The 72,089-nt window shown below is 33.8% G+C and overlaps 1 protein-coding gene across 1 annotated transcript; it reads left to right on the plus strand.

The window, feature by feature from the left end:
- Window positions 1-10,875: 10,875 nt before the first annotated feature.
- On the plus strand, window positions 10,876-43,358 carry LOC129222358 (blastula protease 10-like). The gene is made up of 10 exons (XM_054856857.1): window positions 10,876-11,000; window positions 15,252-15,414; window positions 20,896-21,022; window positions 22,193-22,268; window positions 26,964-27,158; window positions 28,174-28,306; window positions 32,548-32,697; window positions 33,857-33,960; window positions 37,440-37,582; window positions 43,121-43,358. The coding sequence occupies exons 1-10, from the start codon at window positions 10,893-10,895 to the stop codon at window positions 43,311-43,313; spliced, it is 1,392 nt and encodes a 463-aa protein (XP_054712832.1). The 5' UTR covers window positions 10,876-10,892; the 3' UTR covers window positions 43,314-43,358.
- The last annotated feature ends 28,731 nt before the right edge of the window (window positions 43,359-72,089 follow it).

A 72,089-nucleotide genomic window follows, 5' to 3' on the forward strand; every position in this document is an offset into this window, starting at 1 on the left:
TACCAAGGCCTGCTATTTTGCAAGCATCCCTTAGAGCTGACGCAGCGGACATTCTTCAGATCCTTCCGGATAGTCAGCGCCTGGATTTCGCCGCCCTCACATCTGCGTTGGAGCTTTGCTTCGGTGAGAAGTGCCAGAAAGATTTCAGCCGACTCCAGTTGAAGTCCCGTTTCCAGAAAACCGGGGAAACCCTGCAAGAGCTAGCGGCGGACGTCGAGAGACTGTCTCATCTGGCTTTTTGTGAGAGTCCTGCAGATGTTCGAGACAACCTGGCCCTTAATTACTTTATCGACGGAGTTCGGGATCCGGAAATCCAGAAGGTCTTCCAGATGGCGGATGTAAACGACCTGAAAGCTGCTTTGGTGTATGCGATGAAATATGAGGCCGCCCAAGAAGCAACCCGTATGGATCGCCACACAATCCGGACTCTAGAAGCTGATGAGTCTGATTCCAGGTCGTCACACCTCGCTGAACTTGAGAGACAACTCGGTGACTTGCCAAGACATCTGAACAGCACAACAGCCCAAAAGAAAAAAGAGCATAAGTGCTGGAAATGCGGTAGTGAAGGGCACCTGCGAAGGAGTTGTCCGACTCGCCAAGCTATGCGAGGGAAGGAAATCACCACCACGAGAGCTGTACAGATTTCCTCTAGTAGTAGCAGTAATGGATTTTTTATTTACGCATATATCAATGTTAATCCCTGCAAGATGGTTGTCGACACAGGAGCCAATGTTGACAATCATTAGGACAGATGTGGCTCGTGAATTTGGAGTGAAACTGTTGTGGACATCACCACGCGTAAGTCTCCTGACTGTGACAGGTGACCAAATCGAGATTGAGGGTAAAGTGGAATTGGAAATAGTGTTTGGGAATGCTACCTACCATCATACGGCGTTCGTTTATCACGGACACCTTCATTCTCGGATTGGACTTTCTAAAGAAATATGACTTCACCCTTGACTTCAAGACTAATGAGCTGCACTCGATGAGAGAAGACAAAGCCGTTTTCCATGTAAAATCAGAGATCTCAAGATCAGAATCATTAATACCTATCTCCATTGAAGAAAGCAATAGTTTTTGATTTGGCTTCATCGAATACCCTAACCTAAGAAATAATCCAAAAAGAGTGCTGGTAGCATCTACACTTGTGGACCTTTCTAAGGATGTGATTCCTATGAGGGTCGCCAACGTGAGTGAAAGGCCAAGGAATATCCGGAAAGGTGAAGTGTTGGCAACTTGTACTCCAGTAAACTGCATCATTAGAAGAATCAATTCCCCCGAGGGGGCCTCAGTGGCCGAGCGGTCTGAGTGACTGCTTGACATTGGCAAACTTGAGGCGGTGGGTTCGACTCCCAACCTCGCTCCGGTTGTACTTTCCCTTCTTTGTGATGTAAATTCTTTCATGTGTTGTTTATATGTGTAATAAACTATATCATGCGTAAGGGAGGCAAAGCACTCAGATTGTAGTCCTCATCAAAATAAACCTGGGCAGTTAAGCACCAAAAGAAAAAGAAATTCCCCCGAGACTGTCTTTTGAGTCCTTGACATCGAAGATAATTGGGAGTGCGCTATTACCGAAAGATCAAAGAACTGCTGCTGAACCATTGGTGGACGACTTCAAGCATCTGTTTTCCTCTACATCGGAGGATGTTGGCCGTACGAATTTAATTCCTGTTACATGGGCAAGATTCATTTTCTGAATCAATTATTTTTAAAATGTCATGCTAATGAAGCATTTTCTTTTGGTATAAAAGATGTAGCAATCAGCTGTATTCCAAAAAAAAAAAAAAAAAAATAATAATAATAAAATAAAGTTCGAAAATAAAGCATTTTAGTGCAGCTATGGCACAAAATGGGTTTAAAAATACGTTTGTTCGGTGCAATCATAGGAGCAGAAGATGCAGCTCCAAAGGTGCTTGAATATTCAGTAATCCAAAATAATAAAGTTATTCTAAATCCTCATGTTTCTTTTGAGTAAATTCATAAATTCTTCTGTTCAATGATGAAAAGACGGCAGTTGAAAATTATCGTAAGACCTTCCTTCAATTTATCCTGGCAGTCTTCTTAAAATAAATATATGAAACATGGAAAAATCCTAGGAAAGAAATTTCGTTATCTTTTTAAGGTAGGTCTGCTAACGAGGAACTGCGGGAACACCCCGCAAAGGGATTTTCCTCCGTAAAGGAACACCCCGCAAAGGAGTTGAGTTGGATTTTATAAAAAGTTGCGGGAATCACGCAATCCCGCATCCTAGCACGAAGCCAGGTGAGAAGCAAAGGGATGTAAATGAACATTTTCAAACTTTGAGTAAAACGAGTTTGAAGTTGTGGCCTAGGTAGGCTTTCGTTTAAAAGGTTTTTCGAAAGCATGTACTATAGCAGCCCCTACCAGAGTTGCAAATACTATCTCTTGCCCTAAGAAGAGAGGTTCACCTACTATTTTGTGCTGGTTATCTCCAAATTTTTAATTCTGGCAATTACATCCCTCTCACTGCTTCATTTGACCTTATTCAAGCTGCCTATAATTCACAATAGGTAATCATTAGCAATTCTTTTCTTTTCCATCCTTTCAGGCGAACATTTGATTTTCATTAGCCACCTCGCCGGCAAAAGAAAAAAAAATCCGAAACTTCTGTCATCCGGAATAACTTAATTACTACTTGAATATTAGGAATCTGATGTGGGTTTCTGCCTTTTATAAGGTTGCGGGTTCATTTCTGAAACACAAAAACAACTGATTGTTTTCATTATTATATGTTTTTGTCAGATTCGTTACATTATGTCTGTAATTGTTACCTTAACTTACCGGCAGGTATCATAATAGAAGTCATAACTATTAACATTTAATGATATTCTAGCACAATTGCAATAAATATATAGGGGCATGTTTTTCAACCTTCTCCACTTTTTCAAATTTGGGTAATTTGAAAAAAAAAAAAAGAAAGAAATTTTCTTTTTTTTTCCTCGCTTATTATGTTTTACTTATTAATATTCGGCTATTTTAATCGCATCATAATAGAAATTTTAATATTTAAAATATTTGTAATCGTGACTAGGAGCGTACTCGTTAAACTGATGTTGTCGAAATCATAATCAACCACTTTGTAGTTGTAATTTCATCTTGTAACCGAGTTTACAAATCAAAAACAACTTGTTTGAACCCAAAATCGAAATTGAAAGAACAGAAGATGCCTGAACGTTTTCTCAGAAATCAGAATTGTTTCTTCATCTCCTCTTTGATCTTGACTCATTCATTGTCACAACGACAACGTAACAGCGATGTAAGACGTTGAAATTCCTTTGAGCTGTTGGAGACCAAAGAAGCTCCCTTAAATTTGATGAAAACTGGAGCAATCATCTGTTTAAGGTAAATTATCGGAGTGAGTGCTGTTGTTGACTTCTAATAAAATAATAAGAAGTCATTTAAAACCATGCATTACAATCAGGTACTAGAACAAAAACGCAAGCAATTTTCAGCATTTAGAGGAACAAGATGTAAAACCTTGGTTTGAATATAAAACTGAGGTAATGTAAATTGATTTAATGTAGTTTGTGTTTCACGAAAATGTTCAGAAAATGGATGATCGAAGCTAGATATAATTTGTTTCAACTATCATGTGTTGCTTTCAGCAACAAGCGAGAGAACTTGAAGAGCAATTACTTCTTAGATTATCAACTTTTTTGTAGATAATTGATTTTTAGTTGAGTGAATTGCAATTATTTCAAGGATATAACGACTAACAAGTTTTTTTTTTAAACTTTTAAATACGGATTTCACAGTTACATAATTGTTGTTTCTGTCGTATGCCAATTAGGCTGGCAATTTGAGGTGCACTGAGTTTTACTTTTCCAACTGTACCGTAACTTGGTGTGAAGTCCAACTTCTACAGTACACACATGCCATTTGGAGTTTAGGGTAGGCAACCATTCACAGCACAACCAGGGCTGTGGAGTCGGAGTCGAAGAATCGGAGTCGGACTGATTTTGGGGTCGAGGCGTCGGAGTCGATCGAAAACATGCCGACTCCGACTCCGGATTTCTTTTTTTCTTTAACTTTCACCGACTCTCCTTGCAATTCTTAAAAAACTGACTACCAATTAATTCGATTACATGTATAAGGCTTACTAATAAGAAAATAACTATCATTGTGGTAACCAGCTTTCTTGATTGTTTATCGAACTTTCTGTAACAGTTACCTACTCCACAATCTCCTAGTTTGCTTATTTTCTAACTTGATTTAACTGATAGTATCTGCTAGCAAACAGTTTTGTTGCCTAACATTTTCTAAGTAATTACTTTCATATAAAAATAATAGTACATTTTTTACCTCGATCTCATTTATAAAATTGTAAAAGGAAATCGGGAAACTTCTGAGGGTGCTTGGTAAAATCAAATAAGTGCTGGAACAAAAGAAAAGGGCAAATCCAAAAGATCCGATAAAATATAAATGATTTTAAATCTAAAAACTTTATCTAAGAAAGCTTGGTAATCACCAAAAAGTACAAAATAAAATCAGTAGATGATTTATTGGTTACAACACTTATAAATTGCAATTAATCCTAAAATCTTCATATTCTCGAAATTTAAGTATGGTAACAGCTATTTGTACAAAGCTGCATACCGCCGCATTTTGTGTAAAATTTTCTCCAGACGTGCATGTACCCGACCTCTCCCTGCAATATAGTGCAATGTTTTCATTGAAATTTTAAAGATGAAATCGAGGATTTATTATTAAGGAAACTTTTCAGAATTAAAGTTTTTCAATTTTTATGGACTCTGAAATTAAGTTGAGGTGTCATCCACCAGATGGGCATCACACGGGGGGGGGGGGGGGTTGCCCCCTCTCAAGTTACAGCTTTGAAAAATTGAAAGCACAGGATTTGATCAACATCTATTTGTTAAACATTAAAGAGAAGCAAATTAATCCATTTCTTTTTTTAAAGGGATTTTTAAATAATCGCACTTTAGAAATAGTAATTATTGGACATTTTGATTTTCAAATTCAACTTTTAACGTTGCATGCATCTTATGTTTACAATAAAATACAACGCGAAAATTTCATAAAAAGGAATTAATACTTCAAACTCTGTTTAGGGGTTCTCCCCCTTTCTTATGAGGGAGGGCGTATTTAAAAAAAATAAATTAATGAATAAAAAAGCAGTAGTCGGATGGTTCAAAATCCAGGAATCGGAGCCGCAGTCGGCCATTTTTCTTCCGACTCCGCAGCCCTGAGCAAAACAACACATTCACACAAAGAATGGATAAGGACAGGACAGAGAAAGCATGTTCATGCCCCAGCCGGGATGCGAACCCGGACCCTCCTGTCGCAGTCAGACTTCTCTGACCACTATACAAGACAGGCGGTTGTCACATAATTCATTTCTCAAAATTTGCTACTATTTATTACATGAAGTTTAGTCTTCATGTTTTCTACCTACGTTCAGACATTTTTGCTAATTTTAAGCAACTAAACCACAAATGAAGGACACGATTTTCAAAAATCATATATCTGACACGCGTATTACATTGAGTAATACATCAATTTAAAGAAAAATATACCAAGCTTTTTCTTTAACAAAGTTGAACTACACAGATGTGCAATCTGTGAGCATATTCTGTCAAATGTTCAATTTGATCTCAATATCGGAGACTTTTGTTTGCGATCCAGTTCGTTCCTAACATTTTAGAGTATCACAAGGAGGCTCCGTTTCCTCCTCGGTTCGCTCGCCGATCCCCGCTTGTCACCTGCAGTGACTCAATAGGGCCGTTTCCATGGACACTTTCGACCCCGGAAAAAACCTGCTTTTCACCGCATTCCGGTTATTAGCGGGTTTTATGTGGAATCTTTCGACTCCTGCCAGCTTCTGGAGTGAAAGCGGTGTTTCTACCCGGAATGCATTACGCGAATCAAGTTCGTCTACTAGCCGCTAAGGATGCTGGGTAAAAACCGCTTTCTCTGGTATAATGGGAGAACCTCTTTTCACAATGAAACGGGGAATTTTTCAATCGGTTTTTTTGCGGAGGCAGAGCGGGGATTTACTGGGTCGAAAAGTAAGTTGTGAACGCGGCTAATGCCGCCCGTAGCGGGTGACAATAGATGATTTTAATGTGTTTCAACGGACCAGGACACCTCTAGATGTTCTCAGGAAACAGAACGGAATCGCTTCCCTAATCGCTTTGTCCTGTATCAAACGGTACCAGTATCGATTTGGTAGACATTGCCAGTTCGGAGGAGATAGGGTTGCGGACACAAACAGTTAATAGTATACATATTGCTGCTCCGATGGAGCACTGACGCAACAGCAAAAAGGGTAATTTCACCGGAGAATCAAATATACATAAAAGCAACCTCATACAACCTCACGCGATGAAACATAGTTGAGTTACTGCCCTGGTGGCTGAAAGTTGAAAAACAAATCTGTCAGTGCCCCTCCGTATGGGGTGATCACGTTTGGACTAAGTGACAGCAATAACTTATTTTCAATTAATTTCGCAGTTACGTAGACGTTCCACCGGAACAGTGATATATACACTGTTATAACCAGAGGTTCCAGATGAGTGAATATATTCCCCCTAAGGTGAAAGCATGGTGACCAAGGGTGCCATACTGGCCAGGAAGTAAAGCAGAGGTGCGAAAGTAGCAGACAGTGGTAGACAGGGGTGCCAAAACAGCAAGCAATCGCTAAATGACTTGCTGGCGCATGCGCTTCCGGCATACATTCACCATTCAACCACTTCAATATGGCGGACGAATGATAGGTTGCACTACGCGTGGCTTCTACGTCTTTCACATTGAATGAAGTACACTATTGGATTAAATCTCAACTTTTGTAGGATAATTCTTTAAAATAACAAGTAAGTACAGCTTTTGATCACTTTGTAGCTTTTAGGGCTTTCAAACACAGTTAAAAGTACGTTTAATGCTTTTCAGTTACCGTTAGTCCGTTACGATACCGTAGTACCGTTAGTTGTTTATTTTCAGGTTACCGTTACTGTCATGAAAATTCCATCATTCAAAACGCTACTAAATGTATCTATCATTATTTTCTTGAGTACTCGATAAGCAACATTTAATCACCAAAATGGTAACCGCAATGATATTTTCAATAATCAACAAGTGAGAACCTAAATAAAAATGATTCTTGTGCTTTGTGTAGCGAGCGCAAAAAATAAAAAAGAAATATCTCTCCGTCTATCTTTTTCTTTTGCTTTTTCGTGCAAGTGTTCGAATCATTTCCTGTTAGCGGTTATTCGATAGTGTTAAGAATTTCTTTAAATTTTTAACTGTCGAAAAATTTTATGCGCATTTTATTTTATTGTTATTTTGATTGAAATTTTGAACGTTTGAGAAACGATTTTTTTTTCCGTAACTTTAATATCCCAGAATATTTTTGGCTGTTCATGTAAATAATTCATAAGTACATCTACACTTTACTTTCGGTGCGGTTATTTCTCACAAATGATCATTAACTTAACTATGATTATTCAAATAATTACTCGTCTTTAACTTTAAATATATTTGTGACAACTCTTTGATACCAAATAAAGTCTGTAGATATTTATTGTTTTATTCATTTTTAATATTACTTTGTAAAAAAAAAAAAAAAAAACTCATCAGTACGCAGAATTTTTTCACAAGTTTTTTACCGCCCGGAGAGTTATTATAATTATTATTATTTATTTAATTTATTTTTAAGAAAAGGATAAAAATTTCACAGGTCTGCAATGTTTTTCATTTGTTTTTACCGACCCGTGGGTCAAAAGAGGTTGAGAATCACTGATGTAGAGAACGATCAGATGAATTAAAGCAATGAGCACTTCTTAACTATGTTGAAAACTCTGAAATATGGTCAAACGCTGTAATTACAAGTTTTAATCATTTCCAGTACTGAATTCATGCAATGTGAAAAGTGTGCAAAACGTAGACTATCATGAATCAAAACAAAACTATTTAAAAAAGAAAAATACACAACTGTATTCAAAAACGCACACAATACGGGGGAGGGAGGGGGGAGGATCTACAGTAAGGGTGCCATTTCTCTCTCCGAAGGTTCATTCTTTTCACCCCGGCTGCCTATTTTTTAAAAGGTGCCTGTTTTTCACCCTAGTTAGAGGTGCAATTTCGGCTCCGTATTAGGTGCCGCTGGTGAACAAGCGTCACAAGCGTCACCACCTTTCAACAACCTGAAAGGTGCCGAATGCAACCTGTAGTTTTAACAGTGTATATTACATTGGTTCGTAATGATGCACAAATGCATTCTTGAAGTTTTTGTAGTGTTTTCGGCTACAGCAATCTTTAATCAACTTCGTTTTCCACATTTTAGAATATCATAATAACAATGGGTTCATAATGCTGCACAAATGCACTCTTGAAGATTTTGGAGTGATTTCAGCCATACCTAATCAGCAATTCAGTTCGTTCCACATATTTCAGAGTATCACAACAAAAATAGGTACATTGGTTCCTAATGCTGCAAATGCATTCTCCACGTTTTTGTAGTGTTTTTGGTGACATCTAATCTGTAATTTAGTTTGTTCCACACAATTTGAAGTGTCACAACAACAATCGTACAACGGCTGGTAATACTGCAAATGAATCGTTCAAGTTTTTGTTGTGTTTTCGGCATCGGGGACCGATAAACAATGCCGTAATTCCATAAAAAGAAATCGCATGGCGTACGGACCGAACTTTTAAAGATTTGATATTCAACAAAAAGCATCGAACATCATAACATCGAACATTTGTTACGGAAAAAAATAGAACTTAGTTTATTTCTCTTTACATTCATTTATCACTAATTATACATAGAATGGGCAATACTTTAAGAAAAATAATTTTTTAAAATCGGGTCCATCATTTTGTGCTCACTCTGTGTTATGAACATATTGCAGAATTTTCAGTTAAGTCTTTGATCTTGAAGGTATGTATGGAAACATTCATAGATCACACTCATTCGTGTATTCAATACAAAAATCTAAGGAATGTGTATGATAAAAATAACATGCCTTTGTTAAAATATAAAACTTTATATCTTCTCCGCAAAGGCAAATAAAGCATATTAAGTCTATATTTTCAATGCTAAATTTTCATAATAATGCAACACAGTATTTATGCAACAAATCTAAAAACACAACTTGGTGTGTGCTTTATTGCATCAAAAGAAATCACATGTTTTTAGACATATTTAGTCCACATAATTTAAAATAAGTTTAAGAGATAGATATTACTTTTCTCACGAATATTATGCAATTGTCGAACGATGAATAATTTGTGTGAGGATTGATTCTGAATCTCTCTTATGGAAATAATTAATGCAGTGTTATTCAACAATTCAGAGTTGTCTTCCGACAAGCAGCAAAAAGTAAGAATATTATCTCAAATAGAGATTTAGATTAGGGTGCAATTATGCTCGAAGAAAAGAGATTGATATTGATGTAAGCATTCCAAATGTATCTCCAACTCTATCAAATCAATCTTCAGGTATTAGCACTACGTGTGTCAAGCGAGAAATTTCTTTTTAGAATCAAAGTGAAGTAAGTCAACCTTGCCGAGTCTCGAGTAACTGATGGTTTTGAAACAACATCTATCAGTAAATCAGGATTGCGTAGATTTTATCTCAAGAGAAGGATTTGTATTTAAACATAGGTTGTTCTATATTTTTTCTTTTTAAAGTATCAGATTTTATTTAAAGTTACTTGTAACTTATTTTGAAGCACTTTTTACTGACACACCTCTTTTATTCTACATTAACGATGGGTTTACGCGGAAGGAAATTCAAATACATGCAAAGACTTTTATAGGTGAGTGATACTCCAATAGCTGAAAGTTGCTGGTCCAACGAGCGGCATAGAAACTGACTAATGCATTGTCATTCTCACCTGAACCGAACTTTTGGTTCGAAGGACAATTTTCGGACGCTCTTAGTAGGCAATAATTCAAGGTTTATATTTAAAAAATAGCATTCCAGATTTTCCAATGAATTCAAATGTGCAGGAGATAATACCTCCTACACGTTTGATACACTTTTAAATCCATTGGAGACCCGGAACCCTATTTTTTCAAATATAAATCCTGAAGTGGCCACTAATGTGCACTGACCACTACAGGGAACTATTTAGCTTATATATTTTAGTATTTTGAGGGCTCACCGGTGACTAACAAGGAGAGTTCTAATTGATTACCGGTTAGCTAATCATATATCAAAACATTCTAAGGTCTCTCTCCGCTCTTATCACTGATGTCATCATATAACATGAAATTCACCTCCCAGGTTAACCGGTAGCTCTATTCGAACATGACTTAATGAAGACAAGGGCGCCCCGAACTTAAAAATTTTTTGAGAAGACGGAAATTCTCAATTTGAAATTGCCGAATAAGAGACTTTTTGGGAGGTCGCAGTGACCTCTCGTGACCTCTCATTAGGGTGCCGCTGAATAGAGGAACAAAAAAAGTGCCTAACTAATGCGTAAATTTTACACCATTTTTGACTCACACCACTATCGTTCAAACCTATCCAAATGGCAATTGTTCTTGATATTCAATTAGAAATATTACAATGAGCAGCAAATTCATAAATCTTAATTTATGTGTGTGAATGACTTTTATCTTTACGTCTCAATTACTCCTGCCCCACACAGATGGATTTGCCTTTAATTAACCAATGGTGAAAAAAAGGGACTCTGAGAAATCATCTATTTTTCCCAGCTGGAAGTAAGCCAGCAGGTTATGAATGTAATATTAACCCTTTATCTAACATCTGTCAGTCAAGGTCAGCGGTGGGTTGATTAGGGACGTAAAAAAACAGATGAGGGTGCACCATGACGTCAGGGGATGGCCAGTTGAAAACGTAGAAATTTGAGTGGTTTGCAAGAAAGTGCAGATTTTGTGAGAAAATGGTGATTCTGCGGTTTGCGACCCTTCTGCTGCTGGGAACCTACGGTTCGTTCGGTTTTAGCTATGAGGATATGGAAGAAGATGACACTTCTCGGCTGACGGACTCGGTAAGTTTCAGCCTAATATTTGAGAAATAGTCGGGTGTCATTATGTGTGGATTGTATTGTGTTTGGAAAACAGTATTTAAAGAAGCATCAAAGTTAAGTTCGACGAGGGTAGTGACACTTTTAATGGTTATGCTTATCGTTGGGTAATAGTCATGATTTTAAAACATCTCATAAATTGTGGAAATTTACAATAGCAGAACAAAACTAAAGGGTGAAGGAAGATTTAAAAATAAGTTTGAACTAAATTTCATGAAAACTTATAGTAGCGTGTTTTACAAACTCTCGAAAAAAAAAATATTTTTCTTTACTTGCCTACTAGTACTATCTCTTTCCCCAAGACAGAGAAGAGGTTCACCTACCATTTGTACTGGTTGTCTCCAAATTTTTAATTTTGCCACTTACATTCCTTTGCTTTTCACTGCCTCATATACGGTTTGATTATGTTTTATAATAACCTTAATCCCACACTATAATAATATTTATAATGCTAATAATAACGATAGTAATAATAATTATAATTATAACCAAAAATAGTAATAATGAAGCAATATTCGAGATTCTGTTTTCTCAAAATAATTTATGAGAATGGCGAGTTTTAGCTAGCAAGGGTAGAACCCAGTAATATATGTATTAATCATTCATGATTTGACACAGATTGATTTCTTCGCATCAGCGTTGCGTTTTAAGCTTGCAACTATCGAACTGTTTGTTAATTTGTTTTTTCAAGATCAGAGAAAGTGAATTCCATACTGCTCGCAGCTACTTGTTATATTAATAAGTTATTATCATCAATATTTCTTCTTTTCTGCTCCGTTGTTATGTTTCTTTTTATTCATTCGTAACCCTCTTAAAAAAAAGTTGATTAAAACTATAAAACAATGCGAACTTAGAGGCCTACCTGACAGTGTAGGGTACACATACTCGTAACTCTTTCTTACCCATATAGCTTATTTCATGCACAAATACATTTTCGACTGAGTTTAGTAATATTAAACAGATTGAAGGGTAAAGTCTCCTAATACGACGGTACCTCCTAATAAAGAATATTAGTTGTTTTCTACACATGCATTCTACTTGTATCGAAGAATATCGGAACTAGTCGCCTAGAAGTTGATAGTTTATAATCGATAACAGTAGTCTGGAAACTGAAGTTTTAGATGTTTGCTTGTTTAAAGTTTCGATTTTCTTTTACGGTGATACAATAATCAGGTTGCACTGTTGTCGTACGTTAAAAGTTTTGACTTTATAATTCATTAAATTATTTTAATTCTTTTCCATTAACGATAAGTTCTGCTTTTTCAATAGTTATTCTATTTCAAGCGCAATTAATAAGAATTGTTAAGAATGAAAATTATGTCGGTGTGTGACGGAAAGTATGATGTAAGGCGCAATATCGGGCGAGGCAACGCCATATGTTTCTTTTTCTTTGGAAAAGGAGGAATGGGGAAGTGAAAGTGAAGATAAAAATGGTGCTGTGTGTTTATTACGTTGATTTATTTTCAATTGATCAGGGAGCTAATAGTTGGTTCGGTATCGAAAAGGTCTTAAATAGACTCATATAGACTGTGTCGGTAATATACAAAAGGAATTACTTTAATTGAAAAGTAAATAATTAATTTCTGTTTTCCAGTGATATTTTTAGATAATATATTATAATATATTCAAAAACAAAACACACAGAACACAGAATGATTTCGATAAAAACATTATAGCTCGTTTGAGATGTGCCTGATTTAGTTGCACTAAAAGCGCATACAGCTTGTATGTCGAATTTTTATCACTATTTTCGCGTGTTTTTGCAATCTCTATGTTCCATGAAATTTCAATTTTTTAATTTAAGAATTTAACATCGAAACTTACAGTTTTTGAGTAATTAAAGTGTAAATTTGAATAAATAGCTTAAAACTTTACGTAATGATGATTTTTCTTTTTTTTTTTTTTCAAATTCGAACTTTTTTCGTTTTTTCTCATTTTTTGCGAATTTTTTTCATACTACTGTGCATATTTCTTCACACCATCAAAAAGTAGAGTTTCCAACGAAAATCACACGCACCGATTTTTAAAAATCGGAGCGTTTTTTAACGTGAGATTTTTCGATTGAAAATTATGACGCTTTTTCAATATTAAATAAAAAAAAGGAAAAATAAATATTTTAAATTTTAAAAAATGCAGTGTATTTGAGACATGAAAAGGTAACCTTTCACCAAGTTTCATGAAAAAATCTTTTTTTTTTTTTTTTTTTACATTTTTCGCATTGATTTTGAGGTTTTGTAAAAAATGTGCAAATACAAAAGTTGTAGATCCTTTTAATTAACAACAACTTTGTTGTTTAATTTTTTTCGATAGGACTCGTAGTTTTGCCGGAAATCGTGATACACCGTTTTCCCCCTTAAACCTCCCTACTCCCCCTTCCCGAAATCAGCTCGCCCGTAAATTATTTTTCCTATTAGTTTTATTATATTTTCTTACTTTTCCATCCTGTTCTAATTTTTTAAAACTTTTTATCATTTTCAAAGGTATTGGCAATGGCCTAAAAGCACTGATCCGCTTCACAAGAATATGACTTTATTGTGTTTAAACAAAAATTTTTGTCGACAAAACTAATGTTTTCCACAGGAATCTCTAACTTGTCGTTGAAACTTATGCACGATGTTTTCCATTTTAAACTACAAGACCTTTGTTTTCGCAACCGTTAGTCCTAGATACATACTTCCAATTACAAAAATGTTCAAAATCAGATGTAAGGTTAAGACATTGAAAATTTGAAGCAAGAATAAAAATAAGCCAAAAAATAGAGAATTTAACTTTATATACGGGTCCCAGGTCAGTTTGACATTGGTACGACCGATATTCCCCGAGATATGAAAAGCAGCGTTATGTGACTTACACCACTTTACACTCGCCGTGAACAACACCTTTTGGGGAGAAATATAACGGTTATAAGAAATAAGAGGGAAAATTAATGTGTATATAACGTGTGGTTTTTCAAATTGTTCGAGGTTTTGCAGTGCGTTTTTGCGTATCACCGTATAACATTTGCATTTATTTTTGAATAGCATTGAAAAACGTCAACAACTTGTTTTTTTTTTTTTTTTTTTACTTTGACGACCTGTCATTCTTCTGAAAGTGCGATAAGTTCCAATCTCATCTTCTGAATGGTCCCTTAAAACCTTAAACTGGAATATTTCCTTCAGTTTTGGTCGCACAAATGTCAAATTTTTTGTATCAGTAATAGTTCCCAATGGAGATTTTCCCCCCTGAATACAAGTTAGAGGACCTGGGGCCCGTATAAAAACTTAAATTTTGTTATTTTTTGATTTATTTTTATTTTTACTTTAAACTTTCAATATCTTAACTCTGCATCTGATTTTGAACATTTTTGCAATTGAAAGTTTACATCTAGGACTAACGATTGCGAAAATCAAGGTCTTGCAGGTTAAAACGGAACACCCTGTATAGTAGTTAGGTCTTCATGAGCATAAATCAACAAAGAGAGTCTGTATTCAGGGTCCGACTAAAACCAAATGGTGACATAGGTAAACATTAATTTTAAAGCCTGTCACCCCTACAGTCGCCACCTTTCTGAATTTGACCGTCAACTTAGTGTCCCAATGTAGTTTACTAACTGCATATGGGCATAAGTTTTATCTATCTTTTCTTTGGATAACCAGTAAATCCAAAACACCCACATAGTTTAAAATAAAACGCAATAAAATTGTTTATCAGAAGTTATTTATTTCTGTGTACAAAATAGCTGATATTATTGGTAATTTTATAGGTAAATATTGCTAAAGGTAAATATGAATCCAAGAGTTACTTATTACAAAACACATGTTCACCAATCTGGAAACATTTAAGCTAACAAGAGCATGTATTGTTTTATAAACGAATATTGTTTGTCGCATTATATGTCATTTCGCATATCATGGATTTTCTAGTTTTTAAGTGTGTAACTTCTTTGCAATATGATATTTGTTTCAGAAAAATTATGTCTCCAAGAAATGATGGTTGTAGATTAGTAAGTAACATTTTGTCTTTGGGTTTGATGTTAAAACTATTGAAAAGATTAACTTTTTTTTTTCACAAATTTTATACTTAAGTTATGACAGTGTTTTGGGTTCCTCCCTTCAGAGGCCACCCTGGACAACTGCACTATTTTGTGCTTATGGTAATCAGGATCTGGTTGTACTTAAGGCACTTGCGAATTACTGTTTTATAAAGCAAAATCATCTCTTCTTTGTTTAATTGCAGCAAATTCTGACTGAACTGAATCCCACCGAAACAGAGGAGGGTAATCCAATTGTACAAGGTGACATAGTCCTCCCTCCGGGAAGCAAGCGAGAAGATTTTAAAGGAATTGTTAACGTCGTTACTCTCTGGACCAATGGAAAAATTTCTTATAACTACCACAGTTGTGAGTAATGCATGCTGTTATTTCCTAAGCCAGTGTTATTTCCTAAAAATTCTCCAGCCGTTGGAGAATAATAGCAATAGCTGTTGGCATTGGGGGCCATTTCGGGGGGGGGGCACAAGGGGAGGTAATGGCAAATTTATTTATTTTATTTTCTAATTTAGGAAGCAAAACTAAACATTATAAAAAAGACAGGAATGTCAAAATTTTCAGAGCATAATTATTTGTTTTACTTTCAGTACTTCACAAACAGTGACTTTTAGTTAATGTATTCACTAGCAAAAATACCCGGCGTTGCCTGAGTCTGCAATAATTATGTTACTTTTATTCGTTTTATGCTTTAACTGAAATAACTAAAAACACACCGCTTTGACGTGATTAAAAATCGAGCCTCTTCCTTATCCTTAAGAGTAAAATGGCAATAAGTATTGAGAACAAAATAGTATCCTTTTATTAACGAAAAAGCGACATTTAAGCATAATTCAAAATTGAGGAATTTCTAAAATATGAAAAAGTTTACTTGTTTAAAAAGATTTATCAGTTTTTTTTTTTTTTTTGAACGTAATCTGAAATATTCTCTATACAGCTATTGAAGTACAAACTGTTTTTAAAAAATGTAGTCGCCCGTAATCCCTTTATACTTGCTTTAGTTATTTTGGGAAATTTCTATTATTGTGTGTTCTTACAGCGATTTAAAATGTTACCTTTGCGGTAATCGTTTTGGGATACCTTGGATAAAGCTCCCCTTCCCTACTTTTCAAAATTGTGTGTTACTAATTTTCCTTGAAGAGATATTGTCACCAAATACTGTAGAGTAAAGAAATTACATAGAAAGGCCCTGCTATACTAAGAAATTGAAGCCGGAAGTTGCACCGCTGTATCCCAAGATCCTTAGCTTCTTGCTAAATATCTTGAGATACATTTTGATTCAAAACATTCCATTACTGAATCTGAATTGGTTGTTCATGTAGACTTAGAAATTGTTGCAAGTTTATGAAGCACGTTTTTGAAATTGCAGTACAACATGAATTAAAATGTAAACTTATCAGCCAGCTACTTTATTTGGTTGTTATCATAACCCCACCAATAATTGAACCGCTGTATCCCATAAGTCTGACTTCATCTCGTTTTTACCATAGACGGGACCTCTCTATGTAAATTTTTTTACTCTATGCCAAATACTGAGATACTTCTGGTGACTATAAAATGATGCTACACATTTTCATCTGAAATGTTTCCAAAATCAGTAGTAAAATTTTGCAATTGTTTGAAATAGTGCAAAAAGAAAAATTAATGAAAGTTTTTGTGCTGTTAATGTATTCGCTCAATTCAGTTGGCGGATTGTTTTACATGTTAATAAAAGATTTAGATTCTTTTGGTGGTGATATTTCGGTTACATGGTGAAAACTAAGAAACAGTATTGCGTAGTCTTTAGCTTCAAAAACAGCAACAGCTGAAAAAAAATTGCGAAATGCCTTAGCTATTGAATTTTTTCCGCAAAAAAAGTTTGGCGAGATTCTTGCTAGTCGATTGGATAATGAGTGAATCTGCAGTCAGCACAATTAATTGCATCAAAGTTGCATTAAAATGGAAAATTATGAGCCAAATCCATGTATTGTTTGATCTTGTGCAAAAATTTTACTTTAAGGTTTAACTTGAGAAAAGCAAAAGCTCTTGTATTGTTGACTACAACAATACAACAGTTGTCGCTATCGACTGGGAGTTGAGATTACACACTAACTACCGTATTGCGTTGAGGAAAGCCTTCGAGGATAGAACTAAAAAGCTTATAATTTTTTTTTTCTACTTTGAAATTTCGAACCGATGCAATCTTCAGCTGAAAAATCAGAGCTTTTGATGGACATATAATGTCAATATGTGCAAGTATTTTTTCACCCCAAATTACAGAATTTATATGAAAATTGTGTTTTATTGCAACCATTACGGGACGAAAACTACCCTATGTGTTATTCTGATGCATAAGCTACATTATTGTTAAGTTTCATTAAAATCCATTCAGTAGTTTTTGCGTGAAAGAGTAACAAACATCCATACATCCGTACATACTAACAAACTTTCGCATATGTAATAGTAGTAAGATTGTTTAGACATTAGTAAATCAATTGTTTTACTCACGGAAGTCATACTTGTTTAATGAAATAATTACCAAGTCTTTGTGACATCTCAAAGTACTTCCGAGTAAATAATGTAAGTTTATTTCATGTCTAAATGTTTCTTCGGGGAAGTTATTGTGTACATACAGTCAGAGTAAAAACTTTAAGTCCAGTGCACTTTTTTGAGAAATTGGACACACCTTAATCTTAGGATCAAAAAGTCATAAGAGTGATAATTATTAGCCTTAAATACAAGTAAAAAAGACAAAAAAATTAGTTGTAAGTGTTTCATTATCAGAAAATATTACAGATCAATATTTGAACCTGAGTAAAATCTTTAAGGCCGACATAGAAAAAAGTATATGAGGACAAAAATTCAAACATTTATAAGCTTGTGTGGAAGCCATTCCTTCAAATTACTTCAAATATTCTTGTTTTCATGAATGAAACTAGTTTTTGACAAAGTTCGGGATGTATTTTTTACCATTCATCTTCAATGGTAGATTTCAGCTCTATTGGTGCAGTAAAATGTCTCTAATTTGCATAAACTCTTCTTGCTAAATCACCCAATATATTCTCTATTGGGTTAAGATCTGGAGACTTAGTTGCTCATTTCAAAGTTTCAACATTGTTTAATTGGAACCTATTTTTTTGCGCTGTTACTCGGATGGATAGATGCATTGTTTTGCTGATATTTTCAATTTTCTCCAGCAATAAATTCAGCATTTGGTAAAAGATTACTTAGGAGGACATTTTGATATGCTTATGAGTTCATTTTACCTGAAACAAACGCAACTGAGCACACACCATTGTAAGCAAAGCACTCTTTGACAGAGCCTCCATGTAATTGACGCTTGTAGAATACTTCTTTTTCTTTTCGTAAATCATGTCAATAGTACCTCCGTCCGTTTGGTCCATCCAAACTCCACTTCTTTTTGTTAGAAAAAACTATTTGTATTCATTGGTTACCCCAGGTCATGATTTCCTAGCTAAAGTTGAAACGCTCTATTTTGTGCATTTTCAATAAATGAGGTTTCAGCAATTTTGCAGCATTAATAAAATTTCCACACCTTCTAACTGTGTTAGATATCGTTTTTGACAAATATTTAAACCCATCGTCTGAATAAGAGTCCTGGTTGAGTACTTTTCAGGTAATGTAATAATTTCCAAACTCTTCTTCCACGACGCGAGGACAAAGCTTTAAGTTTTCCCGGGTTTTCTTTTTACCCTAAATGTGCTTAAATCAAACAAAAATGTTAACTTCAGTCTTCGATCTTCTTATTTTTTCGCAATAGTACGCCTATACTTATCCTTGTTGAAGAAAACACTTCAATCTGCTCTCTTTCAACTTTTTATCTTACGATATCGTCACAAGTAGGACAAAAACTTTGAAGAAATTAATCACAAAACTGCAAGTTGAAGGGTTTCCACAATCTTGTTAACTGAGGTGACATTTATTACAGTATAAGTACTTGCAGTTTTTTAAAAATACTAGTGGCCTTAAAGTTTTTACTCAAGCTGAAATGCTAACTTTGAATAAACCACTGCTTTTCTGGTTATTGCATGCTTTACAAATCCTGTCTGTTGCTTTATTTCTTACCAATGAACATTAATAATTAATAATACAATAATATTGAAATCCCTTTAATTTCATTTTCCTTTTTTCAAAGAAAATTATACTGGCCTTAAAGTTTTTACTCAGGCTGTAACTTATCAAAATCTTAAGAAAAATGTGAGTTGTTAGATTTACATCAATTTCTACTTATTTGCTCTCAAAACGAGAATTTGTAGAAAAATTCTCGTTTTGAGAATTTCTCTACAAATTCTACAGTTTTGTTCTTCTTTTTGTACTTCTCTCTCTCTTTCTTTTTTCATTTTTTTTTTTGTTGCCACTAATGGGCCCACGGCTCTTAGTTGTCTTTTTTTTTTTGCCCCCCTCCCTTTTTATAAGCCTCAATCACCGCCACTGGCTGTTGCCTTTCAAAACGAATTACTTGAATAAACAACATGGTGTATGTTCAGCTAGGCTGACAATATAAGCAGTAAGTTACCGCCCTCAAACCAGGACTAAGACAGAACTACATGCAAAGTAGCCCGCGGGCACTAAATTCCTATGGTGAGCTTATTTCTGGCTGATGAGTCCATAACGAGGACGAAACTTCAGTCTCTGATATCATAACCGGGCTGTCGGTAATTTGCATGTAATATCTCTACATAGTATAAAATGAAGTCTCCAAAAAGCGTCTGTGTGTTTGAACTCGCAAAACCTGAGAACTACCCGGCCGATTTCGTTGAAATTTTCACAATTTGTTCTTTTAAGCTCTAAGAAGGTTTGCAGGCCAGTTCGAAAAAAAAAATTCGATGAATAGCTTTTTTTTAAATTCCAATTTAGGCCCAATTTTCACGTAAATTCCCGAGTATAGGAGTGAAAAATTACTTGCACTTATTAATATTACATATCGTTGGAAAGAGTAGAATTTCCCGCGTTCTACGCAATTTGTTTCAATGTTCTTAATTATTTACGGCGGGAGTTATTTGCTTTTTTAGCTCGAATTTGTTTAGGCATAGGTGAAATTTAGGCACTACTTTCTTCATCAAATCTATCAATAAAAAGTGAAGGAATTGTCCCACAGTTTTGATACCATTCGAAAGAGCCGCTTTTTTTACTCCAGATTTTCAACCCTCTATCTCCATTAGAAAAAAAGTTACAAGCGAATTAAATTAGTTACAAGCGAAATAATTAAGTTCAAAAAATCTGTTCTCTATTCAAGTTTTTAACCATTTTATTTTGCGTTTCCACGGTAACGCTTTTTGAATCCATTGTTCATTTCCATCTTTCCCATTTTCAATTCTTAAACTTATTTTATTTTGTGTTTCCATGGTTACGCTTTTTAAATCCATCTTTCTCATTTTATTTTAATTTCTTAAAAGTATTTTAATATCTGTCGTCATTGTTTGGAGGGGAAATTTTGCATGATGTTTTTTTTCTTTTATTTATGCCTGATTGTTGAATATACGTAACTTGACACAATTTTTGTTTTCAAAGTAGACCGGGCAAAGCTGGGCAACGCAGCTAGTTAGGTATATAGCTTCTCACTTTGCCATACATAGAGAAAGTTTAATCTGCTGACATTTCACTTTCTGATGTAATAATTACTGAGTTTTCTTTCCTTCGTAGAAGATTGCGTACTAGAAAAATGCACGCAAGCTTTGCCCCCCCCCCATCCTTGCTATAAATGATTACTTATTACGAAAAACAAATTATTCTTCCTTGGTAATAGAAAGATAATTATTCAGTAGAGGAGAAAGTTTTATATTAGTATTAGCCACAAAGTTTTATTTACGCTTGTGTTTTCCTACATATTTATAGCTGTAGATGAAGATTTAAAAACTATGATTCGTGGAGCCATGGATGAATGGGAAAAACACTCCTGCTTAAAATTCACTGAGAAAGTCTTCGACTTTAACTACTTGCGATACAGAAGTGATAAAGAAGGGTGAGATTAAACTTTTTTTTATATGATATTTATGCTTTTGTAAATGTAAATAATTATTGCATTTTTATTCGACTATGTCTTATTCGGTTTTATGTAATATCGAATAAGGAAGGTCGTTTCAACAGAAATAATATATATATAAAATAATGTAATACAAAGCAATTTAAGGAAAAAGAAATTAAGTTTATCAAGATAAGTTTGACAAGGGGAATGTGTTGCATTTACGTTTCTGATTTAAACCTGATGAGATAAACTTATTTTTCTATTACTCGCAGTTTGCATGTGCACGTGCACCTTTATATTTCAAAACGCAATGTTTTCAAGCACTTTTCCCTTAAATAAGTGCCAACCTTTTTCTATCTGAAGTCGCACCTCATATTAAAATCATTCTCGCGCAAATTTCAAAACATGAAACAATTTTCTAAATATCACGGGAAAATAGGGAAAAAGAAAGAATATTACCATCCATTTTTCATTAATTGATGTTTTTATTATTTGATGCTTTTTTTATTTAAATGCATATATTTTTCACAAACCAAGTTCTGAATATTTGGTTCCAAATATGTGACATTGTGACTAATCATGCTTTTTCGATTTGTAACATTTAACACAACAACGGGCCACACGAATCAGTTTCGCGGACTGGATGTGGCCCACGGGTTGAGCACCACTGCTTTAAATAATACAAAAAAATGAAATGTTTCTTGGTAACCCCTTTCGTACAATAGGAGAATTAGTAAGTACTAAAAACCATTAGAGTGGTATTATTTATCCCGCTAACAAGTTGGTCTAGCTAGTCTAGCATATGAGTTGTAAGCTTTTAACCAGAGCTTTCTTTAGCTCCCAAACTCAGCTTGATATGGTAGTTTGGTCATTACTATTAATTTTATTATTTTTATTAAATTATGAATTTATGGCTACATTTCAATTAAATGTATTATTAATTACTCATTAAATAAATTAATTAATTACAATTTCAGTATTTGGTAATTTATATTTAGCTATGACATTTTCATTCATGTGCTTGAGAAACAATTTTAATAACGTCAAACCAAAAAAAAAAGTCAAAACGCTGTTCCATAAGGGAAAAAATACAAAACAAATGGCAAAAAATTCTATTATTATTGAGCTACATTTATTAGTTTAATCATTGTTTTTACTTTGTTGCAGTTGCTGGTCTATGATTGGACGCATTAATTCACCATTTGCACCGCAAGACGTTTCCATTGGTCAAGGATGCAACAGAGTATGTGACTTGAAGTTTTTTATGAGCCATCCCTATCTCTTACTTAATATTTAGGATATACCGTATCTATACTTTTTATCAAAATTGAGTTACTGTCACCAAGTGGTACTTTACCCTATATTTCACATGGAACAACACATGGTTCACATTTGACAATGAAAAATATATTTAGTAAATTTCTGAAAAAGTTGCATCTGAATCAAATACATGGAGGCGCAAAATTTTAAACAGCAATTTCTCATTTTGAACTCAGTTGCAGAGCTGCAGATACAACTTTTGCGTTTAGCACGGCAGTATAAGCATTGGAATTCATTTATGTTTCATGTACACTGTTTGGCAATTGCTAAGGAACAATTACGTTTTTTGGAATATTTTAGAATAGACAATGATTAAAGAAACGGAACTAAGTGCATAGTTAGTAGGGAGGATGTGCCTTTATTATTAGTACAAAATAGTAGTTATTACTGAATCGATAAAGGAAAAACTTAAAAATAAAAAAAATCCTACTAAGATGATTTTCAAACAACCACAAAAAATTGATCTAGGTCAGAATGATGAAGACATGAGTACCTTAGTATGATGTGTGATTACCAGGGACTTTAATGAACTTTTTTTTCATCTGTTTTCCATACTCCCCTCTTAACTATCGAGGAGTGTTTGGGGGATATTTTTCCACTCCTCTCTTAAGGCGGATTTGAGTTCTTGTACTGTTCTGGGAGGGACGGTTCGTGGCGCAACACTTTTGCCTAGAACATCCCAGGCATGTTCAATTGGATTTAAGTCGGGAGAGTAAGCAGTTCACTGCATACGGAGAATATTTTCACTTTGCAGGGTGTCCCCGTGTGGCCGTGCATTGTCGTCCATAAAAAGAAAGTCTGGACCTACAGCCCCCCATAAAAAGTCGAACATGATATAGTATAACTTCTCTGCAATACCTTTGCGACGTAACGCTTCTTTGTTCAAGAATGTGAAGCGGTGTTCTGCCATTGTGCATGATGCCTGCCCACACCATCACGCGTGTGTCGTGCCGATTGCAATTCTTTTTAACTAAATTATTATACTATTAATTTTAACTAAATTACTAATACTATTAAAATTAAAAATTTTAATAACGTGTTCCACGCTCTTTCCACGGTAGTTGATAACCAGAATCACTTGTCATACTGAAACGAGATTCGTAGGAGAATATCACTCTAGACCAATTTTGACGAACCCATCCAGCGTGGTCTTTACACCAGCGTAATCTCTTGCGACGATGGCGTCGTTGCAGTGGGATTCCAGGTATGGGCTTCCCGTGCATGGAAACCAACATTATTTAATCGCCGCGAGGTGGTTCTTGCAGTAGTGTAATTTCTGTTCATTTTTGCCATGATGGCTACATAGTGATTCCCTGAAGGTGTGGTGTTCCTACCACGACCTCTGGAATGCTTTTGCAAAGCATTTCCACCTTCAGTGGCCTTCTTTCATCGCGAAATGACACTTTTGGATACACTCATTGCAACAGCTACAGTGGTGTCCCTTTGACCTGCTTCCAGTCCTCCAACTGCTCGTCCACGATCGTAGGTACTCAAATGATGTCTTACTGACATTTTACTCTTAAATATTTCAAGAACCAAACAGAATATCAGATCAAAAACTTTTTGAACATCCAACACTATTTTTGTTAAACACCAAACAGAGTGAATTTTCGTACAAATCTTGAGCGTAATCCACACCATCTGAACTTGAATTTATTTCAATTAGCCAGCAGTCTGAGCTACAAATCAGCATAAATCACTTGTTTCTTAGGAATTGTCAAGCAGTGTATAAAACTTTAATAAATCGCTTTAAATGCATTTAATACAAATTTTAAAAGCTATGGCGATATTATTTAACTCTACAGAGAAAATTTTATTATTAAAAAAAACATTCCATTTATAAAAATTAAAATGGTAATTCAGATAGCCTAGATTTATTGTTCCATAGACGAATCTCCATTATCTGAAATAAGGGCAGAAAGTAGTTAAAGTGGTCCACAACCTTACAGAAATGGATTCAGTGGCGGATACAAGGGGATTACCTCTCCTCCCCTAAACCGTCTATACTATTGTCCATCATCATTGTGTTTAAATAGTTCATGAATAAAATGTAAACGATTGAAATAAGCTTCTAAATTCATTATTAATTATTTTTAGGAGAAAATGTTTCAAATACTACTTCCTTTCATTGCTTATGAAATTAATTAGTAATTCCTAAGCGCTGTTAGGTGCCTTCTACCTGACCGATTTGATGCGTTTTATTGACAACCGAGCAGTTTCAGAAATCTTTCGTGCCAAAAACCCAAGTTCTTCAGCATGACCCGTCCCAAAATGGTTATCTGTATCCGCCCCTGAATGGATTGTTGATAATTAATCTAAGTACGATAAATTACTCAAAGTGTTTGAATTGACTGCTCTACCCATTGTCTAATCTGATGACAATAAAGGGAAGATCCTTAGAGCAGGAATTAAAATAGAGGGAGCAAGTCCAATCATTGGCTTGGCAAAAGCTGACCCAAAGACCCCAAGTCACGTGACTCAACAACGACAAATGGCTGGCACGTTTTGCGTGAAACAAGCGAAAGGAACCCGATTTCTTCCAATGCTTTGCTTTAAAATCTATCAGGTGGCTTGGAGTCTTGGTTTCATGAATGAAAGTCTTCACTTCCTCCTCATTTTAACTCTTCTCAATGACTTTATTGCATTTTTGATGGACATATTTTGTACATCTCGTGAGCATAATTAAACTAATGTCAGCAATGATAGCCAATGAATTATCGCACAATTGTGAATGCGAAGGCTATCACGTACCAATGAAGAGAGAGATAGGTGGTTTTCGTAAAAACTTCCTCGTGGTTTCAAAAAGAATTATTCTCACTGCTAGTAATTCCTCTGAGGACGTTCTTTTGAACCCATCTGGCCTCAAAAACAGCTTTCAACCCAAGATTTTTTTTTAATCGTATGTAGCTCTATGACTTTTTTGAAGCTCGAAGTTACGAATGGTTGAATTGTAAGGAAAACATGATTACTTCTGAAATTGCTGTCATGTAATTCGTTATCCGTCTCATTTTTGATGCATTCGAAAAAGATGGTTTCATGAAGTGATACACATAATATGTATACGTCCTGTGTTAATAGAATACCAGTTTTATGATGGCGTGTACTCTTCAGAGTTTTAAATTATGACACGAAAGTCTAGACGTCATGGTTGCTGCTAGTGACTCTCCAATCATTGATACCACAGCAGTAAAGTAGGAAAAAAAAGTTTTTCTAGCATGGCGACATTGATCTAGTGCGTATTTTACACACAAAGGAACGCATGGTGCACATTTTATTTTCCCTTTTAGTCCAGTCATTTATGTGACAGCACTAAAGTAGGGGGGGGGGGAGTTCTATCAGCAAAACTTTGACCTGGTACGTATTTTACACACAAAAAATTGATCTTCTCGACTAATATCCATCGTTTCATGAACCAATTTCAAAACACTTTATTCTTTAAATTCTTTCTTCGATTTTTTGTTGAATTAACTCAGCACAAATTTCCATTGAAATAACTTTGAATGACAGAACTTGTGAACATTTTTTTTCCCTTGAAGTTTCAGTGGTCATCATTTTCCCCATAATACTTTCTCCCCATGGCAAGCTCTAAATCAAAGCAAAGCTGGAAAAATTTCAACGTTTTTTTCTTAGTCCTGAGAAACTAATTTCTCCGGAACCAATAAGGATATTCACTAAGTCTACTATAGTAGACTTAGTTTCTACAATAGACGCTAATTGTTTTCTGTTTTCCTATGTGTGTTTGTAATCTTAAATTTGTTCATTTCATTTTATTTCCCATTTATTTATTTATTTCTAGCTATCACTATCTTTATCTTTTATTTTTTAATGCATTGAAAAAATACATTTTTATGGTAATGCATAGCTCTGTAGGTTTTTTAAATCTAGCCTTGCTATTTTTAAGAAGACGTATTAATTTGATTGCCCATGCTTTGACAGGAACCTTTGCCTTCTTCAGATGTTTGTCAACAAATTATGCAATATTTAAACAAATCCCACTTTTCAGTTTTTGGAATAGGTTAACAGCAGAGATTTTTATAACAATTGACTGGAATGCGTGCATTTGAGATTTTCAAATAATCTAAGGGGAAAATAAAATGATTAAGAGACGTCCGTAGATTCCTTAAAGAGCTAATTTTCTCAAAGTTGCTAATCATACTTTTTTTTTCCGTTCACTACATATACAGAAGCAGCTTTCGAGCAGGTATTTATACTTGACTGACCAGTATTAATAATGAGATGGGAATCCATAACATTTTTGATTCTCAGATTTGACCCATATAAAAATTTTCTCACCGTGTTCGTGCCTCTGTCGAAGCTTCAACATTAATTTATTGAAACAGTTAAATTAGCTCTTCGAACCTTCGATATGGTAACCAAAATGGAGCTTGAAACTACAAGCAATTTAAAAAAAGAAAGTTGTATATTTGTGAATATATATAGTATGTGCGTATGAGAGGTACATCATTTATGGATTAATTTATTTAAGCTTAAAAAAAAGCGTTGAAATTACACATGCCGAAGAGAAATTTCATTAATAATATTTTATGCTTGCACCCCATTGTAGAGATCCCCCCAAAACGAAAGAAAATATTAATTTGCTTATTTGTTTCTTTTGCAGACAAATATCATTGTCCATGAGATCGGCCATGCCATCGGATTTTACCATGAACAGTCTCGAAATGACCGTGACGAGTACATTAAAATTTTGTGGCACAATATGCCAGTGGCACGGTATTCGCAGTTCGACAAGGGGCTGGAGAGTCCAAGAGGAGTCGAATACGACTATACATCTGTCATGCACTACGGACCCATGGTAAGCTCCTGAACTTGATTATCTTACTCATGCAGAAGATTTTCTCTTCTTCTTAAATCTAAAGGATTTAAAATCATTCCGGAATAAAATAGAGACTATTATAGCCCATCAGCTATCTATGATACTTGTAATACGAACTCACAAGCACCATTAGCTAAAAAGCTGACACATTGACCCCCCGTAAAGCATTTTATGGATTCTCTTTTCTCATCCTTGAACTGTTCCGAATCACTCGAGGAAAAAAAAAGCATTTGTCTTAAATAAAAAGTTGTCGAAATATTTTCTTCGTGGAAAGAAAGAGTTCTTTCTTTGAAATTTTTAAACAAAATAATTTAATAAGGGCGCTTTTTTTTTAGAGGAGGGGGGTTGCAATAATTTATTTTCTAATATTCAGTCCGTTTAAAAAAAATTTAGAAACATGTAAAAAAAATTATGACTCATTTTTTTTGTTTTAAAAAGAGGATTTTTTTTTTAAATCAAGATCTAAATTTTTAATATTGTGTATGCCAAAGGAATTTTTAGAAAATAAAAATTATTAATCAACACAATTATACAGAAATAAAATTAATTCATTGATTGATTAGTAAATGATTCAGTTGCAGAATAAATATTGCGATAACTTTGATCTTGTTGAATAGTTTCATCATTGTAAAGTCTGATGCTCTTAATCTTGCATTTAACCGCAGAATTTGAAATCTATTCTCTACCTACGCTACTATAGTTAAAAGTGTTTTTCTATAAGTAAAACTGTTAGGGTATAAAAATAAAAATGTAGTAAAGCAAAAACAGCTAAAGATACGTTTGCGCTCTTCTAAAAAACCCACAAAAATTGAATAAGTAAGATAAATTGATTTTGTTTTAGTGAAAGTATTAAATATATTATCGTAAGAGCATTTGTTGCGAGTTTTATATTTTTCGAAAAATCCTGATTATGCTTTGAATATTCATTAGTTTGAAATTATTGACGCTAATGCTAGAAGAAATTGTTTCAAAGATATGTTGTTGTTTTTTTCAGGCTTTTACATCTAAATACTTCCAAAAGAATACCATTGCTGCCAGAAACCCGCATCGCCAAACATTAATCGGATCTGGGATGAAAATAAGCTTCCGCGATGCTAAACTAATCAATAAAATGTATTCTTGTAGTGGTAAGTGGAAAATTAAGAATCCTTTTGTCATTTAAATCTTAATGATTCTCTCATTAAATGTTGTCATTTAATGCTTGATTGGCATCTTTGTAATGTAGCGCATATGAAGCTAGAAACGCAGTTTCATTATCGAGAAAGCGACAAGCGCAATCTGAAAATCGACGAGCAACGCAATTAATCAAGTTATGAATTTATTATGCTTGTCAAATAGCCGTCGTAACTTGACCAGGAATACTTATGACGTTTGACGGTCTGCGATTGTCGTTCCTGTAAGCTGCGTTTAACAATATAAGCTGCGTTTAACAATGCATACATGAGAAATAAATAAATTCCTTTGTGTGGAAATGTAACTGGTAATTAACAACGTTTTGACGTGCAAAATTAGCAGATTACTGCACACAACTCTTTCGAGGTTTCTGGGAACCTCTATTTTAATGCTAATAGTGAGCTTCTGGATGAAAAGAGAGACTAGGAAGCTCCAACTCCTGTTCGTTTTAATTTGAAATTGTCGTTTATTGGATAATGGTAAGATGTGTACGAGTATGTTTAATCTTTCATAGTTGCATAAAAACTCATTAACACTGACAGGTTCATAGAATTGTTATTTTTCTTTGAGTGCGTTTCACTTCCAATTATATTTTAAAACCTTATTGTTAAACTATGCCGGTTGGTGGCGTGATGGTTAGGCGCTGGCCTTCTACGCCTGGGGACCCAGGTTCTGACCTGGGAGGAGTTGGTTGGTTTTCGAGGTGCAGAAAATCTTCAGCGCCCATGTCGTATGATTATACGGCATGTAAAAGATCCTTTGGGGTATTCATTTGGCTTAGAATATCCCTCGGCTAAATTAAATATTTAGTGTGATTTCGCATCAAATGAGAGCCAGGTGCCTCCATCTGGTGGAAACTGGGCGTCAAAAACACTACTGTGTCATGCATCAGCGCCTTAATGGTGACACACGAAAGACTGATGCATTGTTGAGGAGCGCACTAGGTCTGGTTATGGCCCAGACGCCTCTTGAGGTGGGTCTCTTATACAACCCCGTTGGAAAGAAAAAAAAGAAAGAGGGAAAAAACTTAGTGTTAAACTTAATAATAATTGTGACGATGATGATGCGTTTTTGTGATTCATGTTAAAAAGTAAAAGAGGCCATATCGCGCTTTCTTAATAATTTGGGAGATCATTTTTAGTTTTTTTTCCCCCCAATTCCTCCATTTCGATGCACTAGGATTTTAGTCAAACCACTTAGAAAAACACACCATAATTGAGCGGAAATTGACACAGCAAGAAACAAAAGGGAGTGAGGGATAAAAAAAATTTCAAAGAAACGAGTGCAATATTCGAACTACATAGGGTTATTTTTAGCACTTATTATTTTTTATCACGATTGATAACAGCAGCAGCACATGTCAATGATACACATACACATACTATGGTGCAGTGCTTAGACACTGGTTTCTTACGCCCGAAGGTGCAAGTTTGAGCCTGACTCCAGCTGGTGAATTTTTAAGATGACGAATATCCGCAGCTTCTATATTGCATAATTATTTGGCAGGTAAAATATCCCCAAGTGCTCATTTTGCTTAGAGTGTCGCTGATAGTAGTGCCACCTGAAAGAAAGGATTTTATATCAGGGGAACTCACTAGGTATGCAAAAGATAGAGCCTCAAACGCAGCTCCATTAAGAAAAAACTCAATGTCCTTCGAAGTAATTGTCTCCACGTTTTCATGTTCCCACCATAGATCTAGTGTAACTAGATACACTACTACGAAACGATAGCCACTGGCCGCCATTGAACACGTGCATCTTGACGTAAACGGGCAAAGCGTGCTCTACGAGGATGCAACCACTAATCTCCAATGGTTGTAACGCCGTTTTCATCCTCGAAGGCTGTGCCAAAAGTTGCTTGCGCGCATGCGCTAAGCCTCCCTTATGCGCTTTTTGGACGCTTGTCCCTTTACTAGTTGTCCTCGGTTGCCCATGGAGCCGTTTTTTCGTTGTGTATCTAGTTAATACTACATCTCAGGGCCGTCGAGAGAGGGGGGCAAGCCTATGCATTGCACAGGGGCCCGTGAGAGATTGAGGGGCCCGCGAAGCGGGCCTAACATAAAGATAAATCCCCTCTCCCCTTTAAAAAAAACTTTTTGGTTTGAAGAAAGTCTTTCTCCTAGAGTTAAGATTAATAGTTAAGATTATTAGTTTTCAATCGAAGTGAATTCAGTGAAAGTGATCAGGCTCAAAGTGAGAAATTCTACTTGTCCTTATCTTCATAGCCATCGACGCATTGAACCAAAAATAAATGTGACTTTTTTTTGCGTGAATTCCAAAGCTAAAAAGAAATTGCTTTTTTTTGAAAGCTAAACAGAATTTTAGTAAAATGGAAAAGGGGCAAAGAAATTGAAAAAAAAAAGACTTACAAATATAAGCACTTGCATTTTCAGCGTTCGAAACTCAAAACATAGGCAAGCGACGCAGTTCGATGAAAAGATTTCAAATATGAGTTGATTTAGATTTGAGTACAGTGATACAAGTTGAAACTAGTTCTTGTGTTGTTTCTACAGTAAAAACGGGGAGGGGGGCGATAGGGGGCACTTTGAAAGATGTTTCCTCATCAAAGTGCATAAAACGCCCTTACATATCTAAAAAGGGCACAGTTATGTCACCATTAATTAGAATCAGTGCTGGATTTACCTATAAGCTAAACAAGTTATAATAACTTAGGTCCCCCGCTTCTTTGGGGGCCCCCAACTCTCGAAAAAAATGCATTATTCAATCCTAAAAAAAAGGAAAAATACTTTAAAAAATGAATTTTATTTTCACGTGCTTAAAAACCTAATGAACTTGAGACATTTTAAACTTCTTCAACTGCGAGGAGGGGGGAAAGGATGCCAAAATGTGCCAAATTCAGCTCCTCGCTACATTCTGCATAAAAAATGTAAAAAAGTATGGTAATGACGTTCCTGCAACATATTGCTGGCTTGAGATACATTTTCGTGACTAGTATGTTCACATTTTGCTATTTATTTAAACCTGAATTTTGGATTTTGAAAGTTATTTTATTATTGCTTGCTTTTATATTACTTCTACTGCATACTGTCAATCTGTTTCGCATGAGAAAAATTGCTACACTACCGCTATTCCTTTTCGTTTTCTGCACTACTTGTTATTTAAAAATACAAGAAATGCAGAATAACAGGGGTTTCTTACTAAGTTAGAATGTAAAACTATACGATCAAGTATTAAAGTATCGGAGATTGGAAAGTACAAATGAACTGCTTTGAATAATTTTAATTGTTCTAGAGGCCTTGAAAATAATTTAAAAAATTTATGATATACTGCTTGAAAAGTGCTTCAATTTTATTTCCTATCAGTTGTATAATGTATGATTTGTTCGAATGGTTAGGCTGATATTTCCACCATTTCTTTTAAAGCATATTTTAATCTTGATCATTTTTCAGTTAATTCAGTGTTCCGTTTGTTGGTGAGTTGATAAGGAATGATAAAAAACTAATTATACCGAGAGTCGATGTGAGCAAGTGACAAACGTCATCGTTTCTCCCACGTCGCTCTTCCTCTCAGTCGATTAATATCAACGATTTGTCGAACCACGAGCAGTTTGTATTTTGTATTGCCTTAGTTTGCAAAAGAGTGTAAAGTTTAAGAATTTTTTTGTCTTCCTTTTTTCTTTCCTCATGTTTTTGTAGTTCCTATTATCCCGTATAAGGCCTCAAAATGCAAAATTTTTTAGTGCATTTTTCCAAAATTTTCCCGGGGGAGAAACCCCCGGACCCCCTAAAGTTGGAGATATTCTACCCTTAACCCAAAGGAGATCCCTGCATCACTCTCCTGATATCCCTCCTCCTGCAAGGAGGTAAAAAAAGACAGACAACAGAAAATGTTTTTTATTTATTTATTAATTTCTGTTAAGTACACACACACACACACACACACGCGTAGGAAAAGACACATCGTGAGGAAAAAAATATAAAATAGCCTGTTTTGCGATCGACATAAAGTTATCCGAGCTACAAAAAGGGTCCCCCATACCTGAAATCGCAAATCAATTTTAAATATGTGAAAACGGAGCCTAGAAAGAGGAGGTTAAAGGTTAAGTAAAAGGTTTGGGGCCCTGAAGAAAGTTGCATAGGGGCCCATAAAACCTGTCGACGGCCCTGCTACATCTATGGTTTCCACCTAACATCTAAGTGTTTCGAAGAGTCTCAGTTCTAATTTTCTTTTTCAGTGCACTGTCCGAACAACAATGAAAGTCAGTGTCTAAACGGAGGTTTCCTCTCCCCTTATCGGGGTGATCAGCAACCTTGTGACTGCGTCTGTCCTCCAGGAGCTACTGGAGAGTTTTGCGAAAACGTATCAGAGCCTTTCGAATATTACGGTAATATTGTCTTCAGCTTTTTATTTTTTTATTTTTTATTATTATTACCACGATTCGAGGTAGACGGATCTACTAGTGTAGGTGTTTCATGCCGGACATTTAAAATTAAACACACAATAGTGAAGACCGGGTATAGTTGATACACGTTTTATATGGTTAAACCACCCGGCAAAATGATGATGATTTTGCCCAGCTTTAAATGATATAAATAGCAACTGAAACAATATTAACGTTTCACTGATATCTATTATGTTTTCACTGATATCTATTATGTTTTAGATTGAAAAATGAGATATAATGGAATAAAATATTACCTCCACTTATCGGAACGTTGTTTGAATTTGAATCAACACACCATTACGATTACAGCTATATTTTTCAATTGACTTTTAAGTAGGTTGGGCCCAACGACCAATTCCAGCCATCATTAGGTGAACTATGCAGGGCTTTTCCACGGAAAAGCAAACATTTTGTTTTAGGATGTGAAAGACCTATAGTTAATTTCAAAATGTATTACACATTTTGACTTTTGCAAAGCATTTTTTCACCTAAGAAATTTCTCGTATAATATTGTTTGTTCGAGAAAAAATCTTTACTAATTAAATGTTTTTAAATATTATTTTCTACGTGAAATATAGAACTCTCATGAGTAGATCAAAATGCCTAGTTTTCTGTGGTATGGCACGCTATTTATTTCTATTTGAAACTTACACGGGAATGCAAAATATATATTAAATAACTTTGCAACAACAGATTCGAAGGATATAGTGGTAGAATTAAGCACTCTTAAGCTGATCTCAAAAGTGTATCTCACTCGTGACAGATAAACTTTATTAAAGAAATACCAATTTTTAAAATAATAAAAAAAATATTTTTTCTTGATAAATCACACTTGGCAATTACTTTCACTAGGCCAACAAATATTTAACTTCCAGCCCTTATTTATTTGTATCTAGATATAAAATTATAGGGAAAATTTGGTCCGAATTGTCCCACGCATAACTATGGAACCACCTAACCGCGGTTTCTCTATTGAACAAGCTTTGTAAAATTTAAAAAAAATTCAAATTTAATCAATCAGTTTATTTCTAATTAAAAGAAAATAAGCCTGCTTAATGTTTTCTAACTGTTTCTTTTAAATATTTTTCCTAACTTTTAGAGCTTCCACCATGCGGTGGCAATGTAACAGAAGATGCTGAAATTTCAACTCCTGGATATCCTCAAAGGAGTCCTCCAAAAGATTCATGCAGTTGGTGGATACAAGTAAGTCTTGAATTTTTAGCTGATCTATTTTACACTTGAGATGCATTTCATAATATGAAGTTTTTAGCAATAACTGGAAAACTTTTATCGCTGGATTACTTATCTTTATACATAAAGGTCTAAGCTCTGTCCGGATGTCCGGGGTAAACGTCAAAACCACTGGAGGGATTTCAACCGTTTTTTCACCATAGATAGCTACATAATCGGGGAACAACTTAGGCTATAATTTGTTCCTTAAAAACTTAGATTTCAAAAGTTATGGTGGAAAACAGCAAATTTCATGTAATTTCCCCATTGAATGATTAAATATAAAATCCATTGTTGGGAAAATTCGTTGCCTAACAACAGCAATATTAAAAGTAATCATAATGTAAATTTTGAATCAAGGCTTCTCTGGAGTAAGCATGACATAGCTTTCTTAGGAATTGCGTCCCCGTCTTTATACATAAAGGGCTAATCTCTGTCCGGATGTCCGGGGTAAACTTCAAAACTACTGGAGGGATTTTAACCATTTTTTCACCATAGATATCTACATAATCGGGGAACAACTTAGGCTATAATTTATTGCTAAAAAACTTAGTTTAAGAACATCGTGATCGAAAACAGCAAATGTCATGTAATTTCCACATCAAATGATTAATAATTAAACCCATTGTTTCGAAAATTCGTTGCCTAACAACAGCAACATTAAAAGTAATCATAATGTAAATTTTGAATCAAGGCTTCTTCGTAGCAAACACGAGTCTAAAGTCATTTAAACATTTGGAAACTCACTTTTTGCACACTTAGGTAAACATAGTAGAGAGCATTTTTTCTTTTTTTTTTTTTTTTTTTTGTGTGTACTATTTAAGTAAATAAAGCGCACAGTTTTTTTTAGTGATCTTTGTTTTTGTTAGATATATTTTGGAAATTCTTCAAATTTTTATGTGCTTCCCTTTGCGCTTTCGTTTCTAAATGAATACTCTTTTTTTCTTCATACTTATTGCTGTTTTACTTTTATGGGTAAGGATGAAGCTCAATTTTTAATGACGTCAAAGCGGTGTGTTTTGAGTTCTTTCAGTTAAAACAGAAAACAAAAGAAAGTAGCGATTGTTTCTCACAATTATTACTGACCCAGGCAACGCCGGGTATTTTTGCTAGTTGTTGATATAAATATTTCAAATGATTCAATATACAAGTTACATTCTTCGAGCAGAAACTATTGGGTACTGGTGTTGCCTATGAATTAATTACTATTTCTCAAGATTTCAATGCAGATTTGTCTTATATTTATTTCTTGAATAAAAAAATCCTCACAGAATAAAATCAAACAGCCTAAAAAACGAAATGATCCTAAAATATTGACGAAGCATAGTTGCAGGATCTTATAATGGGTCCACAATGAGGTCTATTTCCTCCATCTAGTGGAAAACTAAGTACCAAACTATTCAAATGGTAATGGCATCCGCGATAGTGATGTGACCCGAAAGAATGGTCTCCAGTCCCGTGGGCATTCGCCAATGCAATACGTCTGAAAAAGTGAGGAAACAATGTGCATCCTCATTAGAAAGAATAACTAGAACAACATTGTCCTAAATGTGTTTTAAACGAGCTGATGTGTGCATCACATCTTCCTTTTACACCAATTTAATGTTATTTCCCCATTATTGCAATTTTAATGTGATTCAATAGTTAACTCTCTAAATATCACCAACAGTGGCTAAATTAAAACCAGATTTTAAAAAAAATGGCCAAATATGTCACCAAGTTGGCGACAAAACTTGGCGGCCAAAAGACTTTCGATATATCGCCAAGTGTCCGCCAAATTATAACACCACTTGAGTTTACATCGAAATTAACAATGAATTTTCCCCAAAAAGAGGCAAAAGACCTCTTTAGAAACAGCCGAATGCAATTAAAAGAAAAGGTGCACAACTAGACCCCACTAGGAGTCTACGTATCAAATTTCAACTTTCTAGGACATACCGTTCTTGAGTTATGCGACATACATACGCACATACGTACATACAGACGTCACGAGAAAACCCGTTGTAATTAACTCGGGAAACGTCAAAATGGATATTTCGAGCGTCTATACGTTCTTAGGTCACGTGTGATCGGGTCGAAAAAAAAACTCAACATTCGTTCGGGGGTGAGCAAAATGGAAATTAAGGTCGAATTTTGAATGGAATTTTTTTCGCGAATACAATACTTCCTTTTTTGTAAAAGTTAGTAAAAATGAAGGGGAACGTAAATACGCCTTCTGGAATTGCAGGGTTCTTAACAGTACATGAATTGGGAGCTGCGCAAGAAGTAGTTCAGTGTATATGTATATATTAGATTGCTCATTTATTACTACATCATTATAGCTTTTTATTTTCAGATGAAGGTTTAGAAATACGAAATATTATTGTCAAATGTTCCTATTGATCACGGCCTATTAGCCCAAAAAGTAGTTTCATTGTTGATGCCAGCCGTGAAGACTTCAATTTTTGTAAAATATTCCTAAACTTTGTAGCTAATTGCCGTTTTTTATGCTTTAAACTGCCCTACTCATATTTTAACAGCTTTATTGTGTTGTATTTAACCAAATGTTAATTTCATAATTACTGAATTATTTAATTTGCTTTATACACTACGGACTTCTAATTTTTTGTAAAATAAACCGGAGAAAATGTATTTCAAAAATTTGCTAGGAGAGTACAGCATTAGGTCCATTTTTTCCCATAGTAAGTTTATTAAAATATCGGAAGTGGCTTAAAGTTCTTCACTTGACTGAAGTAGTTTTGACTTGACTCGAAATTAATGACTTGTTGAGAGTATAATCTTTCTGCTCTTTCAATCAAAATAAGGGAAACGTTCATTTTTAGACTTCTATCACTATCTGTGTTCAGAGCTGTAATCCATAAATGACTTTGATTAAAGACATAACGATATTTCAAATAGAATTAAAATTCAAAATTTGTGCTTTTATTTAAAGTTTTTCGTAGTTTTATAAAGAAAGAAAGAGCGAGACGGCAGCAGCATGGTTTTTTTTTTTTTTTTTTTGTCAATGCGATATGTGCACTAAACATATTCAATATATGTGGAATTAAACTCCTTTATAATTAATTAGAAGGACTCGCAAAAACTCTGCAATGAATGCTTATGATGCGGCAAAATCTGTATTAAATGTCGAAACTATTAATAGTTCGTAAATTTCATTTTTGGTGTCTTCACTTTCAACGAATCTGACAATTTTTCTCGACTGTAGGATGATCAAAACGTTCTAAGTTCTAGCTCTTCAGAAGGAACAATGCAGAATTCACCATACTGTAATTTCTTAACTTCTCATAGTTATTAAAAATTCGATGAATTATGAATCTTTCCTTTATCATCAGAGAAATTATTTTTTTAAAAAGTACTCTTTTTTTGTTGGTTGTCGATTAAAACTTCTAATGCTGATTAAGATTGAGTGTTACAACGGTTTTAGATAATGATTTATATTTTATCTTCTCCAGGCTCCTGAAGGGAAACAAGTTCAAGTTGAATTCATGGATTTTAGTTTCGCACCCCGTGTTCAAAATAATGCCAGCAGATGGCATGAAAAATGCTATGATGAACGTGTTGAAATCAGAACCAGAAATCGATATGATGGAGATATGTAAGTACACTCTTTGATACTGAAAATAATTTGAACTGCGTAACGAAATACATTACGGAGTAGCATCTTGTTTTCTCGCGCTTCTCAGAAGACAACAAAAAAGCGCGTTACATCCGAAAACGCAATAGATTTGAGATAAAAAAAAGTAACTATTTAATTGACGTTACGAATTAAGGAGTTGTGTGCTTATAAATTATTAGTTCTTTATCATATTAGGACGATTTTCTTAATCAGAACAAAAGAAAAATTTTAACAATGGGGTCGTTTCCAAAACTGTAAAAGTATTTTTTTCGGAAAGAGCGTGCTTAAAAACACAGAATTTCACCATTTTTTAAATAATTTGTTTAAGTTAATATTTTTTTAAAAAAATTACTTAAATCGGTGCTCTTTCATCGTTTAACGCTTCTGCCGATGACATCCCAAATGATGAAATGCCGTTCAGTGTTGCCATTCACGGTCCAAAATATTTAATTCGCATCTTTACTCACGTGTATTGGCAACGATATGGTTGGTAGCAAGCGTAGAACACAATTTTAATTCGCTGCTTGATTATCATAACGTGGAAACGTAGTAGAAAGATGCGGCAAAGTGCATCATTTGTGACTTCATAAAGATCACGCCTTGTTTGAAAATCGGACATTTAAAAAAATTAATTTAAAAAAACTGTTGGGAAACTGAAAGTATTTTCTGGGTCCATGGTTTTTTTTTACTCATTCTATCCGTTTCAATGGCTAAAAGTAGTACTTTTGACAGAAGGAAACCACCACATTGTTCCCCATTAATTAAATCTAAAAAACATAATTTGAAATGCTTCCATAGTTGTGGCAAACCTAACCTGGCTGCGTTGTAATGCCATGGTTAGGATCTGCGTAGCCTTCACAATGCTGCCAGGGTAGGTTTTCCTTAACTATAAGGAGTGCGAATGGTGGAATACGAATCGAAAGTTGCAACTTAAACTGACACAAATTAAGATGTACGGAGAACATACCAGTTTTGTTCATTAATTAAAAGAAGAAGAAAATACATTTCCTGAGAAATATAAATTTTTCTATGATGTCCCGATATATCCGAATGATCAGTATAACGAGACGCGATCTACTATATTATAATTGTCTAACATTTTACTCGTCTCATGATTTGATAGTTAGGTTTGCAAATTCGGAGAACTTTCAAAATTGTTCGAAATCAAATTCAATGCTATTCAATGGATTAAAATAATTCTGTAAGTATAGGATCTATTAATATTAATCAAGGGTAGTTAACCCGTCAAATAGAGATGGCTTACCCTCCCTTCCCAGAGTCTCCCAGTAGATACCCATGTAAAAATCTTCTTTAAAAATAATGTAAAATCATGTGATTGCAGACAATAGCGTTCTTGGTATCAAACGGTACAGTAATTTTTAGCATCACTTTTTCTAAGAAGTAATTGTAATGTTTTATGATATAAATAAACGTAATTAAACACTTTTCGATTTATTAATTTGTTGTTTTGAATTTCTAAAATAATGTTTACTTACTGGTCATTGAAATGGGATCAAACATTAATAGACAAAATAACGTATTATGACAATGTTACCTGAGCTCTGGATTTATAACTCGTTATGCAGTAGCAAAGGGAGTCAGGTGTAACCAGGTGTGTATTTAAGCTAAAAACCAAAACCCTCTTATGCAAAAATAATCATAGAAGCAAATCTTAAAGTAAAAACACACTAAAATTTGAGTCAAAAAATGATTAATCAAACATCTGACAATTTTATCTCAAGAAAATACTGCAAGTCGATTTGTAAAAAAATAATAATGTAAACGAAAATAAATGCAGAGGTATTTTTTATTTATAGATGTGAGAAAGTGAAAACATTGAAAATTAAATACTATACAAGTTGATACAAAGATTACGCCTTTTAAAACAGTATAAATTTTAAACACCAATTTCTCTGTCTAGTTGGCAACACTACATTTTTCAGAATGATACACCATTATTATTTTTTTTCCATGCGTAATGATATTTTCAGTTGCTTTTAGTTTGAAGTTCTGTCAATGTTTTTTATTTATTTATTTATTTTGTTTGGATACAGAATATTCGCTGAATGCAATAGTTTCTAATGTCTTTTCCATCAATGAATGACTTCGACCATTGAAAATAACCTTATCAGGAGCTTTCAATTCCTGAACGACACAAATAGTATTAGCGTGAAATTCTAGGGGTTTCAGAGCTTTGTGACAGCTCCTATTAGCTTTCAGAGCCCATATGATAAACCCCTTTGTGATGCCAGGTACAGCTTAATAATTTCGTTCTTCTTATTGTCTATATCGTGCTGGTCCAACAAGGATGAGCCCCTACTTCTTCTCTGGTACAGAACCTTCAGAAGCTGCGTGCAGAAGTATTCAGAAGCTGCATACAAGAACGTTCAGAAGTTGCGGGAGTTCAGAAGTTCATTACAAAAGGGTGCAATATACAAGGTCCAGCTATCAATTTCCAGGACTGACGTAACTATAGGAGAACGAAAAGTCAGAATCTGGCGCTAATGATTGCACATTGAAGAGCGTTTTCTTTCCGCGTGTGCAGTGCAATAGGCGTCATTCTAAATTAAGTGGTTCTCGTGTCAAGGCGAATTGAAACGTAGCTTTCAAATTCCTGTCGTCGAAATGAAAATGGAGCAAATAATCAACATTAAATTTTGCTTCAAATTGGGCAAGAAAGCTGAAGAATCAATCATACAAAATGTTGAAATAAGTTCACTTGAACTTTTGGATGGCTTAAACACTTTTGGGTCGGGCGCAAAAGCATCGATGATGATCCACACACAGGTCGGCCGCAGTCCGTACGCACGGTAGAAGCAATTGAAAAAAATCGCATTATGGTGACAACAGGAATTGAAGAGCTATGTTTGATGCGCCTTTTAATAAAAACCGCTTACTTCAAAATGGCGCCGATTGCACTGCACATGCGCAAGAAAATGCTCTTCAATTCGCAATCATTTGCGCCATCTTCCAGCTTTTCGTTCTCTTACAGCTACGTCAGTCCTGGAAATTAATAACCGGACTTTGTAGCTTCCAATGAATGATAAGTGAAATATTGCTCTGCTAGCAGCACCCGCACGGCGATGCCCTTGCTAAGAAGTTAAAGGAAATCCGTTGAACAAAAAAATCCACGCCCTCCCCCCCTTCTTATGTTAAATGATCATTTTTCTGCAACTAAAATGCGCACACACCTTTTTAAAAGACCTATTCAAGTTTCTCTGGAATTTAAAACTATTCGCCAAAACACATAAAAAGATTAACAGTAGATTTAAAATTCTTCAACTGCGTAGTTCATCACTTAACGCGCCAAGCAACCACGCTACCGTAACCCTGTCCTTTAGCGAGTGAAGCGGGTTTTTTTCCCCTGCAATTTAAAGTGTTTCGCCAAATAAACTATGGTACATAAAAACGTTATAAAGAACAATCACAATTGAATAATGCGACAAATCAAATTACATAGATATGTAACTATCTTCAACTATAAGAACAAACACAAACGTTGAAGAAATAAGGAAAACAACCCCTTACCCGCCCCCCCCCCCCCAAATCTACAAAAACAAATTATGTACCTGAACATCGAAGAAAAAAAAAACGCATTCAAAAATCTGTTGGCTGATCACAACAGCGGAACACGGGCCTGATTCCTCGTAGCTATCGACACTGTTAGCCAGATACCTCTCGAAGAGTTAACTTACCCCACCATCTATTAGGAATTCATAGAACTAAACTTACCCCGCCATCTATTAGGAATTCATAGAATTAAGCAAATAATTAAACATTTAACTTGCAATAACACAAATTTAGGTCAATCTGATTTTTAAAAAAAATCCTATATCCTTCCTCAATAAATGAACTATCAACATAAAAAGAATTTTTCAATTCATACCAGTAGTAGTTCCCGAGATTAGCGCGTTCAAACAGACAATTTTTTCAGCTTTATAAAATTAGAATATATAGAAATAAATTATCCCGTTTTCATAGCATGTTTTATTGTTGCTGCACTCCCATTAGTCATAGCGTAATATTATATAGCCTATAGCTTTCCTCAACAAATGGACTATTCAACACAAAAAGAATTTTTTCACTCGAACCAGTTGATATGAGCGCGTTCAAACTAACAAACTGTTCAGCTTTTTTAATTAAATAATTAATAAGAAAAATAAGACAAGGATACGTCACATAAGGTTTTTTTTACAAATCATTTTTAGCTCTATTTTTAAGATGTTCTCTAAAAAAGTACCCTCGAGATTTACCTCATGGCTAACTCGAACCTACACTCACTGGATCACGAAGCCCGCCCTTTCAGGTCGAGCCACCGCGGCTACGCATGTTTTGCATTCGAAGCATTTTATATTATAATATAAATTTTCCCTTTTTCATAATATTTTTATTGCTGCTACACTTCTATTAGTCATATTGGGATATTATATCGCCTATAACCTTCCTCAATGAATGGACTATTCAACACAAAAATAATTTTTAAATTCGAACCAGTAGTTCCTGAGATTAGCGCGTTCAAACAAACTCTACTGCTTTATTTTATTAGTATAGATAATGAAAATACTTTAATCCTAGCAAAAAACCGTCTCGATCCCACTACAAACTAAAAAGTACTGGCAGTATCAGGGGGAAGGAAAATGAAAACAAGAATGGCATATCGTTTCGAACAATATAATGTTGACAACCAGTCAAATATATTTTATTTCAAAATAATAATATATTTTAAATAAAATATTTTATAACGAGTTGCATGACTTTTGGATCATCCCGCATAATGCTTAATAAATTACCCATGATTTAAAATTTTATGAAAACAAGTTATGACGCTATTTCTGAACAATTTCAGCATACTTTCAAGTCTCATAAGCTGTAAAATCTATTTTAAATGTCCACTCTTCAAAAGAGTCACCAGCTGGCGGTTGCGTTCCCGTACACCTTTTTTGGAATTACAAATGAAATAGCATAGCATAGCTTTACACTGGAATACTTTCGTTCAAAACTTCTTCAGAAGTTTGATCTCCTATCTGTATAATATATAGTCTCGTTCAAAAGTATCAAAATCTGCTAATGCACTCGTTTAAAGCTGCTACTTAAATAAGTAGAAGCAAGCTTCTTGTACTAAAATATTAATTCTGAAGTTTATTGAGTTGTGACTTTATCCAAATAATTACATGAATAGGTAAATAAAATGAATAACATGAGTGAATAAAAGTGATTATACTTACAATAGAACATTTCAAAATCTCACTGGATTTCAACCATAGCCCTCCCTATTCTTTTTAAATCCGCTCCTCCTCCCCATCGCCCCAAACAATAAAACAATAGTACCTAAACAGAAATTTAGGGAATAAAAGGAGTTGCAATCTTACATACCACCTGATATATTACAACGAAAACAATAAATAAATGAATAAAATATCAATCACTTAATAACATGAGCAAACACGTATTTATATGATAAAAAATGCTTAAATCAGGAAAAGGTTAACTGATTTTTTCTTTCTCTGATTCTGTCAGGTTTTGCGGCGAAGACATTCCTCCAGGTACCGTGGCGACATCTGCAGAAAGAGAATTCATCATCATTATCGACACCAAAGAGAGTGCTCAAACTGGAAGGGGGATGAGGGCCAAAGTGACCATGGTGGACGATGAAACTCCAGAGGAATCAGCAGAATACAAAGACACACTTCGCCGCTATTCGCTTCCTTGACCATTTAAAAATCAATCATATCTGTGTTTTTTATGACTGTTTTGCTCATCTCATTTTCTTCCTCAATAAATAAATATCATTTACAAAAAATTCTTCTTACTTATTGTTCCTCTTATTATTGTTTTATTTTTATTTTTATTTTTTTTTATTTATTATTTTTTTTATAAATAAATACTCAAGGAATCAGATGGAACAGTAATTCTTAATATTTTCACCACTGAGGACCACTTGGTACCACCCTCTCCCTTAATTCTTAGTATACCACACCTTTTAAGCGAACCACATACAATGGAAATAATATTTTCACAACAATGTTTTTTGACGAATTGAGATGAATCCAAAAGATTTATATCATAAATTTAATTACAACTATAAAAATGATATAGATTAATTCGCACCAGGCTGTTTGCAGACCGCATAAAAAATTGATCGTGGACTATTATTGATCACAATTTTTAGATAAGAATCGCTAAATAGACGTGTAAGATTTACAGATACACTGAGGAATACAAATGACATTGTGTAGCTTTAGTATTATGTCAGACCTTTGCCCTGACCGCCTTGTCTAGAGTTCAGAGAAGTCTGACTTCGGATGGGGAGGTTCTGGGTTCGAATCCCGGCTCCGGCATGGATGTACTTTCTGTCTCCGGTCCTTGTCCTTTCGTTGCGGGAATGTGTTATTGTGCTGTGAATGATGCCTACTCTATAAATGGGTCCTTATGGCATGTGCGTACTGTGAAAGCCGGAATTCACACCAAATTACGGTACAGTTGGAAAAGTGAAGCAGCGCACACGAAATTTCCGGGTCTATCTCGCACAAAGCAGCAACCACCTTTGAAATGGCAAAATTTAGCTCCTCGATATAGCATGGATGCAGCAAGTCACTGGAAGTACTCAGCATAAATATTAAACCATGATGCTACTTAGGCGTCCATAATTCTTGCACTACTGTCTAAATGATTTTTTCTTCTCTTTGATGTTTTTTTGCGTTAAAATGAGTTAATTTTATTACTAGTTAAAGGACCATCTATTTATGTCACACCGTTTGCGAGAAAGTTCGAGCTGTTTTTGAAGGTTAAGCATTTTCCAATCATATGTCTCTATTAAAATTAGATTTCAAAAACAATGGTTGGTTTTCTCTAAACATTGTCTTTCATTTTGCAACAGCTATTTTCTCTGTGCAAAAAACTCGAGTAAAAACTAACTTTATGGCGTCGCGCCGTACAATTTCTCGTGGATGTTGAAATTGCTCTGCCATCTTAATTAAGAATGTGTTTACTTAAGAAACATAATTACTAATACACGTTCATGAGTACACTCACCATTAAATGTCGACTTTATTTTAATTTTGTACCCTTATTTTAAGTAAAATTTTCTTACAAGCTTCCTAGTATGAGGGGGGGGGGAATCACATATTTTAAATATTCCTACGTAAATCAAAAGTATCATTTTTTCTGCGAAAAACAAGTTTTGTTCGAAACTTCTAGCTTTATTAACACAAGAGTAGTAATGTTTTTTAGCTAAAAAATTCTCGCTTAAACCCTTTCTGCAAGCCCTTTTACCCCAATGCTCATATAGATTTTTGACGCTGCTATATAGCCATTGAGCTATATAGCGTAGCTCTGATAAGTTGGTAAATGTCCTTGACAAGTTTACCTCTTTCTGGGAAATTCAGTGAAAAGGGGAAGTGTTATCGGTAGGGATTTAGTTGGAATACTGTCGCGAAACTACACTGGGGGAAAATCCACCTCAACTCAGTGCTAATCATCTTTTCCTATTACCCCAAAAAAAGGTAAACATTATCAATGTTATGGACCCACTTATCAGAACCACATTATATTTTACTTACAGCGTAATCTCCTAGAACCGAATAACTCTCAGCACTAAGAGAAAATTAAATTCTGCTTTCAGTATTAAATTTCAAATATTTCGCTTCATTTGGTTTTTATTTTGAACTAGCCTTCCCCTCACGGCTTTGCCCGTAGTAGTAGAAAATTAAAAGTTCATTTGGTACGCGTGTATATTTACAAATAATGGATGATGAATCTCTCGCCAATATGACTATGTTAGTTTACTCGCTTCATGTTATGGTAATTTGCTCATCCACGTTATGATAATTTACTCGTCCTGTTCATGATAATTAACTCATCCACGTTATGATGATTCGCTTGGTAAAATGTTCTTAAAAATGGAATAGAAAAAGAACAAAATCGAATTTTCGAAAAATCACTTCGAGGTGCACACTTTTATGCTATGAACTAATTGTGTGCCAAATTTTATGAAAATCGACCGAACGGTCGAGGCGCTATGCGCGTAACAGACATCCAGAGATCCAGACATACAGGTTTTTAGCTTTATTACTAGTATAGATACTGAAACGTTCTTGTAGTTCATTTAATATAATAGATAAAAAGTTGATAAATTTGTTAGTTAATAAATAGTGAGTTAATAAATCCTTTTTTTTATGTCATGTGATCAGTAATGGCATCGTTAGGATGGAATTAAAAAAAAATATTTTACAGATATAAGATTCTTTATCTTCTAAATTTCTAGAAATACAATTATACGGATTTTTCTTGAATGTTATACAATTTCAGATACCAGTTTTTTTTTTTTTTTTCGTTTATGCGTGATCATTTATTATGCTAGGTTCCGAATGAGTCAAACAAAAAGCAGTGTCCTTTCTTTATTTTGAACCAATCTCAAAGAATCAACTTGAATTCAAAAGTTTATATGATGATATGAAATAAATAAAGAATGAAATAAATAAGTTCTTTCTCAACAAATGAAATTGCGTTTTTTCAGTCAAAAAAATGGTGCTCCTGAAAAATTACACCTTTAATAATTTATTTATAATTTAGTAGTAATTAATAGTTTTTCATTATAATACAAACATAAACTTTATTTTTAAAAACAGTGAAAAAGGTTTTAAAATGCACGACAAAGTTAGCAGGTAAGATGAAATTCATAACTAAATTCTCAATAACTTTCCACATGACGAAAAAAACTAGTGTAAAAAGCAGTTACTTCGCATCGGTAGACCGGCTGGAGAGGAAAATATAACATAACTAGAATTTAAAAAACAATAAACAACTTTTTCCCCCAGTGGGGGGGGGGGGTCATCTTCAAACAATAATAATTAGAACTAGTCGACCCATGCGGAACTCCGCAATGTGCTTCGAATCCTTTCATGTGGCATTTTGCTGTTTAAAAATTTCAAAGAAAGAACATTATGAAGAAGAATCGAAAAAAGTAACGAATTAAAGTAAACGGATAAAAATAAACGCAAAAAAAAAGGCATTTAATTTGAAGACATCAACAACAAAACTTCGTTTAATCCAACGTTGTGATAATGTGATCATCGCTCACCTTTTGGTTGTATGTACGTGCAAACATAAATATCATTAAAAGTGTGACTGAGTGACTTGTGAAAAAGCAGTAATTGTGCACGTGAAAAAACGGCAAATCCAGTCCTGCCTATGTGAGCATCTGACGGAAGAAAGAAAAAAGAATCAGTAAAGAGATATTTATTGGCACGGATTTCAACTGGCGCGAATTTTAACTGATTAACAACACGACACTCCAAACCATTCGACCAGTTGTGCCTTCGTTTTCGAATGCTATTCATTGAAGCAATGTGTAATAAAAATCGGCAAAAACGCTTTTTGCGAAAAGAAAAAAAAAGACCATGCGTCTATGTTTCGTCATTAGCAAGCATGATACGCTTTAAAATTATTCGTAAAACATGGAATTTGATGAAGGAATAAGGAAGATTTCGCGTAGCAATTGAAACAAACATTCTAGAGAGATAATAAATTAGATTGAAAATAAGTGTTTTTATTTTTGAAAATTGATACAATTTCGCTTAGCAGGCTGCTTTAACCGTTACGGCTTGAATGCCAGCACATATCTTTCTTTTAATCGAACATTTAGAATTCAAAACAAAAACCAGTTGAACTGAGTCCATTTTTTAAGTGTAATTTTTCGAACATAGACAAAATGCACCCCCCCCCCGAAATGAGAGGAGTAGAAAATTATTTCTTAATAATGAAGTTGATGATAATTTTAATGTCTTACATCGTATTCGCGAATAAATACTTAAAGGTTTATTGAGTGAAACTCGTAATTTCAATTTAACGTAGTATTTTCTCCTTTATACAAAAGGTCGAACACTGCTATGACAAAAATATACATTTCAGTACAATGAAAATGTTTTTCTGCACAAAAAGGATTCCCTTGAGAACTGAAGTTTTAAATCTAATACTTTTTTTATGTTTACATTATGCTTACACTGTAAAAAATCTCGGAAAACTCTCTGAATATATAAAAAAGTTTTCCGTAATACACAGATTCGTACGCCCTCCGCAGTTTTCTTCTATAATCAGAAACGTTTCCGTTTAGCAAGAAAGTAAGAGTCGACGCATGCGCAGATTACACGGCAATTTTATAGTCCAGCAGAAATCTAAACTGAAACTTTCGAAAGCACGCAATGAAAACAAGTGTTGACTCATGTATGCGAAGTAACACTCATCAAGGGGATTAGTAGAAGTTTTGTTCCTCGCATGAATTCACTGAAGATAATTTTAAAGTCTTATATTTTCTTGCTTATGTATCGTCATGAGATTGAATTTGAAGCTATGTCACTTATTTTTAAGTACGAAGTGCAAATTCTCGACGCATGCTCGCGGAAGGAATACAAACTGAAATTAAAAACCAAATAACTGCCTAGAGGACGCCATGTAAATTCATTGCGTCGCATAACTTGTGTAGGTAATTTACTTTTTTCTTGGATACTTTTCTTCTTTCTACCAAATGGGTAATTTTTGTTGGCAGAATTTTATTCTGTCATAAAAATCACCTTTTTGGTGACCAAAGCCTGCAAAAGACCACCACCGACGAATAGGTAAGTCGCTTTGCAACTCTATTACTTTAAAGAGATTTAGTTCATATAAAAAAATTTAAATAAGTGTTATTGTGTACTTTGTTTTTATGTGTCAATCTCAGTTAATATTTGGCTGAACATTTATGTATCAAGCATTATGAATTAAATGTTATAATATGCAAATTGTCAGGTTTGATAGTTCGTCTTTAAGGTTGCATGTTTTCATTCTCTTGTAAACAGTGTAGCTAGATTGTATGAAGTAAAAAAAAAAAAAACTATCTCTTGTAATTAGGAACATAGTGCTTCAGTATTATCTAAATGACGATATCTCTTTAAATATTTGCATTAGCGAAACGCTTTAAATTAGTTAAATGTGTATTAATTTATTTAACAAATAAATACATGTATGTATTTAAAAGTGTCTTCATTTTTTTCGTTTTACGAGCCTCAATTTTACCAAAAGCAAAAAAAAAAAAAAAAAAAAAGACTTAATAAAATATTTTTGTATTTTTACACCATATTAAAGTATTTGACTTATAATTCATATGATACTTTGATTTATAATGTATATGATACTTTGATTTATAATGTATATGATGTTGCTTTTTCGAGGGGGGGGGGTGCTTCATAGCATTTTATGGGTGCACCATCACTCTTATGGGGGGTGGGGGGGGATTCTCGTATATATGAAATGGAATAATCATGTAATAGAGTTCAATGTTTTAATAAATAAAATATATAATGCATTTTGCGCACACTGTAAAAATAAAATCAGTAACCTATTTTGAATAAGTATTTATATTTGTGATGAGCTGGAAAGGGCAAGAACAGAAGAATCAACCCGAATGGTTCCAGCAGGGGGACTTGGTGTCATATTTAAATTCATCAATTTCTCTGTTGGTACTTTTCGGTACACTTTGTTCGTCAGAGAAATTGATTTGAGGTGAACAAATTCCGGAACGCGAAGGGTAGATAAGTCCTGTCAAATTTTATCCGAAGATAAAAGCTATCAAGTTTGATACAAGATATGTTTTTAAGTTCTGCATTAAAAATACAATATGTTGATAGTTTTGTCTTGAAAATATTGAGGGAAAAACTGAAGTTTAAGATTGTTTAACAAACAATCCCCACTTTTCAGAAGGTACCCCCACTCCAATTCCCCGACGATTTTGTGATTAGGAGTGAAACTAGTAGATTATTTCATAATTTTTCAAAAATTTATAACTGTGCATATGTTATGCTGTTAACCATGCTATTTGTCATTAGAAATTCCAAAAAAAAAAAAAAAAAAAAAATCCACGAATGATTCTAAAATTGCTTGTATTATTGCTCTTAGATATGAAAGAATTGAAACTGATATGGTATGCAATACTATAATAAAGAATTATATTTTAGAAAAAATCACGGAAAAAGGATTCCGAAATTCTCGGAAACGTTTTTGAAAATTGTTTGAAGAATTCCGAAATACTCGGAAACGTTTTCGAAACTTTCATGAACCACAGCTGCACAGAATACTCAGAAACATTTCTGGAAATTACGGAAAGAGGATTCCGAAATACTCAGAAACGTTTCTGAAAATTACGGAAAGAGGATTCCGAAATACTCAGACACGTTTTTGGACATTACAGAAAGAGGATTCCGAAATACTCAGACACGTTTCCGGACATTACAGAAAGAGAATTCCGAAATACTCAGAAACGTTTTCGAAAATTTCATGAACCGCAGCTGCACGATATACTCAGAAACGTTTCCGAATTTTTTTTACAGTGTAGGGATCTGAGCGGAGTCAAAGCTTTAAAAAAAAGAACGAACACCCTTCGATTAATAGTCAACTTATCTGAATAATATCTGTGGCCTGCATAACGCAGTCGAAACGCCAAATAGTTTTCCCGTCGTACTTATTTCATTGCCTTACGTGTGTTATCTGTTGTATGTTATGAGTACATGTGATGCGTAATATTTATATAAATTAGCTAGAATGTCGGACAACCCGCGCGGCCCGAAGTTCATCTAGTTTCTAGCCGAACGCTTTATCGAAAAAAACTTATCGATTTAACCGAAAAACTAAGTCCAGTGATTTTAAGCTTCATTAAAAAAAAAAAAAAAGAAAGAAAAAAAACAGGTTAATTGTAGATTTGTTTTTTATCTCTGAAAAGGACGCAAAAAATTGGAAAATTGTATTAAAATTTGCTTAAAAAAATCTGCATAAGAACTACAGGTAGCATGAAGGGTTTTCAACAGCAAGGGGCGTTTCCAAAAAATTGATTTTTAGACCGTAAGTCTATTTTTCATCAGAAGCCGGCACGATAAGCTTTAAAATGAGGGGGGATATATAAGATAAGATATTAAAGAGAAGTGTTTTTATTTTTGAAAATTTGTACAATTTGTTATCGCAGGTTGCTTGAACCGTTATTGCTTAGATGGCAGCACGTGTTCATCATTTGACCGAACGGTTAAAATACAAAATCAGTCGAACTAAGTTCGTTTTTTTTTCTCTCTCTTTTTTTTAGCGTAGCTTTTCGAATGTAGTAAAAATGGGACAATCTATAAGCTTTAAAATGAGATGTAAATCAGAGAAGTCGATCAAGAATTGAGGAAGATTTTGGGTAGGAACAAAAAACAAACTACAGAAATAATATATAAGTATGAGCAGCAGAAATGTTTATTTTTTTTTAAATCATAAACAATTTTCCCTAAATATTTACATACATTAATAGCTATTTTTAAATGAATTTTTTAAAAAACATTTTCTCAAAAAAAAAATTTAATAAAATAAAAATGAAGTATTGCGATTTTAAAATCTTGAAAATGACAAGTATGCATGAAACGTAAGAAATACTAATAAGAGACAACGCACATGTCACGCCAAAAATAGCCCATTAGGCCACAGTTTATAAAACATTTCCTCCATTTGTCCTCACTTTTCAGATTATTACAATTTTTCTTATGGATCAATTCTAATATTTATATTATTTTTAAAAATGCTTTTAAAAGCAGGAACTGGATTTTTAAAGCAGTGTGCAGTCTACTTTGGGACGTTTGAAAATTCCGAAAGGAAGCTCAAGTTTCTTGAACCTTTTCAGTGATCAGACCCTTGAACGAGTCTCTAAAAATTGTAAACTGACTTTGTAATCGGCTCAATGTTATAAGCAAAAATGCAATGACGGAATGGTCAACGCCTGCTGAGTAGATGACGGTTCATTAACCCCTTGACATACAATGACGTCTGAGAAACATCAACACGTTTGTAATGGCATATGAAATGAATGACATATCCCATACACCATTGTATATTAAGAGGTTGAAGCTGCTGCTAAGTTTTCGTTACTGCAAGTGAATTTATTAATATGGCTAAGGGGTTAAAGCTTATTTTACCACTTATTATGGAGGATTTTCTATTTTGAAAGTTATTTTTTTACGACTGAATATATATATATATATATATATATATATATATATATATATATATATATATATATATATATATATATATATATATATATATATATATATATATCTTTGTTTAGAATGAAACTAGTGCCTCAGCTTAATTAATAGTTTATTATTATGAAGTGGGTAGAAATAATATGTTATCCATTAATAAGAGTTGTAGTAAATTAAAAATGTTTCTTTTTCTAAATTTTAATTTCAACAAAATAGCAGAAATTTGATAAACATTAACAAATACAAACAAGCGAAAACTGAGATTGTCTTGTGGAAATTGGATCAAAAGAAAAGAAAATTAATGACACCAACCCTTCAGTCACTGACGAAGAACATAAGTCATTAGTCTCGGTTCTTGGCCTGCCCGAGTCCAACTGTCATCAAGTCATCTTTATCTTATATCCTGTAATGGTACCATCTCTGATAAGAGCCTTGAATTCGATATTATGGGGGTAATATGACGTCACGTTTTCGAGAGATTTAGGGACGTAAGGATATCAGTGTGGCTTTTTTTGATACAGATGTCGATAGGAAATGAATATCAAACACTGTTTTTTCGCGGCCTTGTATTTGTTGGGAGGGCTCATTATTAACACGAGACAGCAACCTGTTGATAGCTTTGATGATGTGGCACCGTTGTCTGATATGGTGAGTAGTAATTACATCGATAATTTGCATGTATGGTTTTAAGGTTTTCGTTCTAGTGCTTGACTGGCTTGTAACAAGACGATTAAGGTAATTTGGCAGCATTGATTTTCCTTGCATTTTCCAAATCAACCAGGGAAAAAAAATATTTTTACTCTTTGGTTGCGCAATATAAAGAAACTGTAATATAGTGATAGTAAAAAATAAAATAATATGAAGTGAATAAATAAATAAATACAGCTAAATGGGTTTAAATAAATAAATATAAGTAAATAAATTTAAATAAATAAATGTAAGCAAATAAATTAAAACAAATAAATAACTCTATAGCCATTAAATAGTTAATCAAATATAGTTCCTGCAAAACCTTTATTTTTTTTAATTGAGAAACCATTAACACTCATTGAAAATTCCTTTTTAGTTATTAAGTGAGACTTCAGTAGCATTTTCCCCATGCCTTACGGTCAAAATTCAGCTTTTCCATTCAGACTACTAGTATATTGTGCTCATTACGATTTTCTTCCATGTTTTTCTTAAGAGTTTTTGAATATAATACTCGCTCACGTAATTGTTGCTACAAAATTCTGCTATTCGCAAAAGCAGAGTCAAAGAACGTAAACTGAAAACCATTTAAAAAGCCTTCCTTAAAGTAATTACAAACATTTTGCTTCTTAACAAGTAGGAGAAAGCAAGGGACAAAAATTCTAACTCGTACAAAAGATATGCAAAAATCAAATCGCGCCAAAATCGATATCTGTTTCTGTGTAGTTTTACCTTTATTCCAAATTTTATCAAAACCGTAGCATTACTTCTTGAGATATGGCAGTCTCAAAGAAAAAAAGAAGAACGCTCAGTTGCCCCTCCCCTCCCCTGAGAGCAATTGGCACCAAAATCGAATTAGATCCTGTATAAGGTCTTTTCTATGGACCAATTGTTGTCTGAAACCTTTCTTTACTTCTAGAGATATAAACAGACACAAGTAGAGAAAAGTAACGTCTGATTACTCCACCCCTTTTGAGTTATTGATACTGAAATTAAACAAGCTCCTGTAGCCATCGAGTTCTAGCTCTGGGCCAATTTTCGTTTGATTCCGTGAGTTATTTCTTGAGATAAAGCTTTCACGCATACAGAAGAAAAGGTTCGAATGTTCCTCGCACCTTCCCCCACCTTCGAGGAATCGGCACTAAAACCTAATTTGCAGTAATTCACATAGGGGTGCATATGTAAATCAAGTTTTGTTCAATTTCCTGCAGCAGTTTTAGCGCTAGAGCGGCTGCAAAAAAAGAGGGGGTCACGCAAATACAGACTTTTTTCAAAAATAGTCAAAATAGATTCAGCGCACCTCAAAACGAGCAAATCCGACAAAATTCGAAAATTTCTACAAATCCAGTACTCACTTAGAAATACTTAGAAGGTAAAAACGATTCAGGATACTATATGCTATGTTACAATTTTACTTATGTAGGCTTCCTCAATCACGTTTGTAATCAGCACAATATGATTTTATCTCATTAAATAAGATTTTCATCACACAGAAACACGATTTAAAACGAATGCTTGATGTCTGCAAACTGAATCACCGATATAGATACATTACACATTTAGGGTTCGAGTCCACCAGTGCTCGACCAGTCTCCAGAAGTTGGCCCCAACAACGAAAAACATCCTATAAATATTATATATCTAGTTTAAAATCAATATGACGTATTCGTGCGTTCACTCACTTATCGCTTATCATCAGCCAATAGTAGTAAGATGTGGGTAATTTTTCTTGAATTAGCAATAAATTATTTCACTTACAGCAGTGCGCTCATCCTTCTCAATTAACATGCAGATGACTTTTCTGTTAACTGAAACACTTTCCTCAAACGGCAAGTTGTTTTTTTGCCCTGTTTTAAATTTGTATGGCTTTAATTTTGAGGAACTGTATAGGAGAAACTAGGGAGGTTTGATCCATGCAGAGACTCAACCCATGGGGATTTTTTTTTTTCCATAAAAAAGGATATTTAGGGAAATTTTGAGTCATCTCATTGGTTGACCACTCACACAACAGTTTTTTTTTTCTTTTTGCAAGCCGAAGAAACTTCTGAATTATCAGTGGTTTTCGAGAAATTCTGTATAAAATGACACTGCACCTTTCAATTAAAGTTCGAAGATTTTGGAATTTGATAAATTTTAGCTTCCAGTTTTGAGGGAAATGAAATTTTAAAAGTTTTCATGTTTTAGTCATTTTTCCAGCTATATATTGATATGCAGTAGTTTTATATGACTTTAGTCTAAGATGATAAAAATTCAAGGTAAACAAAAGAAAGCTACCTAGGGAGCTTTGACCCAAACTAGCTAGGCAGACTTGAACCAAGGACTAATTCGATGTTTTTTTTTTAATTGGATGTTTTTTTCAATAAATTTTTATTTATGAATAGCTAAAATATTGTGATTTTGGTCTAATGATTTTATTTTGTTGAAACAGTAAGTCTAATAGTATGAATATGAAGTACTGGTGTTTTATTTTGCTTAATGAATAACTAAAATATATAATATTTTGGTCTAATCAGGCGCGTACATGAAAGTTTATTTTGGGAGGCGCCCACGCTAAATACTATGAGAAGCTTCAAACTTTTAATTCAAAGATATCAAATCCTTTTTCACAATGAGTGGTTCTAAATTTATTTTGAGAGGGCGCCAGGGTCCCTTCAGCTCCCCCCTTAAATACGCCCTTGTGTCTAATATATTATTTTTATCACACCAAATAACTAAAATACTTATAATCTTAATACTGATGATTTGTTACTTTATAAAATAACTGAAATATTGTTTAGACCTGAAATAATAAAGTTTTTAATTTGACTTCGGCGTTTCTGCTGATGTTAAGTTAGATTAATTTTAAACGAGCTGATGTGTGCATCACATGACTTCCTTTTACTCCAATTTAATGTCATTTCCCCATTACTGGCAATTTTAATGTGATTCAATAGTTTACTCCCTAAATATCACCAACAGTGGGCAAATTAAAACATTTTTTTTTAAACGCCAAATTTGTCTGTAAGTTGTTGATAAAACTTGGTGACCAAAAGACTGGTGATATATCGCCAAGTGTCGACCAAATTATAACACCACTTGAGTTTACATCGAAATTAACAATGAATACCATTCAAAAGGAGCAATAGACTCTTTTAGAAACACCCGAGTGCAACCAAAAGGGAAGGTGCACAACTAGACCCCACTAGAAGTCTACGTACTAAATTTCAACTTTCTAGGACTTACCGTTCTTCAGTTATGCGACATACATACGCACATACGCACATACATACATACGTACATACAGACGTCAAGAGAAAATTCGTTGTAATTAACTCGGGAATCATCATTATGGATACTTCGCGTGTCTATACGTTCTTAGGTACTTACCCACGTGTGGTCGAGTCAAAAAAAAAAAAACTAATTATTCATTCGAGGGTGAGTAAAATGGAAATTAAGGTCAATTTTTGAATGAAAATTTTTTCGCGAATACAATACTTCCTTTTTTGTAAAAGGAAGTAAAAATATGTAACACTTCACCTAATTAGTGAGTTTTTGTATATTCACTTCAAGTATCAATTATCAAAGCAAAAGACTCCATCAAACCTGCGTTTTTGATTTCAACATCTATGAGTCTTCTTACATGCATGAAGGGGGTCATGTCTCCCTAAAACTTGAGTCAAGTCTACGCAGATCTAAGTACATTTCGACACTTGACCCATATGCAGACTTGAGGAACATAATTTTTGAAATACAAATTTTTTTTCGTGCAAAATAACAAACTATTCATATATATATTTTATTTCGTTCTAACTATGCCATAAAAAAATTAAAAATAAAAAAACAAAACTTTTGTCAAATCTAGTTAGCGGTTAGTTTCCCCTAATCAAAAGTTTCAATTAAAACGAGCTGATGACTTCTTTTTACTCCAATTAAATGATAAAGTGCCTCGGAGTAATCAAAGAAACATTTTAAATATTTTCACCCCAAGTGTATTGCGAACCGAAGCAAAGAAAACGTTCATATACAAATAAATTTTCCCAACATTGGCAGTTCTAATGATATATAATGGTTAACTCTCTAAATAAGGCCGAATTGAAAACAGATTTAAAAAAAAAAGAAAGAAAGTCAAATTTATCACCAAGTTGGTGACAAAGCTTGGCGATATATTACCAAGTGTTTGCCAAATTATGACACCACTTGAGTTTGCATTGAAATTAACAATGATTTTACCACAAGAAGGTGTAAAAGACCCCCTTTAGAACATCTGAATGCAACCAAAAGCGAAGGTGCACTACTAGATTCCATTAGGAGTCTACGTTCCAAATTTCAACTTTCTAGGACATACCGTTTTTGAGATATGCGAGATACATACGCACATACGGACGTAGCGAGAAAACTCGTTATAATCAACTCGGGGATCATCAAAATGGATTCTTCTGGTGTCTATATGTTCTTAGGCTTATCCACGTGTGGTCGGGTTGAAAAAGAAACTCAATGTTCATTCGAAAGCGAGTAAAATGGAAATTTAAGGCCGATTTTTGAGTGAAAAATTTTTTGCGAATACAATACTTCTTTTTTTGTAAAAAGAAGTAAAAATCTCTTCAAGTTGTGTTAAAAGGAGTAAGCCGATCCCTGGATATTGGTTTCTTCCGCATTTCCAATTGCCGGCCATCTTAGAATATTTATTTCTGATTCTGTGCTGTTAGGGGCGTTCAGTTGATTACCCGGGGTCAGCCACGTTTTGAAAACGGTAGTTATGATGCTCATCAGAATCAGATAGTAAAGTATTGTGATAAAATGGCAATTTAACTGTGTTGGATTAAAATATCTTTTCTAACATTAAATGTTTTGAAAAAGAAGTTTAACTTTTGTGCCGAAACATTTTCTCGAAGGAGTCAGTTCGGAAATTTATTCCTTGAAATGTTGATTTTAGTTCAGGAGTTTCTAAAACAAGTTTCGAAAATTCAATCACCCGACGTGTCTTCAATTTTGGCTTAGACCAGGGGGAATGAGCAACAACAACAACAAGTGAAAACAATGAAGTTGAGTTGAAATTAGTACCCAAGTTTATGCTAAGTAAAATTAGATCACCCAGCGGTCAGAACTCGACCATATTTACTACTGAATATCTGAGAAAACTTCTACGAATTTTCCTGTTTCTAACATTTTTATTTTTACTTTTACACATTCGTTTAGTGTACATCTGGAAACATATAATTTTTACATGCACTTACAATACCAAATAGCAATAATTTATTTCAATTTTGCTTTCTGTATGTGGCGTAGCATAGCCTATTAATAACACTTTTGCGCCAAAAAAAAAAAAAAAAAAACAATAGAGCCAAAGCTTTTTGAATGTTAGTCTCAAGATGAATGAATGAAAGGGGATATTTCGATTACAGTACCCGCCATCTATTAAAATATCATTCGTTTTGAGGACATTTGATTTTATAAAGCGGCTGATTTTATAAACCGACACACATGCACTTAAAAAATTAAAGGTTTTTAAGTATAAATACTCTAAAAAAGAAATAAATTTACGATTAGTTGCATTTTATTTTTAGTCTAGTTGCATTGCATTGTTTTATTTTATTTTAGTTGGAAAATACAGTTGACATTTTAACTTACATAAGTTACATTTTTTAAATTTCACAAGAGTCTTGAAATATTGACTTGTTTGAGTAATAGAACTTGAAAGTAAAGATTGAGAAATCCCTAATTTAATTGCAGCATCACACTAACTACATTTAGGAATCATATACTTATTCAAAATTATCTTTCACACTGAAGTCGTCACGACTTGCTAGCAAACCATTTTAACTCAATGAACGTAAAAACGAACTCTGTACATAGCATAATGAGTACGAACTGATTGAAACTCAGTAATCAGTGAGCAGGGCTGCAAGTCAAAACAGATCTGCGAAGTGGAAACAGCCAGCACCAGCTAAATATGTGGCATCTAAAACATCTCTCTTGTGGCAGCTTCATTATTTTTTTTTTCATTCAACTCTCCAAGAAAAAAAAAGTACAACCGTCATCTTTTTTTTTATTATTATTTATTTTTTTGTTACTTCCTTTTACAAAAAAGGAAGTACTGTATTCGCGAAAAAATTTTCACTCAAAAATCGACCTTAATTTTCATTTTGCTCACCCCCAAATGAATGTTGAGTTTTATTTTTCGACTCGACCCCCCATGGCCTAAGAAGGTATAGACACGCGAAATTTCCATTTTGACGATTCCCGAGTTAATTACGACGAGTTTTCTCACGACGTCTGTATGCACGTTTGTACGTACGTGCGTATGTATGTCGCATAACTCAAAAACGGTATGTCCTAGAAAGTTAAAATTTGGTACGTAGATTCCTAGTGGGGTTTAGTTGTGCACTTTTCCTTTTGGTTGCATTCGGGTGTTTCTAAAGGGGTCTTTTGCCCCTTTTTGGGGGGAAATCTTTGTTAATTTCGATGTAAACTCAAGTGGTGTTACAATTTGGAGGACACTTGCTGATATATCGCCAGTCTTTTGGTCACCAAGTTTTGGCGGGTTTTTTTTTATCTGGATTCAATTTGGTCACCGTTAGTGATATTTAGAAAGTAAATTATTGAATCACATTAAAATTGCCAATAATGGGAAAATGACATTAAATTGGAGTAAAAGGGAGTCATGTGATGCACACATCAGCTCGTTTATGTGGAATTGGTTTTTTATTAATGCTACCCTGTTTTAAATCCTTGAAAGAAAAAATAAAATCCTGATTCTATTCAGAGAAGAAAGAAGAAAAAGCGAAGAAAAGTTTCCCTTCTTTTCCGTTTTACTTCCTTTTACCAAAAAGAAAGTATTGCATTCGCAAAAAAAAAAAAAAAAAGAATTCACTCAAAAATCTGCTTTAATTTCCATTTCGCTCGCCCCCGAATGAACATTGAGTGTTTTTTTTTTCAACCCTACCACACGTGGATATATGCCAAAGAACGTATATACACCCGAAATATCCATTTTAACGATACTCGAGTTAATTGCAACGAGCTCGTGACGTCCGTATGTGCGTATATACCTCGCATAACTCAAAAACGGTATGTCCTAGAAAGTTGAAATTCGGTACGTAGACTCCTAGTGGGGTCTAGTTGTGCATCTTCGCTTTTGATTGCATTCGGATGTTCCAAAGGGGTCTTTTACACCTTTTTGGCTTAGAACCATTATTTAATTTCAATAGAAACTCAAGTGGTGTCATAATTTGGCAAACACTTGGCAATATATCGCCAAGCTTTTGGTCGCGAAATTTTTTCGCCAACTTGGCGACAAATGTGACTGTTTTTTTTTAAATCTGAATTCAATTTGGCCTTATTTAGAGAGTTAATTATTGAATTACATTAAAACTACCAATATTGGAAATATTTATATAAAACGTTTTTTTTTTTTTTCTTTTCGGTTCGCAACAAACTTAGGGTGAATATATTAGAAGAGTTTCTTTGCTTACTCCAAGTACTAGGCATTATTATCTTAAAATTAGAGTAAAAAGAAGTCATGCTATGCACACATCAGCTCGTTCAACATATGCTCTACAAAAGTTTGATTTTAAAAAAGGGTGAGGATGATTTTATTAAAGGATAATCCTAACTTGTTTTGATATAGTAATGATTCTGTTCTTCCATATTTGATTTTAAAAAGAGACTGATTTTTTAATCCGGTGATTTTATTAGTGGCGAGCACTGTATTGGGAACGTGGTGGTCAAATTCTCGGCGTGAATAATTTCATTTTCGATACCATGTTCCCACGTGCCAACCCTATGCAAATATATATTTCTCTACTCTTTGTTTACGTATGCAAAGGAAAAAAGGGAGAACTATCCATTCGCGTAGGAAGAGCCATTTAGTACGAAAATGCGTTTATAATGAATATCTCCATTAATTAGCGTCTGATTTCAAAAAAGTTTATTGATGACACTAAAACTCGGCAATAGCTACTGAACAAAAAAAGAATGAAGAAAATCGGTTCACAAACATAAGAGAAAATGGTACCGAAAGGAAACGGCTTGCCTATTAATGTATAAAGATAACACATTACATTAGAATTGTTTTATGACAGAAGTTGTGATAATAAATGTCTTATGAACAAATGCATCTTCAGTAACTTAACTGCACAATTGAATTAAGCATATTGAACTGAAATATCATTTAATGAAAGCAGTGGAAATGTCTATTGTTTGTGAGTAAAGTTAAGGTAGGGTTGTGGAGTAGCTTAAACTTTAAAATGATTAATATACATTATTATAATTGGGCTATTTTATAAGAAGGGTTAGGAGGGGGCGTGATGAACATTATGGTTGAAAATTTGGTTACGAATTCTAAATGATTGAGAATCATTGATCTGCGATCTCGTTGATTGTAGCAACCTAGAGATTTGGTGCTCAAAGCTGTTCCATAAGCGATTGGTGACGGAGACAAAGAGATAGAGATAAATCTGCTGTTTTCTCAGCCAAGATAACAAGTTAATGCTTTATGTCGTATTTTGGCACACAATAACAGTATCGGGATTAAATTTTACTAAAAAAGACTTGTTCATGTGTGAAAGAAAACAACAGATTAATAAACTAAAATAAAACTATATTTCGCATTAATTATGAAATTAATTCCTTAGGATATTCTGACAGAGAAGAATCCGTTAGAAACAGAAGATGGCCAGCCGCTTATAGAAGGAGATATTTTGCTACCGCCACTGCCAGAAGAAAGTGAGAACGAAATTGAAGACGAGTTAGAAGTACGGAAGGGCCTTCTCAACGTGATATCATTATGGCCAAGTGGAAGAGTAACATACAACTTCCATTCCTGTAAGTATATTTGAAAACATCAGTGAAAAATATACAAGAAACCACTCATGCTTACATGTATATGATCTATCCAAGTTGAAGAGTAGTATACAACTTCCATTCCTGTAAGTATATTTGAAAACATCAGTGAAAAATATACAAGAAACCACTCATGCTTGCATGTATATGATCTATCCAAGTTCTGGTACAGTTTTCTAAAGGAACATTTTTGCATAATTATGTAAAGAAGTGATTATTAATTATCGCGAGCCTCTTCTTCTATTTCTCTCATTCCACAAAGGTATGTCTATACGCGATTTCAAATGAGTGTTCAGCATTTTAAGATGTGAAGTATTCAACATAAAAATTACGGCGGTCTTCGTATACCTATAAATACGGCGAGAGCAATTTTGATCTTCTAAAAAGAAATCTGCATAGTTCCGTACTTAATGTTATAGCACCTGTGTGCTTTATGAAACCGTCGCGAGATATTGCCTATACTGTCTGGCTGACACTGGATTTGATATCTCATTTTTGGCGCCAAATTTGACTAGATGTCTCTAAGTTGTCTCCAAATCATCATAACTTTCATTTTGATTTCCTTTTAGGCTGAAATTGGGACTCATCATGTCAAAAGAAGTGTGAATTAAAAAAACGACTAAAAAATTGCATGAAACATTATAAAATTGCATAAAAAGATGATTCAAGATATTAGCTCTCTTATTTTCAAATTCAAATAACATGTTGTAATATTACTGTAAATGCATGCATTTTTATCAATTTAATTTTCTTTTAAAGCTGTGAATCAACAAACACGAAGGAACATTAGAACTGCTATGGACGAATGGGAGAATAAAACGTGCCTCAAATTTCATGAAACTTCGTTTGATTTGAATTATTTAAGATTTAGAACTGATAAAAGTGGGTAAGTGCATGATATATTTGGGTCACGTTCTACATGTAAAAGGAACGGGATTAAGGTTAACAGTACAAACGATGTGCCACATTAAATTATTTTTATTACAATGCATTTAGAGACTTAAGATTTAAAATTTTTGAAATGTTTACCCAAAACTGATAATATTTTAAACCATTTAATTACTTTTAAATTGAAAGCTTGAAAAGAAACGAAAGAGAGTACCAATGAAAATTTAAGATCTCAATTCATCATGTAAATTTTGAAAAGAATAGCATAAAAATGTTGAATAGAAATTTGATGCATCTATTACATTATGTACGCTAAATGCTGTAAAAAGTAATACTTGAGACGATGTACTTCCGTTCTATGTAAAATTCTTCCGATTTACACAGTTTTCAAATCTTGTTGCTCAAATATCAGCAGTTTTAAGGATCTTGCGGTCACAGACCTTTGTATCGGATCTCCGAAGTAAAATGCGTTTAATACAACATTTTTTTTTCATGTTAAAATGTTTTTCAAATTTCTAAATAGCATTATGATGAATTAGTGGAAATAAATACTATAACACATTTTGCTACAAATAGCTTCGTCGTATATGGAAAGCATATAGACAAACCAGATATCAAATACATGTATGTATCAATTTGAAAAGCGATTTTCTTGATTATAACGTTAACACCAGGGTATGAATTCATGATAAACTCTGTACCATTGACTTCTAATTTTTAGTTTTTGATTTCAATGTTAAATTTTTGATTGATTTTGAATAATTTCACTCAAGGTATCATATATTTATATTTTAAAAGGTGTTGGTCGATGGTAGGGAGGCAAAACAACCCATTTTCTGGTCAAGATGTTTCAATAGGACCCGGCTGTGAAAGAGTAAGTTTTGAAATGCAAATTTTAAACTAATAAAACTAAAAAGTAAAGGAAACTAAACTTTTTTCATCAAATATTTGACAGTAAACAAAACTCTAAATTGATTGCTAAAACACATAATACTAAGACATTGTTTTCTATACTTTTTTCATGCTGATTACTAAACATATAGCTAAAACATTCTATCGAGTTATCACAAATAGTAGATTTAGATTTTATGAATTTAGCATATTATTAACTAATCTTATTAAAGCCTTATATTATTTGCATGACTTTATTAAAAATGCTTAGGTAATTTAGATGATGAATAGATAGATTTTAAATACCAGTCAAGAAAGAACCAATTATTTTTATATTTTTGCTTTGCCTCATCTAGCATTTTGGTTCTGGTTAAATCATTAAAAGAGGAATGTTTCAAAAAATTTGTAAACGATTTCTGAAGTTATCCGAGGCAAGCTAAAAGAATGGCTTGAATCAGACTGCAATTGGAATGCTTTAATAAGTAGCAATAATAGTTAAATGATAATTTCAGTTTATAAAATATTCAGTGCTCGATATATTTAACTGTCAAATTTTCTGCACATCGAATTAAAAACAAATTTCTGATCAATCAAATAACGGAGTTCATTGTCCCAAATTTGAAACATATAACACTTTAAGAGAAGTGTTGATAACTGGCCTCAAGTGGAATCAAAAGTTGTTTCTAGATTTTAGCCATTTTCAAGAAGAATCAAAGAACAATCTCATGTGAAAGCTTTTTCAGGCAAAAAAGCTTTTTGAAAAAAGAAAAAAAAAGCAGTTTTATCTCTCCTGTGCTACTTCTTATTAATACAAAAGTAAATTGTATTATTTGAGTACTCAGACGAATATGCTAAAAAAGTGCATTCTTATTTTTTACTTTAAATTTTTATTTTAATGTACTATTTAATTTTTTTTTCTAAAATGGCTATTTAAGGATGGTTTGACCCACATCAGTTCTGAGAAGTTTTACCCGTTTCATACTTCCCCATTTAGTTTCATTGATGTAACATTTTAAAACTTAATACACCTTTTAATTATTTTTAAACAGAAATGTTTTGAATTCAAAGATAGAATTTTTTTTCATTTAAACATGCAATTAATCACCTGAAAAAAAAAGATAAATATTTCCTGTTATAATGCATTATCCTGATTAAATTACACTTAATTTTGTTTTCTGATTTGTTAGCAAACTCATAACTTCTGTCCAACCTAGCTTTTGCTTTCCTTAATCAATATATGATTTTTATTTTACTGTAACTGAACTACATTTCTTTTACTAAAAATGATTAAAATAAGGACTTAGAAAAGACAACGGTAGTAGGAAATGTACCAAGTCAAGGATATCGACAGATAGACAGACACCCATGTAAAAGCTAGAACTGGAAAAAAGTACAAGGAAACATTTTTTAAAATCAAAGAGTTACTAATAAAAAGGTCTAGAAACAAACAAAACAAAAAAGGTATATGAGGTTGTCTTCAGATAATGAATCTGAAGCAGAAAAGCTTCATGTCTCAAGTGATGTAGATGATAATTTCAATGACTTAAAAAAAAATGGATGTCATAGGTTTTTAGTAAAATGTTCAAACATTTTTTTTTCTAAAACCGGAAACAGAAGACGTTGTAACTGTGCCCAAAGCAGGTGTTTTCAACATCTTGTCGTCCAATGATCACAAAAAGGAGCAAAATTGCTTTGAAAATGAGATTTTTCTGTACTACTTGTAACTATCAGAATCTCTACTGATTCAAATTAAATTAATTTAACAGTTTTAGTTTAGAATTTTTTTTAATTTTCAAACAAGTAGGGCAATGTGGGGCAAAGTACAATGGTTAAGATGACTGAGTTTTTTCAAAATGAACAAATCAGAAATTCGTTTTGAAAATTAGAGTATACAAGGAAAGAACAATGTATTTTACAATTAAACTTGCGTTGAAACAGTATTTTTTAACTTTTGCCTGTTAATTTGAGTCTTCAAAAAAAAAAAAAAAAGGAAAATTTTCACTTTTTTTCATGGGGCAAAGTGAAAAATAAAATATTTTTTCTGACGAAATATTTTCTATTCGAATATAAAACATATTTTTGAACAAAAATAAAATCAGTTAAAAAAGTTTGAATGAATAAATGAAAAAATATTGAAACAATAAACGAAGAATTAAATGAAAAAATCAATTAATGTATGAAGAAAAAAAGTGAGCGAGTAAAAGAATGAATGAATAAGAGAATAAGTAAATAAACGAATGAATAAGGGAATTACTAAATGAAGGAGTGTAAATGAATTAATTCTAGGGTGCTCGGGCAAAAGAGTATAAGTCAAAAATACTGAATTTTATGGGGAGCTGTTTTTCCACAGCTTTCCTTCTAGATTTCAGAAGTAGACCACTCCATCAGGTGTTTGTTTATTTTCACAATGTTTACTACACATTTACTATCTGAACCGCAATGAAAGATAAGGTCCATATAGTATAAATATGAAATAACCTGATTTTACTCAATTTTTGACTTATACTCTTTTTCCCGAGCACTCTAGAATTAATAAATGAATAGTAATTGATTTATAGTAAATGACTGAGTGAGTAAATGAAACAAACTATTTCACTTTGCCCCATCCACTTTGGCCCGCACGTACTTGACTAATTGTGGAATTTATTTAAAATAAAAATAAACTTAATTTTAACTAAATTAATACTGAATTGAAAGGATGGAGATCCCAATTAACACTTAAAATGTTAATAACAGGAACTTTATCATTTTATAGTAAAAAAAAAAAAAAATTGGCTTACTACAAAATATTACAATATGATTACCATTTTTTAAAATGGCCTGCATTACCAAATGCTTTAATCGTCGGCGGTTTTTTTTTCCTGACAGGAATGGGCTATATGTGGTACTACATAGTTAACATAGTATCAGATAGGTGGAACTAAAAGCAGAGTAAATATTTCACCATTTCACTTTGCCCCATGTTCCTCTACTAAATTTATGGTATTTCTTTAGATATAAGTGTTGCCTACAACTTTCGAAAGCATTTCATTAGATATAGGGTAAAGACCCCAGTAATTGGCACTTTAAGAGTTTGTCCTTGAACTTACCTCTGTTTTCAGTACGTAGAAAAAAATACTGTCTTGCAAATATTTTTGTATCAAAGAGTGCACATCTGTGCATCTATTTGGTTCACTAAAATCAAAAATATTTGACTCGATACTTTTATAAAAATATGCTTATAAAAAGTTACCAAAATCACCAGTAATTGGCACCTGATACCCCAGTGTATGACACCTTGTGATCCAGTAATTGGCACATGTTAATAGAACTGGAAAATCACTTTATTTTTTACTTTTAAATTACGTACAAATTTTATCATCATAAGAAACACGAGCAATGTTAATGTAAAGTAATTTTTTGGTAATCTTTACTAATAATAAAGCAGAAAGTCTCTCTGTTGGAATCTCTGTCTGTTAGGATCTCTTTCTGTCCGGATCTCTGTCTGTCAGGATCTCTGTGACGCGCATAGCACCTAGACCGTTCGGCCGATTTTCATAAAATTTGTCACAAATTTATTTTGTAGCATGGGGTTGTGCACCTCGAAGCGATTTTTCAAAAATTCGATGACGTTCTTTTTCTATTCCAATTTTAAGCCCATTTTTCATAGAAATTTGATAATATGGGGAAGAATGTGTTTATCTTTCTTTTTCTTTATCTTTACTAATAATAAACCTGGACGTTTCTCTGTCTGGATCTCTCTCTGTCCGGATCTCTCTCTGTCCGGATTTCTGTCTGTCTGTCAGTATCTCTGTAACGCGCATAGCGCCTAGACCGTTCGACCGATTTTCATGAAATTTGGCACAGAATTAGTTTATAGCATGGGGGTGTGCACCTCGAAGCGATTTTTCGAAAATTCGATTTTGTTCTTTCTCTATTCCAATTTTAAGCCCATTTTTCATATAAATTTGATAATATGGGGAAAGAAGTTGTTTTCTTTATCTTTACTAATAATAAAGCTGAAAGTCTCTCTGTCTGGATCTCTGTGACGCCCATAGCGCCTAGACCGCTCCTCCGATTTTCATGAAATTTGGCACAAAATTAGTTTGTTGCATGGGGGTGTGCACCTCGAAGCAATTTTTCGAGAATTCGATATAATTCTTTTTCTATTCCAATTTTAAGAACAAAATTATCATAAAATGGACGAGTAAATTACGAAATTATCATAACGTGGAACCGTAACATGGGCACAAACCAATTGGCGAGGTACGAAATTATCATAACGTGGAACCGTAACATGGGTACAAGCCAATTGGAGAGAAATTTCGCCACACAGGCGAACCAAAAGACCTTTTAATTTTTCTATTACGAGCAAAGACGTGCGGGTACTACTAGTTTTATATAAATTAATGCTAAATCACTCTTCTTCATGTTGGAAAAGTATTTTAGAGAAATAAAAACATAAATTTGGAATGTTTCATGGAAAAGATACTGAAATTAATGCTGTTTCATCTTTCGGTTTACAGTTTTGATATTACGAATGCTACCAAGTTAGGTTTGCCCCAGGTATAGTTAAAAACTTATATAGCATTTTTTTTTGCATAAGTTTTCATCTTTTTTATTTATCAAAGGCAACAAGTCGGTTTTCTTTCTCTTGAAAAACCACCCGCTGCAGGCGGCATTGAGATACCGTAGGTGGCGCATGTGGGTGAGCGAGCGAATCGAGCAGAGGACAGAGCCCCCAGTATAAAATTAATTACTGATTAACTTTCATTTGGATTTTTTTCTGGTGAAAGTCACTCCAATTGACAAAAAGCCGCAACTTCAAAAATTGATGATTTTGATGCTTTTTTTTTTGACAATTACTGCACAAAAGCTACCGATTTCAATTTCCGCTTTATCATATTCGTAATCTACGCAAAAAACTGAAGATAATAACACCTCACTCAGCTTTATCGCGGAAATGACGCTATTTCCCAGTACTTGGCACACATGCCAATTACTGGGGACTAGCAAAATTGAAGCACCAGTAAATGGCACCCATCATTATTTTAAAATTCCAAATAGGGACGAAAATATACTTCTACACAATTAAAGTAACACCTTTCAACTAAACAAAACTTTTGACAACGAAAATTTAAAATATATTTTAAGTCAGATTTTAATGGATTTATGTGCATGCTTCCCTTAAGCCAGAGACGAAGCTTTTGCAACAAAAATGGCTGATTTGACACAAGCCACAATTGTTTCTCTTTCCCACGTACTGCTGCCATTTAGTAACATGAATTTAAGTTATAATCTTTAAAATTAATGTACATTCAGTTGGTATATAGCCTTCTATTTAAAAAAAAAATTGGATACGAGTCTTCTTTTAGGACATTTTTGTTGGAAGTGCCAATCACTGGTGCCGTGCCAATTACTGGGGGTGTTACCCTATGTAATCATTTCAGCAAAATTTTTATAGCTTTGAACAAGTTGGGAGGTTTGATTCACTTTAAGCACTCTTGGAAGATCTTTAATAAAAAAATCACTAAACTGTTTTAACAATGTAAAAATTTCCCAGGCAATTTTAGGTAGCAAAAAATGCTTTTGATACGGTCAGAACAAATCGGAAAAATATATTTTGTAAAAGTCGGGTCAAATCTCTCCAGTTTCCCTTACTGTAAATTTCCATTCTTTAGTACGTTGACAGTTTAAAATTAGCGTAATTCATACACCACCAAAATGAAAATGAAGAAAAGCAAATCAGGTATCGTTTTTTACGAACAAAAAGAAGCTTTAGCATTTGTCTTAATCTGATTTCATTTTCTGTTCTAATTTCATTTTTTGAGGGATAAGTACATATATTTCACAACTTGTGATTCTCAAAATACAACATTAACTTTGCAGTTGTGTTAGTATAAAACTCTGAAACATTAACTACAAGCTTTGCTTTGCTTTCGCAGAATTTTGAATTCGGTATACCACTGTACCGGAGGTTTAGAGTTTTAGATTGCAACCAGAAAGCTTATGTAACTTCACATGTACTTGTAATTTTCATTTCACTTTTGGTTGTTTATTACATTGACATCCTTGAGAAATGATTAGTCCAATATTCCACAGTAGTGTTTTAGTATATTATACAAGTGACAAAAAAAAAAAGAATAGTTTTAGAAAAATTATTTACAATAATAAGATGTTATTTTTCTCGCAGACATTCGTCATCGTCCATGAGATAGGTCATGCAATAGGTATGTACCACGAGCAATCTCGACTTGATAGAGACAGTTACATTACCATTTTGTGGAACAACATACCGAGTGGGCTGCAATCTCAGTTTTCTACAGGTCTGGAGTTCTCTCGAGGCGTGGAGTACGACTATACATCTGTAATGCACTATAGTTCTATGGTAAGTGTTTAAATCAAGTCATCTTCTTTAGATTAAAAAAAGATGAACAAATTGAATAATTTGAGGACTTGATCCGCATTATGTGACAGTGAAAGACGAAACGCCGTAGGAAGTAGGATTAAAATGAATAATGAGCAGTTGAATGTATATACATACATACTCCAGTGAAATGATCTGCTTCAGCCATTGAGCCTCGAAAATAATTAAATGCCTATTATTGTATTCGTCAATATTCGTACTGATTGGGGAATCGCAGGTCTAGAAAGTACTTATGCATAATCTCATTGGTATATACGTCGAAATACCGTAGTAGTTTTAAGGGATACACCGAAAAAAATCAGAAACGTTCCAGGAAAAAAATGGGAAGCTAATGGGAACAATTTAGGCCAGTAAAATGTCTGGCAAAATGACGGAAAAGTATCCCGAAATTTAGTAACCTTCCTTAAATAAACCAGGAAACTTTCTGATGAATTCTGAAATCTTCCCAATACGATTCAGTCACTTTTTGGAATGAATCAAGAACTTTCCAAGAAAACATATATGCGTATGTATACAGTTACAGCTTAGCATCATCCTGATTTATCAGGAAAGCTTCTAAAGGATCTTAGCAAGTATTTCCTAAGTTTGTGCAGAATTTAAAACAAAAACGTAATACCTTATTTGTCTGTAGTTCTTGCCCTCATTTGTGGCTCAGTAAATCTGGACGGACAGCGATCTAGCTAAGAGTGAAACACTTAATAAAAGTGCTGAGTCGATTTTGACACTGGAAGCTAAATACTTTCCACAACAGTATGAAGACTGTACTCATGCAACTTATAGTCACACGGGGAATTTTTTCCGCAAATATAATTGATTTTTCTCAGGAAACTGGTGGAAACTCATAAAATCGTAAAAAGCTGCCCGAAAACATTGTGAGGTTTCGGAATTTTCTATCAGTGCACATGTTGTCACATTATAAGAAAGAGAAGTACATCTAAAGCGGATAGGTCATTGCCCCCCCCTTTAATATTCTTTAGAACGAATCTATGGAACCCTCCCCCCCCCCAATTCGATGTTTCATGTATCGAACAATCACATACAGTCACCCTAATTCACACGTGTACTGGGTAAGACAACTTTTTTTGCTGTGTTGACTGAAGATTTTCCAATTTCTTTAGGTTGACTCTCCTTTGTGCACTTCTACTTCAATTTTATGTTACTTTCAACACATTGGATGAAATTCAGACCATTCACGATTAAAAATGCTGCGGGGGTTAGGACATTTGAGATCAGAGGATCTCGGGTTCGGTTCCCAAGGCTATGAAATATGAAGTTGAACCTAGTACCTGCTCGTTAAACTTGTGTACCCGATATAGTCCTGTCGTCTGCCGCTAAACATTTCACCACAGGCACAGGACACTAAAGAAAATATTCCGCCCTTTTGCCTTTTGTGCAAATTTTGGATGTAAAGGTGACATTTAGCGCCATAGCAATATGGTTTATTCAGTTATAATCGTTCTGTTCTAGGAGCAATGATAAGCTACCTATTAGTAGCTGCTTCAGAAAATGTTATTGATTTTATAGCGTTGAAAATGAGGCAATCCATACAGGTTCGACGGATGGGTGCGCTCGACTATTTTTACTTTTATTTTTATTTATTTATTTATTTAATTATGTTATTTATTTATTTATCTTTTTTTTTTTCGAAACTCATATCCCTGAAAACTGCATATGAAAGATGCTTAAAACCACTTTTATTTTTTCTCTAAACTGGACCATTAATTTTTTAGAGGTCATCGGAAGTGGTTTTCGTATTCAAAAATGGGACTTTTAGACCTTTGCATTTTGGCCAAAATCTATTTGAATTACATTTATGGCAGTTAATTTTACACTTTGATGTTAAAGTGCAAAAGATGATAGTCTTACATGCTGAGTACCGTGGCTGTAACTTAATAATTAAAATAATAGCAACAGGTTAATGTTCAAGGTCAAATGTAAAAATTTTACTCATTTCAAAGGGGGGTAGTTCACGCAGGGGACGGAAACGCAAAATGAAATGTGGCAAAAACTAATCACTGGAACCACGCTTATAAGAATATGTAACTGTTGCTGTGTGTTTGTTTACCCTTTATAGATTACAGCTGCTCAAAAATCGGAAAAATGACAAAAATGACATTTTTAGACCCCTATAAACCAAAAGGGGATGGAATTAAAAATAAAATTTCTAGGTCAATTGAATATTCCATTCAAGTACTATACATGCTATATATATTGTTTTGTGTATTTGGTTTGTAAAAAAGATACAGGTCTTTGAAATTGAGTAATTTTGCTAGTTAATTAACACACTACAACGGAAATAAAAAGAATGAAAACTTCATTACACCTCCTTAAATTACGTATATTGTGCTCTAGATAATATATTATACTGAAAAAACACATTGTAAGTATAAAAATTATTATTTTAATTTGATAACTTAGAAATATTTGGACATGAATGAATACATTTTCAACGCATACAAACATACGCCCTGTACATTAACTTATCTAAATTGCCTTAAACATATACAAAAACATTATGTATACAAAATTTAAAATAAAAAAAGCACGTGTTTTATTTCTTGTTCGAGTGTAGTTTGGTGAAAATGAGCTCATCTAGTAGTCTTATAGTTGTAATTGTGACTCAAGTACATGGTGTTTTGGAATGCTTTACCAAGGCACATTCATAATTTGATATTTTGCCAGGACCAAGACAATTACAGGGGGTCTGAAATTAACGATCAACACAAGCTGTAATAACCTTTTTGACAATAATGGGCAT

This window comes from Uloborus diversus, chromosome 1 (genome assembly GCF_026930045.1).
Source record: "Uloborus diversus isolate 005 chromosome 1, Udiv.v.3.1, whole genome shotgun sequence".
NCBI classification, from domain to species: domain Eukaryota; kingdom Metazoa; phylum Arthropoda; class Arachnida; order Araneae; family Uloboridae; genus Uloborus; species Uloborus diversus.

Excerpts from the sequence above, each read along its gene's own strand:
- LOC129222358 (XM_054856857.1), top strand. The coding sequence starts at position 10,893 with ATGGTGATTCTGCGGTTTGCGACCCTTCTGCTGCTGGGAACCTACGGT. Across the intron at positions 22,269-26,963 it reads TTGGTCAAGGATGCAACAGA|ACAAATATCATTGTCCATGA; the intron begins GTATGTGACTTG and ends TTTCTTTTGCAG. Across the intron at positions 37,583-43,120 it reads AATCGATATGATGGAGATAT|GTTTTGCGGCGAAGACATTC; the intron begins GTAAGTACACTC and ends TGATTCTGTCAG.